Genomic DNA, 67,946 nt, shown 5'->3' on the forward strand with positions numbered 1-67,946 from the left:
TCATATGATGTTGTAAAATCCATGAAATGAATGGCTGCTGTTTCTGCAGAAATACTTCAGCAATGATGATACATTGTTAGTTAACAGCTGCTACTGCCATCCCAAGAACCATGAGCACGGTGATTTCTTTAGACTCTGCATTATTGAGGGCTCTTAACTTCTTTTGAAAAAGCTTTATTGATCAAATCAGTCTACTTAATGCACAGTAGTTAGCAGCTCTGTATTTGGTTTCCACATCTTAATACATTTAAATTACATCTATCATTTGATTAAGATACTGAAGTATTCTCTGGAAGGAACAGATAATAACTTTGGTGGGTGAGAGAAAAAAAAAAAAAAAAAAAGTCCTGTTATTAAATTTTAATATAAGTCAATCTCTGGGATTAAAATACTGTTGATACCAATCTAATACTACAGTAGTCCTCTAGCTTGTCAGCTCTCTGTGCTTCTGTGCCTCAAGATCTGTCTGTGTGTGTCTTTTTTGTCATTAATTTGTCAAAAATGCCTTTATTTCTAGGCTTAATAAAGTTGCTTATGGAAAAATCTTTCTCAGAGGAGTAGTTAATTTGATCCTTTATCTTAAGCCAATGTCTTTCATTTAATTTTCTAAGCAAGTAAAGGGTCAATTAACACATATATAATAATGGAACGGTGTCCACATATCTTCCTTGAAATCTCTAAGGTATCATTGCATGTGATTATGTAGGAACATTGCTAATTTCATTTGAAGCTCTCCGTTATCCTATTTGAAATGTTCCTTAAAATACATCTCTAACTCCCATGTTCAGCAAATAATATTCTATTTTAACACTAAAGTATAACACAAAATGATTATCACACAAGTACAGTCATAATTAAGTTCTAGCTATAAACTGGTCTATGCACAGATGTCCTTCTCATTTTACCAGTCAATATAAAAATGGAATATTATTCCAGTTTTATTTTCAATCAGAATGCCATTACCAAATACTTTAAGAAATAGTGTTTGTTAATTAAAAACAAATACTACCCTTGAATGCTGAAAGTAGTTATGATTTGCTCTCTTTTTCTCCCCCACAGCTTAGTACTAAGAATTAAATAGTCTGTAAAAAGAGCAGATGTATATTCCTTTAGTGATGTCTGTACCTCACCTATTACAAAGAGCTGTCTCCAGGTCTCTTTACTACTTATATTTACAACTTACCATGCAGTTGATTTAAATCTTAATTGCCAAAGTTTGGAAGGAAAATAGCCTACCTACCAAAGGGGAAAAAAAAATGTGCTTATCTTTTCTTATACATTCTTTGAAGAACTTTATCTGTCAGGGAAAGATTGCCTAGCTTTGGTCTAACCCATTCTTCATATTTATACTCATAGGTGATGCACAACTCTAGTGCCAATAAACTAGAGCCAATAGCAGGTAATCACTGATTGCTTCACTTTCTTGTACAGGGCTGACTTCATCGGTGGTATTACTAAACACAGTCTCTCCAAAGTCTTTCCAGTTTTATTTTTGTGCTGTTCCTTCTTGGTTATATTTTATTTCTGACATCACTGCATTTTCTATCCAGGACAATTGTCTTGCTGAAAACAGAACTCTGGAATTGGCATTTGTGTTGTGCGTGGCTAACTGAAAGGCTTCAACTCTTGCAGGAATAGTTTATGTATACAACAAGCAAATGTTGGAAATGAGAAACTGGAACCAAATCAATACTGTAAAAGGAATTTGAAAAGTTTCATCAAGTTGTCTGTCAGCAGTCTCATTCTCTCTAATTCCTTTATTAAAACCAGCATTTAGTAGTTTATTATATGAGATCATTCAGGTTGAAACACTACCCCCATTCATCCTGTGGCCAGATAGTCTCCAGGAGTAGCAAAAATTTTACAATTCCACTTTAGATAGGGTGGAGCTGAAAAACAGCAAGGTAGCATAGAGAAATTCACGGCTTCTTTTTGAATCCTATACCCATGTCACATGAAGGCATTTTCTATAAGCATGTGCTCTGACTGTGCTGTAAATCAGTACACAGCTCTTTACTCTTTCTTCTTGAAATAAGATGGATTTCATCCTTAGATGATGATTAGTACTTTACTTATTCATTCCCTGCCATCTGGGAATATAAATCCTTTCACACTGGCATTTGAGTAGCTTTTCAGTGCTTTACATCTTTGAGCACTTAAGAACTAATCACATCCTCAATACGGTTTTGTGCTCTGGATTATCTATGGCAGCAGAAGAGGAACAGCTTCTCTCCTGGCAGGCAGGAACACCCTGTTGGTCAGCTTTTATTCCCTGGTAGGAAGGTGAAGCAGAAATATCTTGTTCTGCTATTCCTGATACCCTGAAGAAACTACACTCTGGGTTTGAACTGAAAGAAATCTTCCCCCCTCCAGGGCACATCCCAAGACTGGCCAGACCATCAGACTCTGGTTGGGTTTCTAATGCTGCCACCTCTCCCAGTAGAAACTGTAATATTGCTTCAGCTGCTTTCTGCGTGGTGACATTGTCTGTTTGTCGAGAATACTGATGGACAAGCATCAAATGCCCAAGAAAAAAAATAAAGTACTGAGTTTTAAAATGTATACTGGCTGGGGACAACCTCTCTAGGAGGCTCTGGGCAGCCACAGAAATGAAGAGAACATGCAGAGATGGGCCTGAAGACATTCTGGATGTAGTTGGTGACAAATCAGATATTGTTACTCTCATTTTACACCAAATCTTTGCTGGATTCTGGGGAGAGGGGAGATAGACTATGTTGGCACTCACAATTGCCAGGAGCTGGGGCCAGCTTGGGTCAGGAGGTGGTGAAAAAAGGGAAAGCAATGCCCTTGAGCTGGGGACACGAACCAGAAACAAGAAATCAGAAAGTTCAGAAGGCTTGTGAGTTACCCCATTTAGTCCAACAGAATGAGGAGCAAGAGAAGGAAAAAAAAAAAAAAAAAAAAAAAAAAAAAAACTACAATTTCAGGTAAAAAAAGAGAGAGACTGCTCAAGAGAGGCCTCATGAAGCCAGTTTGAACAGGGGAATGTGATCTTCAAAGGCCAAGGAAGTGGCATGGTAGTGTGGGAAGGTGCAGGGCTGCTCTAATAGACGTTAGCTCCCATTTTATCTGAAATTATTTTTTCCTAGGAACAAGAACAGGCGGCTCACAGCCATCCTCTCCCCCACCCTCAGCTGGGCTGAGCACAGCCTTAGCACAGCTGACAACGTAGCCCTTAATCTTGTTTCTCCGCACAAATGGATAAAAGCCATGTATCATCCTTCCCTTGTTGACTTTTACTTCTGGCACCATTTGTTTCCATTTCATTTTAAGGTCAGTATGAATTGTCTTGGGCAAAAATGACTTAATAATGAAATTAATAAAATGAAAGAATGTTAGTAATACTATAAACACATACTTTGGCAAACAGTTCAGCAAGAGAGGCCATAGATCTGATTACTCTGTTATTGTGTTTTGTAAATATACCTAAGCCATTCCTCATTATGAAGTTTAGGATATCACAGTCCCTTCTAGGCTACGGATTCATAACTTTTATAAAACTCATCAAGGTTTGCTTCATGAAACTCTCCAGTCTGAAGGCTGTGATATAACTGATTGCTTTAATATAATTTTCTAGCAAAATGTTTCATGAAACACTGTGTCTTGAGATACCATCTGAAAGTTGTTTGGGAGAAGTGTAGGAGGAACAGGATTCAGGATTGCATGGCAACTGACAGAATAGGGTCCTAAAGTTGTAATAAAAATAATTCCTTGGACTAGGAAGTTCTGTTTGCTCTTTGAAGCTGGGTGTAAGAAAAGAAAAAATTGTATTTGATATTTAACCAAATGGAACAGGTGGGGCTCTTTACACTCCAATCAGAGAAAGCAAGTATGCAAATCATCCTGCAAGATGGCAGTTTGAGACAACAAACAGAAAAGAAAAATGGAAAGAAGAAAATAACATTGCCATAAAAATTGACTTCTTAGGAATACATGCGTTTCCTAGACAGAGACATGGCAAAACACAGCATAGACCATGAAGTTACTAGTAACTAGTAACACGTAATGATATAGAGGAAAAGAAGGCAACAGGAGGCTGGGGACGCATTACTTGAAGAAAAAAATAAAAATAAAAATATGGCAACACTTCAGTCAAGGATAACTAAAAATCTGGATCTGGAAAGGATTCATGAATGGACAAAATACAAAATTATTTTCCAGAGCTTTGCAGATTGAGCATAATCCTATGCCTACACTGAAATGTGCAGAAGGTGCTGCTGTTTTGCACAGATGACTACCTGAGGAGCAAAGCCCTCGTCAGGCCTTCCATCATGACAGAGGAACAGCAGAGATCTGATGATTTTCTACTAACACCATGACACAACTTTTTCTTCCACAGAAAAAAACACTAAGTTCACTCTGTCAATTAACTTCTACCCTTCTTGTAATAAACAGTGAAAGACTAATTTAACTAAGCACAGCAGTAAATCAAAGAAGTGTGTATACAAAGTAAAATTGCTTCTTTTCTTTTTTCAGTTGCAAGACGACCATCTGACTCCAATGATAATCAGCCACTCCACATGATCCCCATTAGCTCAGTCCATGGAACACCTGAACAAAAGCCAAAGGAACTTGGATGTGTTCCTCATTCTGCCTTTTCTTTATTTTATTATTTTTTTCATCTAAACATCTGTTTTCCCATGTTGACACATGAGCTCATAACTTGCAGAACAAAGACAACCCGGGCCTTCATGTAACAGCATGTTTGTGTAGGTAGCATTGGGCTTTCTGATGCTTTCTAGATACCAGTCCTGCCCTTTAGCCTGCTGCCCAAATTCACTGGCACTTTGTAAGGAATGAGCAAGAGCCACTGAATTCTTCTTGCATGGGGTATCATTTTCAAAACATAACCAGAAGTTACAGCATAGTTTAATGAGGGGTATTGGTTAAATATAGCATTATAAGGAAAACATGACCGTGATTACTTCACGAATAGCAATGTTGTGACCACTCTCACAGATCACTTCTATTTAACTGCACAGCACCATAGCATTTTCAAAACAAATGGAACACACGTGCCCTAATCTGAAGCTCTTACATTTTAGGGTCACAATCCTGCAAAAACATTCACTTTTCCAAGACCTCCTGCAACACTCGGTGCTAAGTATGCGTGGGTACCATCTCAAAGGATCAGGGCCTCAGCCTCCCGTCTTTCAGTCATGTGTTCTCCATGTGGAGAGCTATGAAAAGTGTAAGTGCTTGCAGATCGAATAAGTGAATTTAGAAACAAGATGAAAGATAAAAAGCTAGGGATTACAAAATGGAAATACAAAGTGGAGTTGCTTTGGAGCGTGATGAGTTTTGTGCTCATTTTGCTGGTGTTGGCTTCTCGTTGTTTACATTATGAACTCTGTGTACCAGAACACTGTTCCACCCCCGTCCGTGTATCCTAAATGAAGGTGGATTCGATGTTAGGCACTGAAATACTGTAAAAGGTTTAACAGTTTACGGTATTAAAGATCTTCTTCCACTAAAGTGATGAGTATTATTTTTTAAAGGAAAGTTTAGATAAAAGCAAATATCTTCATTTTATTGCTTTGTTCTTGATTGCATAAGGAGAAGCTGGAGAACTGGAAACAAGAAAGTGAAGGGGACACAGGAAGATGACAAAGGACACAGGAGCTGTCGCAGGAGGATCTTGGAAATGAATGAAAGAATGAGTGCCATCAGTAAGTTAGGAAGGCAGAGCAGCAGTGGTACGGTTGTATGGATGGTGGTCTTTCAGGCAACTTAGTTAACTGTGTCAGGGCACCAGCTCCAGAGAGCTGGGAGGTTGAAAGCTCCTCCAGATGCTGGTGGCACAGAAGTGGAGATGACCCTGGGACTCTGAGTGGCTCTGTATCCGTTGGAAGAAGTCCAAGCTGGGGACCAGCAAATGTGTTTTCAGTGGACTTTGGGTTCATTCTGTTTTCTTTGTGTTGTGATTCTTCAGGCACAATTTTATTTCTCTCTTTTCAGCTCACTTCAGGGAGCCTGGACTTGCTACTGTGGATTTCTGGAAATGCCTGTTTCCATCATGTTTATTGTTCAAAGGTTAAAGATGTAGCCATAATTATAACTGGTTCAGCCACAAAAGATAGCCGTAACTTCAAGTATTAGCCACCACCACCCATCAGCTACAGGAATGATCTCACATGTCTTTCCCTTCTAGGAAGAGTGTTCAGATGCCAGTTTTATCCAACTCTGGCCCTGTGACAAGCACAAATAACAAGAGTTGTGGATTCTTAGATCCACGTACAGCAGGGGCAAAGGATTGCAGTTTGTGTCTATTTGTGTCAAGATGTGTTGCATCAGACGTTAAAGCTGTGTGCTGCCTGTACAGTACAGACTGGACAAGAATTCCTGCTGGGGGGGAAGGCTGGGGAGGACAGGGAGTTAAACTCCCCGTGTTCAGGACAAACAGAATCCCTGTAGGGTGCTTTAGCTTCTGCACAGGCTCAGTGTCTGTGCAGCACATCTGGCCAGCTGCTCATGAAGAGGGCAGGGAAAATTTCTTCTCATCCTCCCCTAATTTCTGGAGCTGCTTTTTTTTCATACTTTCTCCTGCACTGAATCTCTCTGTAGCCCCATAATGAACCAAGCCAGGGAGCTAAACCAGTACCCAACTATTCGTATTTTTGCTAAGGTGGGGTGCAGCTGATTGGGATCCATCTGATCCAGATCCCTGTGAGAATGCTAAGGATGTCCCACTGCAGTCAGTGGTGGTGAGTCCCTGCACATCCTTGGGAGACCCTGGGCCACCAAGCTATACAGAAGCCTACAGTGCTTTGGGATCTACACTGGTTTTCCAACCTCTCACTCTGCAAACAGAGACTGTTTTTCATAAGCACATCTCAAGGGCAGATGACTGAGGGCAGCTCATTCCCACCAGCAGCTCCTCCTGCTCAGAAAGCCCTGGAGGGTTCCCAGTCCACACCAGAAATCCCTATTAGTGTGCTACAGAGTCACAGATTTTGGTCATGTGCAGACGCCAAGCCCTTCTGCAGGTTTTTCATGAAGTAAGCATCTTAGTCCTCAACATGGATGCAGGTATGGAAGTAGGAAGAGGCTGTAGCTTTCTGCTAGGTAATCTGGCAGGGTCAGGAAGGGTTTCCCAGGAACAGTGTCAGAAGTACTGATTTTCTGCTGTGACAGGAATGCGGAGCCTTGATGGGTCAAGTGAAGATGAAAGCCACCTCTATGAAGGCTCAGAACCTTGTGACTGACCTTTGGGTTCACTACACAAGCATTTTCACACGATGATAAACTGTCACATCATCAGCTAAGTAATGCTGCTGTTGGGCTTCTGACTCAGGGCTCTTCTGAAGGACCTCTCTCGTCACTGTGCAGGGTGCTGAGATGACTCTTCATTATAAGGTCTTTCAGAGAGAAAGTGTGATGGCAGCAACTGACCCATGCACCAGGGGTAAATGTTGTGGGCCCAGATACTTAAGAGGTCTTGAGTCATGTATACACAGCTATAGAAACCTATCAATCTGCTAGTAGCAGGCCCTGCAGAAACACAGTTCTGGATCCTGCCCCTGCCCTAAGAGACTCGCAATCTAATTTGGGAGAAGACCAAATGGAAAGGGAGAAGGAAAAACATTAAATATTAAGAGCAAATATTTATATAGCTGCTTGCACAACATAGTAACTACAAGCAGCTAAAGTCTTAGAGATTCAAACAAGATTAAACATTAAGAAGAAACACTTTACAACTGCACGGAGAATCTGGGAAAGGTTGCTTGGAGAGATTGCTTGGGCAGAAAGATTGTTTCATGCAATTCCATGATTCTGCTGATTTGTATCATGCTCAGCTGTCCCACAGGTTTTGAATCTGAGATCTTCCTTCAAAGAGAACAGTCGTTCTCAGAAGTCCAGTTAGAAAAGATATCCCAGCCCTAAGGTGCAGGTGGTAAACAGGCAGCCACGGCAGACTGGATGGCTTAAGGAAGAGTAGTGTTACACTCACAAGAATTCAGAATTATGAAATGTCTTCATGGGAAATTTGCATGCAATGAAATTCAACAAGAACAAGTTTTGCAAATCTGTTTTCATGCTCTGCATTTACATTTAGGGCAGATTTAAGCATGTATTTCAATTATAGCAGTTGCAGTACAAATTCATTCACGCAGCTTGGTTCCAACTGCTTTATTTTGATTTATTAAAAACATCATCACAAAGAATGACAACTATCTTTCTAGGTCCTTTAAATAGCTTTCTGTATTGTAAACTGAGTGCCTCACAGTCCTATTAATTAAGAAAATGCTGTTACCCTCAGTACCGTGAGAAACCAAGGTGATGATACAGTAAACACAGACCTTTAAAGTTTTCAGGTACCCACCTCCCATGGGAGCTTCCAATGAAAGGGAATGTGGGTGTTTGATGATCAAAGTGCTTTGCAACATGGCTGAGAAAATCAAGCCTTCCTCTTTGCAAACTCAGGGACTCTAAACAGAGTGGCATCTTTACTGCACACAGGCCAGTTCATACCACGTGCTTGGTCGTAAGAGGGCTCAGACTGTCCTTTCCCCACACTTCCTTGCTCTTGTGTACATCTACCTGAGAACTATTGTGCATAAAGCATCAGGAATGCAGGGATAGAGGAACCTTGTGCTTGTGTGGGTTACCTTGTGTGATCCTATGCCTAAATAACAAGTCCAGGACACAACTAAATTCCAGATTACTTTTATAAATCAGGTAGTGTAAGCAAATTTATGTAAAGTAATGCTGATTGTAATCCCACAGAGTGGAACTGCCACAGCAGTGCTAAATCATAGTTAAACCTCAGTAGTTTCTCTTTCTAACTGCTATTTTTCTGCTGTATTCTTTCATGCCATGGCCTGTATAGATGAATAGAGGTGAAATGATACATGTGCTACATACAGCTTTATTTATGTCATACCAGGCTTATGCATTTTGATTCTAGAATAAAGAAAAATTACTTCTCCTAAGGTCGAGATTCTAAGGAGAGGATTGTTATTTCACTTGATGCATGAAAACATTTATGTTTCAGACTGCCAATACCTACAGCATTGAAGAAGGAAAAAGGTATGATAAGAAGTGTTTAGTCAGGCTTTATCTTCTTCCCACTTTTGTCTTTCTCTCCTTCCAGATACATGGAAGGGAAGGGGCACACAACAATTAGCTCTTAACAAACCAGAATAAAACCCAAACAAGTCTCCCAATTCTTATCAGAGCAGTGACACAGCAACACAGAGTGTTGAGAAGAATGAATTAAAATATTTTGCAAATAAGTACACTTTCTCCTGAGACACCTTTTTATGACCAATTGTCATTTGCTTCCAATTCTTGACAGAAAGATTATTATATCAGAAATTGTATCATACAAGAAATTTTATCATATAAGAAATTGTATCATGCAAGAAGACCAAAGCTACATTCACTGCCACTTGAGTCACCCATCTGACTGCACAGATAATTTAGAAATACTGTTTGTCTTCTTATCCATCTTTGAAGTCTAGCAGTCCAATGTTACATTCTGATGTAAGTGCTACTAAATACTTCATGCCATATTTCACATTGGCCTGGAAGCTAGCCTTTGCAAAGTGTTAAATTTTCTCCTGGATATACTTATCCCTTCTAGTTGCAAAGGACGAGACACCAGGACTTGCTAAGGGACTACTTCAATACCTAGCCCTTGGCATACATCTTGTAGGAAACACCTTTAAATTAGAAACAAATTCTGAAAGTCTTATTTAAATTAAATTGCTTTCAACATGAATAGCTGGTGTGTCACCAAGGGTTATGCTGGACAACCAATGGAAAAAATGGTCTTACATTTGCTTTATGACACCTTCTGTTGTATGGAATGGCTTCAAAATTAAGTGTGGGTAAAACTTCTATCCACATAGTAGTAACACCAATAGTAGTAATAGTAATAATATCAATAAAATATTATCTGTTATTATCTAGTTTTGCCAAGAGACTTGCTATCAGAATTAAGAACTTCCAGATCTGTTTATTTCCAGGTGTTCATTGAGCACTTGAATATATAGTCACAGAACCATGTAAAACAGAAATTCAACATTTCTGATTAGGTGTGAAGATGCTGCCTAGGAATGATCTCTGCCCTGTCAAAAGCTGATCATTCTCTGAGAAGTGTTTATTGGAAGAGAAGATCAGAAGCAGTAATGAAGAAATTTTAAAATGAAATACTGGAAATAAATGACCTCCTCAAGTACCATGCAATCAAGAGAACCCAGACAGTAAAGAAAAAAGAAATCCAACTCCCTACCAATAAAATCACAAAATGCATATAGTTTCCTTAGCATACCATCTTTAGGGTACTAAGCAAGAGTAGTTTTAGTCTTCTCAGCTGAACAGCTCTTGAGTGAAAGCCTACATGCTGCAGCATCTCCCACATGGGAGCTTAGGAGCTTTGAATTAGAAAGTGCCAAGGACAAATTAGTTTGAAAGGCTAATTTGATATAATTCCTATAGAAGATGGTCTTTGATACCACTGCTCAGATATGGAAAATAATTCGGAGTCTGCAAGGGAGCCACAGAATTTTGACTGCAGACACCTATCTACCTCCTGCTATTTCTTTTGCTTTTCTTTCCCTGGTTGGATTTTCTTTTTCTTAAGCAATGGGCAAGTAATAATAGAATCAAGCACATGGCACTGAAATTAGAGCCCTCTATCAGCTTCTTATACCATGAGGTGAACTTTACTGTAACTCCGCTGACTATCTGGACTTACAAAAAGGACAGAGGGAACTAATGAGTACAGTAGGAAGAATGGCAGTAAAAATAGACTCGATTTCAACATTTACTGTGAAACACATCGGGGTTTGGATTTTGCAGTATGTTGGCCAGACTCGTATGATGTGCTTCTGTTAAAATATGCCCAGCTGAATTCTGGTCTGAAAGAATTCAGACATTGATTTGCATTATAGGTAGCAATTCATGTGATTCAGTAACAGAAAATGTTAGTATTCAGATGCTATAAACTCATGCCAACTGAGAACAGTTGGTTTTGAACAGCTAAATAACTTATTGTTGTTTCAGTTAAATATTTTTTTTTTCCTGAAAAGGCTTTAGGAAATATCATAGAGAAAGAGAAGTATACATCTAGGAATTGACCTAACACATAAGAAATATGGGAACCTTTAATCAAGCTACTTAATATATTTTTGAAACACCAGTATCTTGAGGATGTGTTATTCAGGTTTTAGCTCCTATTTTATCAGTGTTCCAGGTCCCATAGCTGACATCCTGAACTGGATGTCAGGGTTACATTGGATAAGCAATATCTGCCATCTGCTGGAAGGACGTTTTCTAGCAGTGACAAGGCTGCATGATTTGGTCAGGTGGCCAAACACAGGAAAACTGAACGAATAAGATTCTGGAAGAATCTGAGAAATTAAAACTTAATCTGTGGCACAACAGAGACCTTTAGATGTTATTTACCAGAGGGTAAATAGCCACAGAAGAGAAACGATTTACAGTGCAATCCATGGAAGAGGACTGGAGACTCGGTCTAAGCCCTGGCCCATTGCTTTTTGCAGGATCCCACACTACACTCATTTTAGCTCATAAACCCCACTAAGAACATGTTTGTATTCATAGCATTTTGACAGAACAATCCTCCTCTATCCATTCTGCAAGTATTTGCCAGAAATAGTGTTAACAGCATACACCAATACCGCACATTCAAAGAGAAAAGGGCCTCAGTCTTCTCTCCTTTTTTTTTTTTTTTTTTTTTTACATGAGAAGCAAGGCATTTAATTTAACCTTGGTGATAAAACATTTTAAAAAGGGAATCAAGCCCAATGTTCCTGTAACATTATTTATAATACAGATGGTTGCTGTTACACACGTCTATACTGCACATAGGTAGACTTTTGCATTAAATTTCTCGGGGATTTTGACAGAACACCGTTGTTTGGCTGTGCTTCGTAGTGCGTTTGAAACTGTTCCAGTTAGACCTCGAATTCATATTTCCATGATGTGAATGGATGGAGAGAAAGGGTATAACCACCTCCAAGCTAAAAGAAATAGCACGTTGCCTTTGCTGCTCTTCGGTGAGCCGTGGTATACTACCTGGTTAATACATGAGTGGGTTGCAGTTGGACCGGTAGCACTGACTGCTAGCACAAGTACCCAACATTTCCCAACCCACAGGCTTGTTATCAGTTGCATACACTTTTGCGACGCATTAATTGTTCAGTCTGGAATTTTCCATGCTGGATGTTTGTCTCGGAAAAATCTTCTGGAAAACTTCAGTGAAAAGCTTTCAGCTGTTTCTGAAAACACAACTGAGGAAAAAAAAAATACATTGTTTTGACCATGTTAAAACGTTCTGGCAGGCTTTTCTCTGAATAGCTGCAGTGCAGTCATCCTTTGGTACGGGGACTTCCTGTTTGCAAGCTGGGTGGCCTATTTATTGGAGATTAACTTCCTGCTATCCTCACGAAATTTTACCAAAATTTGGCCACATTATAAAACTTGGAGCCTGTGCATGGCAGATGTTTTCAGTAGAGACCCCAGTTTTGAATTAAACTCTCCGAGACCCCGTCCACCTCAGCAGGCTCCAGTCTCCAGCTGCACACCGGACTTTCCCCGTGTTTCTGTTTCTGAGCTGTTGCTGTTGCTGGATGAAGTCTGGGCATGTGAACTGAGAGGAAGGATGTGCTCCTGTAGTCCCTCAGTCAGTCTTGTAGTCGCTCAGCAGTCAGCACTGGGTCTTGGTGGGGATGGGAGAGATAAAGGGGAGCTGCTCAGGCTGTGGTATGGGTGGCATGGCATGGCATGGCAGCTGCAGCATGAGAAGGTAAAGCTGGAAAAGCTGCCAAGGTGCAATATTCATGGGAGATAAAAGGCTGAAGTGGGCAGTTTAAGATCTAGTTTGACAGAGGATTCGGATAAGGTCTGGAGGAGTCTGAATAATATGCTCTTAGGAAGGAGGTATGAAAAAGAGATGGTTTTAATTAATGGTCATTTAATTATGGTGGAAAAAGTGAGCAATGTCTAGGAAAAGAGACATGAACGAGAAGCTGAGATTGCATGAAGAATCTAAAGAAAGAGATTGGAAATCATTGTGAATGGGGAAGCCGAGGAAGAAAGACTGGATGAGGAGCTAGGAGAGAAGAAATAGAGATTAGCGCCGGCTTGAGAAATCTGTCAGACTGAATGTTCCCAGCCATCATTTATTTCAAGATTCCTTAAGCAATGTGGAATGTACATCACAGTGGACTATGTATGAAGCGTGGGCAGACGACTAGGTATCTCCAAATCACTTTAACACATACTGTCTTTTCTTGCCATTTCATTCACTGATTTGCTCTTGTGATGCATTTACTTCTAGTGTAGTAAAGGAAACTTTGTTGTTTGCTGGCCAAGATGTGCTGTGAAGTGGTGGCTGGGGTATTTTATTTCATTGCATTGCATTGCATTGCATGTTTTACCCACTTCCCTCAGGAAGGTTGTGCATTCTCTCTTTTCTTCACAGACTAGGCGGGAAGGTGTGATGGGGAAGACACAGTGCTTCTCTCATTCTAAAAGGCTGCCTTAAAATAGATCTCAAGTCTTTTCATGCTTCTTCTGGTAAGAAAAGAGCTGAAAAGCATAAGCACATGCCCAGAGTGTCAACGCATGGGGAACCACAGGCTGGAGAGGCCAAGATGTGTAGGCAGAGCTGCGAGCAATTGGCAGCGAGCACCAACAGGACTCGAAGTTGCTGCAATTCTTGCACTGGGTCTTGTGCATATCCCACAACAACCTTGGCCATATGCTAATTTTCCTGAGACATCTAGTCACAGGAATTCCCCACCCATTTGCTCATAATTTTGACAAACACCACATTGGTCTCAGGAGCACTCCACTGATATGCAGTTTGCAATCTATTTTTCTTGGATTTTCACAGTCATGGTAAGAATAAGAGTTATTTTGTGACTTCAGCAATAAACAGTGTGCCATCTTTTCATACAGATGAAGGGGGAGAAGTACCACAAAGACAAACAGAAGTTGTGCCCCTACCCACTGAAGGCTGTAGTGGAAAAGCCCATTTCCATGAGAGCAAGTAAAAACATAAAATACATGTCAGAATAGGAGAAACTTAGCCATGTGTATAACACTATGGATGAGTGGATTTAGAATATGTACTGACTCACTGCTCCCTGAAAAACTGCACATAAAATCGGTAACATCCTGTAAAAACATGTGTTTTGCTAACTAGCTAAAAAGGATTCAAGTATTTAAAATATTTCATGTATATCTGGGTTACAGTTTTTTGAGAGCCTGACTAAAGCTACCACAACTGATCTTCAGTCTCTTTAGACTGGATTTAGAACAAATATGAAAGAACAGCCCATGTTATTCAGTGATAGACAAGGAAGTCTTTTAAACTAAGTGGGTGATGTGTGTACTTAAAGGCTTCCATTGCTCTCTGGTGGCAAAGGTTCCCAGGCACCAAACCTTTCCTGAGTGGTCAAAAACAGAGGTTTTTTTTCAGCCTCCTCTAAATTCTAAGCTGTTTTCTTTCATCTTTTTTTCAGTCCACCCTTGCTTGTTCCTGCCTTGGGTTCATGCGAGTGCAAAGACAGTTCTGTGGTATTGCTGCCTGGTGCCCAGAAAAAGTAGAGCTGTGCAATAGCTGCTCTGTCTTACGTGCTGCAGCTAATTAGTGTCAGGAGGAACAAAATCAGAAAGAAAAAAAAAAATGGCATATTCAAAATAAACCTTTTTTTTTTTTTTTTTTTTTTTTAAGGATCAAAAATTGATTTTACTCTCCTGGACTGGTGTCAGGAAGACATAACCCAAACCATGCAAGTATACTTCAAATTTGGGGTGATGTTTTTATTCATGTACAACATTGATCCCTCCCCCTCTCAGCTGGCAACTCTGAGGCAGAACTAAAAAAAAATCTTTTGAGGCTCACTTGGAACTTGCTCCTGCCTCTCTGTAGCCCAGTTTCTGGATGTCTGAGCTTCAATTCACAGGCACATGCCAATACAAAGCCCCATATTGAGCTCAATGGGATCATTTGTGACACTTTTCTTCGTGACATGATTTCATGGTTTTGGCAAGTCCTTAAGCCTCTCCGCTAAGGAGCATTTCAATTCCCTGGTCTCTGGGTAGTTTGTCTTTGTTTAAAATTCCTTCCACTTGCTATCACATAGCCAAGTTTCCAAAGCTGCAGAGGTGCTGAAGATGGGAGAGAGGCACAAAAGGGCCAAGGGCACAGCAAACATTTCTGAAAGAAACCACCGAGTACCTGGGGGAGAGGACTGACTGTGTGCAAAGGGTCCCAGTGCTCTGCACATTGTGCCTGCGAACACAGAACCCTTGGATACTGACCAAGGATTACATGGTCAGTAAACACTTTCAAACCCTGTAGATGGGATAGGAGATATCTAACAAGATTTATCATAAAGTAAGGTTTCAGTGGCAGGAACTGTCTTGTTCTGTTTGTACAGTACATATCTGAGTGGGTTCCCATGATGGAAATTCACTGCACACTGCAATTAATAAGCAGGTGAAGAACTTGGACTATCCAAGGATCCTCTAAGCAGTTAAATTCTAGACCGGTTAATTTCCCCTTGCACTACTGCACCTTCAGAAAGCAGAAAAATAGTCTGAAGTCCTATTCTTTTGGTGGTTTCTGGCTGAGAATATCAGCGCACAGCATGGAGAACTACACTTGTCCAGCACTTTTGCCTCAGCGTTTTTCTCCAGGTGCTGCTCGCCTGCTTCTACTTGGCACAATGGCAATAAGCTTTCTGGCTGATCTGCATCAATCATCAGTGCTGGATAAAGCTGTTGACATTCTTACAGCAGACAAAATGAAGTGGATACAAGCTTGAGAATCCTGTTTTCTAATGCTTTACTGCAGTGTCTTAACAACCACATGCTGTGCTCCTCGTCAGTGGCTTCTCATTAAAATGTCACATAACTAATCGGAATTACAGATAATACAAGACAATAAGCCATTTTTAGAGTCATCATTACTATCAATGCAGCTCTCACTTTTCCCTTGTACCCTATTGGACTGCAAGCAGTTGCTACCATGGTTGAGGATAATTAAGGGAGCACAGGGACCGAATAAAAGTGTTGTTTTGTTTGTTTGTTTGTTTGTTTAAGTAATCCCAGACAATTTCCTGACACTGTAAGTCCCTGACTATTCTTTTCTCTCCAAATCTGCCCTTCTCCAGCACAACAGCATCTTTTCCTCTTTTCTGAGCATTACATACTCCAGTTCTCACCTTCTTCAGGAGAAGACGGTTCCAAAAGATCATTCAACTTCTGCTGTAATGTCTTTGATGCTTGGAGAGTTATCAGCTTACACAGACATTTCAGCCAGGTTGGAAATGTGCCAGGTGCTTCTTAGCAGCCAAGACAGATACAAGATCTCTAAAGAAGAGCCAAAACTAGAGTACATTAAGTCAAATGTTCCTTCTTTATTGCAGGATGCTGTTCTTCGCTAACAAGTGGAGCAGATGGAGATTCTTCCATGCTTTTCCCATCCAGACTGATCCATTCAGGTATTTGGGTCATTACAGCAGTAACTAAAAGCAACAATGTGCCCCACAGCACATCATCAACAGGACTCCATTGTACCAGACCCAACATACAAATGATAATGATACAGTAAAAAACATGCATTATTTTGCCCTGAAGAGTTTCAATGCAACACAGTTGAGATAAAGCAAGATGCAACATATGTACACAGTACCTGTAGTAAAGGACACCAAACCTTTTAACTATATTATATGTTACTTTTTGTTTCATGTTCAGTTATCTAATGTACTATACTGGGATATATTTAATGAAAAATAATTAGTGAATGATTTACATGGAGTATGGAATTTGTAAAGAGCAAGAGTTCAGGCATAACTTGGGAATGAAAAACAGGGGAGGATGCAGGGAATCAGGATGGGATAGAGGAAGGTAAGTCAGAGGGCAGATAGATGGGGTCATGGAAAAGACAGTAGAAGGAACAGGCCAACAAGTTGGGGAAAAAAGTGTCCTGTGTGGAGCACACAGTATATTATGTGTGCCCTGTTGAATAAATATACCATCTACTGGCCTATCAAAAAATCTCTTCTCTTCATTACTTTGTGAGTGTTACTGCAAGAAATGCAGTGTTTCAGAAGGATTTGTCCCAGAGAACTTTGAGAGAAAAAAAAAAAAAAAGAGAGAGAAAAAAAAAAACTCATGATAAACAGAAATACTTTAAAAGATTATCCAGACATCAGCATTAGGAATTGCATGTAACTATTAGAGGCACTTTGGCATCCGCATAATTGTATCACCTTGGATTTTAATAGGGATCCATTGTCTTGTAAAGATTTTTAAGCATCTGTTAGTTCTTCCCTAATGCACTCAGACTGCTGATATCCTGAGAAAATGTTCTTATTATTGTTCAGTATAATTCCCCAAAGAATATCCCACACTTCACGAGAGGATTTGAGAGTCTGATTTTTAATACAGGAAATAGAATATCTATTTTAGACACAGTAAAAATGGGGCAGCAATTGTTGAACAGTCTCCATAAATGACATGTAATAAAAATAAGTATCATAAAAGCTAGCCTTTAGTCTAGGCGACTGAATATTCTGTATAATCTCAAAGGGACTTTAAATATAAAACAGAAGAAAAGAAGACAAGAGGACATGCAGAAGTTTGTTAAAGTCAGAGACCACAGGCTGTCAAGATGTGCTGACAGCACAAAGGAAGCACAGCTGCAGGTAGAAAGCTAGTATGCTGCTCAGAAATTGGGTGTGCAGCCTGCAACAGCTCTGTCATAGCAGTTCATGATCATGTGTATGTTTTGAAAAATACATGGAACTAAACACCTGTGACTTCTTAAGTCTCCTTTTTTTTTTTTTTCTCTCTCTCTCTCTTTTTTTTTTTTTTTTGTTTGTTTAAAATTAAACACTTAGGCCAGTTCACCTTTTTGAAGCTATAAAATGCTTCTTAAAGTTCAATATATAGAAGAATGAATTAATAGTGCATTTGGTAAAAATAGAACTAAAGGAAAGAGTTCATGAATTTGAATCAAAGTGCTGACTAGCAGTTTTAGCTAGCAGACAGGGTGGAAAATCCATACAGGTTGAAACAGTTCAACTACTTTGCAAAAAAGTGTTTTTGTTCAGGAATGCCAAAAACTTTAAAATATGAATTTTTGTTTCAAAAGAATATTTTCTCACATTTTAAAAACAGACAAAGCTAAAATGAGAAGAAGACTAAGCAAAAGTCTAAGACTAAGCAAAAAAAAGTGCTGATCTCTTCTCTCTGGGGACAGCGACAGGACCCAAGGGAACGGCATGGAGCTGGGACAGGGGAGGGTCAGGCTGGGGGTTAGGGAAAGGTTCTGCACCCAGAGGGTGGTCAGGCACTGGGACAGGCTCCCCAGGGCAGTGGTCATGGCACCGAGCCTGCTGGAGTTCAAAAAGCTTTTGGACAATGCACTCAGACATATGGTCTGATTTTTTGGGTGGTCCCTTGGGAAACCAGGAGTTGGACTCGATGTTCTTTGAGGGTCCCTTCCAGCTTGGGATATCCTATGGTTCTATGAAAAGAGGTAACTCTGAATGAAACAGGAAAAAAAAAGTAATATTTCACATTTTGGCCAATATTGTTTCTACCATTTCTGAACAGAATTTTTGCCATTGTCCCCATTGTTCTGGTTTAACTTTCAGTCCAAAATGCCTATTTAATTACCAGCTTCTGTTTTATTTACAATATTAATTATTTACTGATTTTCAGGTTCTATAAGTCTGTTTTCTCGTGTAAAACTCACAGTTTTCTCAGTACTTAAAAGACTGGAGCATATGACACGGAAGGAGAGTTGGTTTTGGTAGGCCTGTAGTAGAGATGACTAAGAGGGAATTAACTGATGCCTTCAGCTAACTAAAGAAGAGTTATAGAGAAAACAGAGCCAGACGCTTATCAAGTGTGTGCAGCAGAAAGACAGGAGGTAATGGCTGCAAGCTGCATCACAGGAAATTCCAGTGCGATACAAAGATAACATCCTTCACAATGAGTGCAGCCAAGCACTGAAATCTGAAACCAGAGAACCCAAAAAATCTCCATTCTTGGAGATTTTCAAAGCCTGACAGGGCAAGGCTGAGCAACCTGGTCAAACTTCATAATTAGACCTGCTTTGAGCAGGGGATGGGAATAAATAGGCCCAGCCAACCTAACTCATTCTGTAATGCAAAATGTGAAGGTTCTGCATAGCAGTGCTCTGGTTTAGATCAAAACCGCACATGGAATGATTAAGTAACAACCACATGGTTCCCCAAAAGTCCCAGTCAGACTAGGAATCACACTGGGAATCAGGTCTGCATGAAAGTTCACAGAAATCTAGATGGCCTCTTTCATGCCCTTCTTCAGACTTCCAGGTTGAGCTTGCCTGATGAGGAAATTTTCAAAAGCAAACACTTCTTCTCTTTGCCTATGTAAGACATTTTAATAGGTTGAGTCCAATAAAAGGAGTAAATGTGAATAATGTACTCTGATTATTCGCAGTCCTTAACTATTAGTTGGTGTTGGACTACTGGTTTTGTGTTGGACCACTCCAAACAAATTTCCAATGACAAAAAATTGCTGTAGGTTGCAGCCAGCTCTAGGTTGCCCCACTTCAGCAGTCGTGTTGGACCAGATGACCTCCATAGGTTTGATTTCCTTTGCCCTACAGTCTTCATGATCTAAACATCTTCACAGAACCTTACAGTGCACAGCAAAGCATACAACACACCCCTCAATTTCATTCTATAAAACTCACTCTGGCAAGCTGCAACACAGCCTTTGCATTGTTCTTAGAGTTTGACCTTAAAAAAAAAAAAAAAAAAAAAAAAAGTAGTTAGGTAGTTATGTCTTAACATCGCATTGTACCCAAATGAAACAGAGGCATGCCCTAGTCAGTATGGCCACAGCCCACCAGCTATAGGAGAGCCTTGAGCAGTGTGGGTACAAGTCAGCTCTTGCCACCCCAGGGTCAGGAGCTGAAACTATCCCTGGGATTATTTTATTGAGCACTGTAGAGATAACCTTTAGAGTGATCTTTCAGGAAGCCAGGCTCCAAGGAATTTTAAATGAGGCTGAGTTTTTTAGTAAGGCTTCTGCCTTACTAAGGAATAATTTCAATCTGAAGTAGATTTTAGGATCAGCTAGATATTTCTTTTCCTATTTGATTTTCAAAAAGTCTAATTGGTATGTAAATTTTCACATTAAGAACAACTAAGAATGCCAAATCAAGTACCCAAAAGTTAGAAAATGCCAGACTTAGCATTGACAGTGCAGATTGAATCCACATATGCTCCATGTATTATTCATAGTTTCATGGCTGTTTTTTCTCCTCCCAAGGGACTATACAGCTTTCACCTACTAGAAAAGGGACTGAAAACCCATGATATCCTAGCACAAGGAAGGGTTTTCTGGGTTTTCAAGAGTATAGCTGACCAGAACAGGTCTCCTCTGTGGAAGTCCTTCCTCACAGCCATGGGTGTTCAGGATTCACAGCACCCTGACCCAGACCTGACTTCCTATGGGAGCCCCAGGTGTGCTACATCAAAAGCTCACCGAAACAGAGACATTTCTCTTAGTGACTGTCATTTCCTTGCATGGGATTTTTCTGATAACATTTGGTATATTTGAATATTCCCAGTGACCTCTAGGTCAGAACTGCAGAAACTAGCCCATGCCTGTAAAATAGTTATTTGGGGTAGAACCCAGAGGAACAACTAAAAGACCTTGAAGAGGTCTACTACACACTGATGTCCCTGCCTCCTGTTACTAGCTGGTTCGGATACTGACAGCATAGGAGACTCTGCATTGTAGACTGTAGTGCAAAAGGTTAAATGCATAAATGAGCCTGCACACTTTGCTTCTGTAATTGCATTGCTAATAAATGAACCATGCAGTTTCAAGCCAACTTGGTTCCATCTGTATAAACAGCAACCACCTCTTGATTGAAAGGCTGTATTAGGAAAACTGCCTTGCCTATGAAATGAAGCTGTGAAAACTCTCCAAAGATAAATGTTAGAAGACCTATTATGTGGGATATTTAATGTACACTTGACAAAATACAGAAAACAATTTTGTATTTCCACAGATATGAGTTAATAGGCCTATAATTCTGTGTTTGCATTCTGTTAATTCAAACTTTTTTATTCCCAGCTGGGTAGCAAGTCTTTGCATATTTATTTTTCTCAGCGCTTAAGGCTGATAGAAATTTGAATGTGAACAGTCTGCCAAAGTGTTCTTCACCTCCCAAGACACTCATGAGCTCCATCAGTCATAGCGACAATTTAGCTTTGATGGCTAAGCACTATTTATGTCAAAAGTTTAATGAGAACAGACTTACCCTTCATACAGGGAATTAAGATGATGATTTTTGTGAGAAGGTTTCTACATTTGCATGATATGGTTATACACAAGAATGTGAGCAATAATAAAAAATAAGGTAAAATGAATAAATACTTTGAAGACAGTATTCCTTAGCAGTGAATTTTGATTTAGGATTCTGTGTCAGTTCAAGAAGCTGAACATATCGATAAGAAAAATAAATAAGGTGAACTTACAAAGTACAAGCGGAGCATGGATTACTCATCTTTTAACTGAAATGTCCTCTTCCTCTCCCCTTAGGTGGGAAAGAAATATTTCCTGAGGCATTGCGGTAGAAAAACTGAAATTGTCCCAAGACTTGCTGAAATCATTCACTACTATGAGAAGAGGAGGTCACTGAGTGTTGGCCCAGGACAGCCAACCACAGCCCAAATGAACAAATCCTTGGGGCACAATTATTTTTTTCACCCTACACCTTCCTTCAACAGACCCTTTAGGGCCTCTCTCCAAATGAAACCTTGTGCTTTGTCTCTCTCTCAACACTAAACCTACATGCTGATGGAGATGTAGCCTAAAATACCCCAGCTACGGCCCAGTCTGATACGTCCTCAGGGAAGAATTCTGTTTGCATGTCCCTCTTCTCTCTAACAGCCCTTTTGCTGCCCCACTCCCTGCCTTCTTCCTTTACAAACACTAACTCCCTTACCCTAAAGCTGTGCTACAGCTGAAGCTTAGCACACCACCACTAGGCTTTGCCTGGTGGAGCTGTCTCAGGCATTAAATTTTCTGCCACCCAATCCTTCCCTTCACAGCCCTTTTTGAAGTCTGTTCCAGCTGCAGCTCTAGGCTTTGCCTACAGATCCTAACCCTAACCTAAACCTTAACCCCTAACCTAAACCTTAACCTCATTCAGATGAATGAGATTTAACCCAAAATAGCCTAGCCCTAGCCAGATAAATGTCTGGCATTTAAACTGAGGCTGAGCATAAGATCTCAGCCACGACCCAGGTGAAAAAGATCTCAGAGGACATCCCACTCTCCCCCTTGGCAGCCCCTTGCCAGACAACTACAGCTGGAAATCCCACTCCTTGTATTTCTTCTAACCCTTACCCCAAACCTGTCAGCTGAGCCCTAGCCCAACAGACCCAGACATAGTCCAGGTGAACATGCCTTCAGCAAACAATTCTTCCGACGCCTGCTGTCCTTCAGCAGTCCCTTTTCAATCCTTATACAAACAGATCTTTAGACTTTCTTCCTTCTCTGAAACCGAAACATAACCAAGTCCCTAAGCACAGCTGTGGACTAAGACTTAGCCCAAGGCCCACGTGAGAAACTTCTCAGACAGTAATTCTTTCTGCAGCCCCTTTCCTTCCCCACTCTAAAAAGAGATCCAAACTTTGCCTGTTCCCTGTCCCCAAGCCTAATTTTAGCCTGAACTCTAAAACCCAACACCAACTGAGATGGCCAAAGACCCCAAGCCATTGTCAAGATGACCAAGTTCTCAGAAGAGGAATTCTTCAGCAACTCTTTTTCACGTTAACTTCAAGCAGAGCTCTAGACTCTGCCCCATTAAAACTCCAACTTAGTGTGAATGCAAAGGATGGGTTGAGCCTTAGCTCCAAATTGTGTTAATGGCATACTGCATTCACCTTAATGTAGTTTGAGGTCATGATGTATGTGAGATAATACAACAGCCAAATCTTGTCCAAGATTTGTCAACTTCTTGACATGAAAGAAACCTTACATTTATTTTGTCAGGATTCTATCTTCTCTCTTTAAATGCCGAGAGGCTCAATTTGCTTCTGTTATATCCACCTGACTTCTAGTCTAAAGAATATCCAGAGCTGCAAGGACATAGGGCTTCCACACTGATTTGTGATAATCATAAAATCTCATGGAACTGATATTTTTGAAGAATTAGTTTCTTTTTCTACATACCATATCAAAGAACAGATACTGAGATTTAAATATTCTTGTGCACCATCTGTATACTTCACCATAAGACCCTTCTGCCACTTCAAATTTTGTTGCAATAATTTTCCTTTTAGGCTTAGAGCTGTGGAAAGGTATTATACCGGGTAGGCTTAATAACGGTTGTAAAACAATGAGGGAAGAAGGAAGTGTGGAAGAAGAGAGATTAAAAAAAAAAAAAAAAAAAAAGTTTTATCTTTATTCTTTCTGGTTCTGTAATTATATTTTCTTTTGTAATGAGAATAATCAACCTTCTGCTCTGATTCTTGGAGAATGATGTAAGAAACATTTTATATTCTGCACTGCCAGAAAGTGTCCTTGGGATAGCTTTGGTCAAATAAAACCATTAAGAGATTTGAAGATTAATATTAAACTGCTATTTGTATCGAAATTAGTATGAAGTAAATGGTTTGCTTTATTTGAAGTGCATAGTCTCACTAGTACATAAGTTCCTGCCATTTTAAATGTTACCAAAACACACATTTCCTGCAAAATATTTCAATCAGTGACAAATCTTATGTCTACTTCTCGATGTATCACATTAGTTCAGTATAAAAAGATAAATTTCAGATTCATTTGTTTCACCATCCCAAGGAAACTGAAAGAGGCTACGTTCAAGGCAGATCTGCTCCCTTTTTAACACCAATCTGTTTCCTACGACCGCGCTGCTATTCACAGTGTTGCCACTCGGTGGTGCCACGGGGCCACAAAAACTTCAGACGATCTTAAATTCAACCGCTTATATTTTGCGATTGAGATTGATCAGGTTCTTGGCAGTGTTTTCTTGCCTAGGTAACTTTAAAATGATGAAAATCTATGTTCTATGGCCTGAGTTTTAAAAAAACATCAGTGGTAGCCAAACAATGTTTTCAGATTTGCATGTGCTTTTCAGACGATGTATTTTGTACTAAAACTACGTGATCACTGTTCTGCCACCCCTATCAATATAGGCCAGTATCTAACGTAAGCAACTACTTACAGAATGAGAATGTATTTGGCATGTTAGGGGGGGCTCAGCTGTGCAACTGCCTGTACCATGGTAGCTAACATTTTCCAATACATATGTATAGTCTATGCTGAAGCGTAAAAGCACAGAAAACAAAGTAGTAGGGCTTTTAATTAAGTTAATTTTAAAATATATAGCTATTACTAAGGTGTTCTGCCTTAGATAGTTGCTACAACTATGTGCAGCAATACCTTTCATTCCAACTTAAGTCAATTAGAAAAGTAGCACTTGACTGCCTGTTTAAAGGTGGCATAATAATAAAAAAAATCTCAAGAGCACTTTTGAAATACTTTACAAAGAACTCTATGAACTTTTAAAACATAAATACTGTGTATGAAAATATACTTACTTTACAAAATACGGCAAAGTTACCAGTATACAAAAACATTGTAAGCTGTGCTGTTTAAACAAACAAATGTTATTTTACTACATTTCAGATTTCAAGTATCCCACGCAGGCTGCTTTCTGCCAGACTATGAGAGATGAACACCCTTTATAAGATGCAAGCTGAAAGAATGGGACGAGGTGTTAGCTTCCAGCAACGTCCCACTGCAGAAGACTAAAGTTGCAGTAAAGCTTCTCGACCATGTCAGCTCCTGGGGTCTGACATCTATAATTCTGCAGGCACCCTGGACGCTGTGAGACCAGGTTTCTGAAAAATAAAAATAAAGACATGACATGCATTCAGGATCAAATTTTTTGGAGCTCATTTTTAAAGTGCATAGATAAATTAAGCTTTGGAGTTCTGACAGTATTTTACATAAAGCTCACCAATTAATTCCACATATTAAGCCAGCTGTGGGAGTTGAGATCTTAGGAAATACGGCACTTGGAAAGCATCTACGTTGTTATGCTACCTTGGCTAGTATATTTCGAAATTACACCGATTTTTCAGTGACATGTTTAAAAACCTTCTATATGAAAGAGAAGGCCTCTGAAGGTCCACGACACGGGCCTCTGAAGCGGGACGGGAGGCAGCATCTCGCTGCCCATCCCAGGAACCCGTGGGTTGCCTCGTGGCTGGCTTCGGCTGCTCCCTGTACCTGCACACAGGTACGTGCCAGTTCGCACGTTCGGCGTGGGGCGTGCGAGGCTCAGGACCAGAGGTGCTCCCGCTGGGGTGGCGGCACAATCCCAGGCGTTGCACAAGCACCGGGGCCCTGGGGCCTTCTGCGGTTTGGGGAGGCGCAGGAAGGCTTTCCCTACAGAACAAAACCCCTGCTGACATCTGTAGGCCAAGAAGAACCGGGGACGGCTTTGGTGTTGGTAAGAGCGGAGACAAACCATTAATTAACGCACCCACGCCTCTTCGGGGCGACTACAAAGCAACATGAAGGCGATCTAACACCGGTGGAAAGGCGCCCCGGCTGCTCACAGAGGGGTCGCTGCCTTGTCCCTACCTCCCTCCCTCAGCACCACGACCCCCGAGCCCCTCGGAGCCTCCTCCCCGCCGCCACCGGGCGGCGCCCGGCCTCGCTCAGCGGCTGCCACGTCGAGGCCGCCTCCCGGGGCCGAGGAGGAAGGAGGAGGAGGAGGAGGAGGAGGAGGAGGAGGAGGAGGAGGAGGAGGAGGAGGAGGGAAGCGGCCGCCGCCGAGGGGGCGGAGATGGCGGCGGGGCGCTGACGTTGCGGGGAGGAGGAAGGAGGAGGAAGAGGAGGAGACCCGGCTGCCTCCGGGGCAGAGGCTGCCGCGTCCCGCGGAGGCTCGGCGCGGCTCCGCGTCCCCCCCTCAGCGCCGTCCGTAAGGCGGTGGCCGCGATGCGCTCGGCCTGAGCGCCCGCCTCGGGTCCCCTTCGTGCCTGCGAGGGGCGGCGATGGCCGCGGGCGGCTGGCAGCAGGCGGCGGCCCAGCAGGCCGAGGAGACGGCGGCCCGGGTGCGGGACGCGCTGGCGGGAGGCCTGGGCCTGCTGCGAGCCGAGCTGGGCCTGGAGCTGGGCCTCGACCCGCACGGCCTGCCCACCTGGCTCGCCCTGGGGCTGCCGGCCGCGCTGGGGCTCGGGCTGCTCGGGCTGCTGCTGGCCCTGGCCTGCGGGAGCGGCCTCCGCAGGAAGGCAGCGGCCGGCCGGGCCGAGAGGAAGGGCGACGAGGCGGCGGCGGCGGCCCTGACAGGCGGCGGGGGGCCGGGCAAGGCGGCGGGGCAGCTGGTGCTGAAGGGCGACGAGCAGAAGAAGAGGAGCAAGAAGAAGCTGCCCGAGAAAGCGGCGAGGGTGAGCGGGGAGCCGGGGAGACTCGGCCACGGAGCCCCGGGCACCGCCGGGGAAGGGGGGGACAGGGTCCGAGGTAGTGGGGTTCACCCCGGTGGCATCTGCCGGGATCCCTCCGGGCTGCCCGGGGGCTTTGGAAACCCGGAGGAACAACATTGAGGTGAAAACGATGCTTTTTTCCTCCTGGGAAAGGAGGAGAGGGTTCCCTGCCTTTTTAATGGAGCCATGGGTTATGTATGCACACTGTACTGTTGAATTTTTACTGTCAGTATTGTCTTTTTACTACCAGTCGTAAGCTTACTGGAGCAGGAGCTGGTAGCAGAGACCTTACGCGGTTCAGCATTTCAAGGCAGGAGTCTCGGTCCAGGCAGGTACAGGCTGTTGGAAGCCTCGTAAAGGCTGCGATGATTCAAACTTGAGTAAGGCTTTCTGCTGCGCCTTTTCGGCAGGACACGTTAACACCAGGCTTGTGGTGAATTTGCCTCATTAGGAACACGTCTCAGTTGTTACAGAAAGGATCATCTCCTTTAATAAGGAAATCTGTCTCTCAGCAGCCCCTTAAAAACAGATCGTGACTGTCCTTTATTTTAATCCTCAGTCTGTGATGTAGGAATCTTGTGTCTTTGACAGCGTTTTCATGAGGAAATTAATTGAATGCAGAAATTATCAGCTGTCCTTTTCAAGCTTCCAATTATCATAGTTTTGGGACTTGGAAGGGATTGCTTCAATAGCTTTTATGTTGTTGATATGTTTGTAATCCTATTTACGTCCAAATGGATTATACGAATGAAAGTGCAGCAGATGTCCCCTGCCTTTTACAACTATGTCTTTTAATTATATAGTGCAAAATGTAGTATGAATTGTTTGCCTAATGACCAGAAAAAGGAGGTACAGAAAGGGGTTGTACCTTCGTTTGGTTCTATGGCAATGCTGAGACTTGAGAAGTTTTGTTTAAGATATTTTAGTTTTCTCTCCATAAAAAATTACAAAACTCTGTATTTACCACCAAACTGTCTTTGAACTTCTGAAACTCACTGGAGCTGATTCTGCAAGTAGCAGTAGGCTAATAACTAAGCCCCGAGAAGAGGAAGCACTGTGATTCAGAATTTTTCAAATGTTGCTAGGTCTCCATTTTGAAGAAGACACGGTAAAGATGCAGTGTTTTTTCCCTATCCTGAAAGGGACATCCTCCAAGGCTTAATGGATCTGTTTTGCTTTCTAGAAAACAGACCAATCCCGGAATTAATCCAGATTTTTCTTGTTTTATTTAAACTCCAGTATAAAAACAAAACATAAACTCTTGCAAGTCATCATTGGAGACACTGAAAAATGCCCGAACAGAAGAGTGAGTGAAGAAATAGATGTAGTATTGACAATGTTCTGCAGTGTAGGGCTTTATAAAAGCAAGCTTTGTATTAATTGTGTATAAACTTAACTAGCTGACATTTTCAGAGAATATAAATACTTGTATTGTTTCCAGCTTGGTTTACTCAGGCACAAAATAGTGAAAGTTAAGGCTAAGGAAGAGCAAATAGTTTCATAGTCAAAAAAAGAGTAAAAGAGTTTTTCATCTGTCAAGATATCATTCTGTATTCTTGAGATTTGCAAAGTTATTTTCGTAGTACTTTGTATCCATTATTTCAGTGCAGAGATAAGATTTAAAAAAACTTTGCAGGAAAGAAAATGAAAAACCTGAATCATTAACTACAGTGCAAATAAGTTTGTATCGGCAGTGAAGTTAAATAGGCCTGCCTCATGCTCGTTATCCAACATAAGTTCACGGGGAACTGTATTAGCACGTTCCAAGATTTTCTGACTTGTTTCACCATGAAAATCATTCAAAATTTAGAGAAGCAGCAAAAAATCCTACCGAAGGCTGTGTAGCGGTTTCATCTTGTATTTTTGTACACTCGTGCTAATAATGAGGTCTGTGAAGGAAAAAGAGTAAGCCTATTATCAGTAGATTTACCAGAGGGTTTGCTATGCCAGGGTCTAGATTTCCATTACAGGCATTACAGAAAGCTTAGAGCAACTGGTCTGGAGGATTAAAAAGCACACTCCAGATGTCTAATTAAAAGCCGTAGGGTTACTTTAATGTAGGGTTACTGAGCTCATTGTGGGGCGGGTGATGTATACTCTCATCAGTCAGGATCAGAAATGTTCTCCACCATTCCCTTTCTGAGGAAGAATATTACTGCTTTGTTTCTTGTTTGGATTTATTTGGTTCCTTTGTAGGTACAGTACAATTTAACTGATATTTTTAGTACGATGTGGAGTTGAATAGCAGGGAGTTGACTGGATGCTGTAGTAGCTGTGGTGTTCTGTTTAATGACTTGCTGTGGGTAGACTGAGATTGAACTCAGTGCTCATGAATGCTAAATCATTCAGAGAGCCAGTCCTGGCTTCTTCCAGCAGCTTGGAGCAAGGTAGCGTCATGGTATCCTCACTTCAGATTCTTTCTGTAGATGTGCAGAAAACCTCAAGCCCCTTTCTCTCTTTCCTTAGTTTGTCTCTCTTTCCTCACTTTGTCTTCCATCTCAGAGCTCTTTAGCCCCTATTAAGATTTTTTTTTCCTATCTAAAAATCTCCTGATCTTTGATTTTATTTCCTTTCCCTTGTGAGTAATTCCTGTTCCTCTCTTCTGCATTTTAAATCTTCAGAAGAAAAAGGTGAAACTGATCTTACATGGTTTCTGTACAGTCTGGAAAACACCATAGAAACTTAAGAGTAATAATCTGCATTGAGCTACAGCTTATAGACAGCCATTCATCCCATTTATTTACAGATGCAGAAAACACCAAGCTGACAATCTATTTCCTATTGTTTGAAGTATGCCAGAACAGTAAAGGCTACACACTGAAGTTTAATTTTGATACAAGCATTGGCATTCATTTGAGAAAGAGTCTTACTTGGCCTGCTTGAAAGAACTTTTCAGGCTCTGCTTATTACACTTAGAAATAGACCACACAAAGACTTTTTCATACTTTTAACTGATACTCACGTGTTGTACCTGTCAAACTGCAGCAGTAATAAGGCTGTAGGCTTGTCCAGGGCTTGCAGAGAAAATTGCTTAGTTTCTGTCTTAAGAAAAGCTTACAGAAAATAGTGCTAAATGGATTCTTTCATTGGCCAAAAAAACTGTAAGTAGGCGTAGCTTTGTAATGTGTAACTAAGGACTTTGGCTAATATGGCCTTGTAAAACTTGAATGATAGCAATTTCATTACTGCTTTTTGCAGTGTGAAACTGAGGTATGCGTAGCATTGTACTGTATTTAGAGAGCAATATGTTTCCCTTCAGCACTTAGTGTCAGCAAAACCTCTATTCTGCTTCTGGGTTACCTTAACGCCCTCAAAGAGGAATGGGTGTGGAAAAAGGGTTGTTTAAATACTGGAGTTTTAAGATCAGCAGGCAAGTCCAGAAGTGTGTTCAGAAGTCAATATTGTTATTGACAGCATTATTTCTGCTGTCACATCTTCACTATAGCAGTTAGGACAAAGGGAAAAAAGATGGCATATAATAACTTGACCAATCTAAGTGAATTAATATTATTGGTGGAGGTTCTAAACTTTGCGTCTTTAGCTGTAGTTGCCTTTTAAAAGAAACACTTCTCAATACTCTGGAAAAGCTTTTTTCTTTCCCGCTTCTGTTACTATCTCTGTTATACCCAAAAATGGTCACATGAATTTTGGTTAAAAGTCTATGATTCATCTGTGGGTAGAAATAAAATGTGGAAAGCTTCCACCAAAAAGGCAAATAATGCAAATATTCAGGGAGAAATGTATGACAGTTCAGGCTTTTAACCTTATTTCTAATGGTCATGGGCTCCGCAATCAGATGATCAGACAGTGTTTTAAGCAGTCATGTGGATGAATTTTTCTGGAGGGTTCTTAATGGATATGAATTAGTTTAGTACTTAAGAGAAATGGCTGAAGGTTTTACAAATTCAATATATTAAACATTCTGTGTTGAAGATTTGAGAGGGATAAAGACAGTGATATAAACTTAAGGTACGTATGTTATACCAAAGGAGCAAAGCAATGTACAGAATTAAAAGAAGTTAGCTAGCTGTAAACATTTCTGACACAAGTCCAATAGCAATACGAGAATAATGCAGCAAATCTGTTATCTTGACATACTAGTAAATAATGTAGAGATTCTTTTTCCACCTTACAATCTTAAACATCATGGATTTTAAAAAGACATTGCACCACTAACAACATAGCTGTCTGTATGGCATCTGGAAAAATAGGTTTGAGAACTGATTTTGGCAGTGGGTTATTGTCAAGACTGAACATCAGATCTTTGGTATCCCTGTGGAGTCTTGCACTGTGAGCTTTGTGGAGAGGAACTTCTGGACAGGCTTTGGAGAGATGGATCTATAAAATGATTTTTCAGAACGCCATGGGAAGAAGTGTAGTGTGCTAGATATAAAAGGTCTAGTTTAAAGCCAGCTGTTGCAGGAGGAGAGGGGTTAGGTGATCTGATCTTTCAATTTCTATTAATAGTTACAAATAACAAGTTGGCATGCTAGCTAACTACAGTAAGCAATACTATGATACTCACTGGTGCCAGGGGTGCTCTGTAAGCATAATATAAAATGGCAAGAAATAATTCCCTTCCCAGTTAAGAAGAGGGGCAGATCTGGTATTTAAAGGAGTAGGTCACACTAAGTTTGTAATGTAGCCTTTTACTTCACAGCAGTCAGGTTGGTTTAATGCGAACTTAAGGTAGCTCATGTTTTTTAATAAACAGAATAACTAAGAACAATGCATGGATTGGTTTAAGCTTTATTTAAATAGATGTCTTGCACAGGAAATACATTTGACCCAGACATTAAAGCAAATATGAAGAAGAGCGGTTACTTATGCTTAACACACTAAATTAGAGTGAAAATTAAATACCTGAATCATTATGAATAACAAGAAACTTGTTGTGTGGACCTAGTATCAATTAATACCTTTAGCAGTTGCATTTCTCTCAGTGAGAGTAATGGCTAATAGCAGTATAAAACTTCAGGTAGTTTAATCCTCTTCAACACAACTTTACTCTTCAGTTTTTGGGAACATTAAAGAAATTACTGTATTTTTGCATAGGGAATATGTAAGCTGAGGCATATGCCTCTGCTGTCAAAGTGATGATAAGATTTAGGACTGTCCAGATTTTTAACTTCATCATAGAAACTTTTGGAAAGTAATACATGCTAATTTCCTTCCTTTAATTACTGTGGAAGGGAAAATAGTTGGCTGATGTGATGACTACACTTGAGTCTGACCATCTGAAAAGAACAACAGGATGTTCTTTGTTCATGCTGCATGTTTAACTTCTAATTTCTGTTCTACTATGGAAGTTTAACTTGTCAAGTAAGTGAGCTGTGAGGGTTACGCATGGGTAGTTGGGGAATAAAGTGAAGAAATTTATTCCAGCTCGGAATGATTTGAAAAATTCAAGCTGCCACAAAGTGCTAAGCATGTTCATTTAATTAGATAACTCATGGCATGTACAGATGTCGCTGGTCTCAAAGCTGGTAACTTACAGAAATTTCTTTCAGTAAGTAATTCCTCTATTGAATAAGATTGAGATGAAATGAGGAGAATTCTAATTTCTTTCCATTCTCATTCATACACATGGTAAATACAGAACTGCAGTGGATATTTTGAGTGCTTATCCAAAATTCTGTGGATTTTACTCCATCTTGCAGGCATTTTGCAGTCAAATAGTTGCATTTCAATAATCTCATAGGCGAAGCTTTGCTTCATCTGCTTTCTCCATTTTTTTTATTATTTATATTTACTGTTCACACAGCCTAATGGACGGTCTTTCCTTGATGTATCTGAGGATGAAATAATACAGCCTGTCTGTAAAGAAAATACAAAGCAACCTTTGGATGCAGAAAAGAAGAATGAAAAGGTCAGTTATGTACTTGAAATTAAAATGTTGAAGTTTAATGCATGTTAACTTCAACATCTAAATATCTAAAATTTGTGGTAGGAAATCCAATTATTTTTCGGGGGGGGGGGGGGGGGGGCAGGGCATGTTTTTTACTATGAAGAGTATTAATCTAGTGCTCTGTTGGAAGGAGCTAATATATTTTCTCAGCTTCTGAGATTATGCCTTATCGTGGAGTGTTTGCATCAAGCAAAACAAACCCCCATGCTAAACGCTGATGCCATTGTTCGCAGTTTGAAGATGTTAAACCGACAGAAATTAAGTCTGTGTTTAATCTTTGTGGGTTTCTGTGGAGAAGTAGCATAATGATAGTATTGTTAAGTGGCTTGTAAATGGCCCAACAATCGAGGGACTACTATTCAAAGGATTAAGAGCACGTGCGTGCTTATTTCTTTTGTCAGATGTATCCATTAGTGATTAGGGATCTTAATTTCTGATGACAAACACAGGCTTTGAAGTCTGGTGTGAGCTTTCTTGTGCAAATTGAACAGCTGCATTAGAACATCTTTTTAAAGCTTGATCTGAAGCTGTCTTTAGTATGGCTACCTTGTACATAAAATGTTGGGTTTTTGTCCTGTGAGGACTGATCTCTTCTAGCTTTGTCATAAATGCTGTTTCTTCTGGGCAACGTAGATATATTTATGATAGGCCCCTGACCAAAACTTTATTTTGGTTCTTTTGATAACGTTGTGCATGAAATTTTTTTACTGACATCATTTTCTAAAAATATTAATACATCTGGCTTATGCTACAGTGAAGGCTGGGCTACCAGTTTTGTTCTGATCTGGTAAACATTGTATTTTTTGTTTTATTTTTTTACTATTAGGAATGATAAAAATTCATTCTTAAAATCCTTTAAATATGTACATATGTATGTTTTGACAAAGTAAACTGACTTAAATCATTTGATATATTTGAGAACTAATAGAATTATTTCCTTCACAAAATGCATTTGTTCTAACTATACTGAGGAGTATTGGAGAAAGAAAACATTATTTCATTACTGTAATTTGTTTAGCTCACTCAAGCTCTAATTAACTTACTTGACTACCCTTTTTTTTTTTTCAGTTAGTATGTTGGCAAAAAGAAAACTATCAAAAAGTTAATTGTATCGTGTCAGTTGGCTGTAGTACTCTGAAAGCTTTCATCATTGACAAATTGGCTTTTCTGTAAAATGGCGTCACCTTAAAATTTCATGCAGCATACTTCTTTCTCTTCTCCATGAGTCATGTATCAAACTGTTCTTTTCAAGAACAGAACAAAATGTGATCCTGAAGGAACAACCACATTTTTATTCTTAACTTTCACTTTATCTTAAGCATGTTTCCAGGCAGGTAAGGTGTTTCAATACTCAACCTGAGCTTTACCTTAAAATTGAATGTTGAAATGTTAAATGAAAGCTGCAGGAGATTGGTACCACCACATGGATTTCTGATGCTCGTTCAACAGATTGTTTTCATATCACTTTGGGGAAGCATGTTTGCCTCGGGAGTTGATTATTACCCTTCAATTAAAAACAGCCCCAAGTACTTGCTTTAAGCTACGGGTAACTTTGCAGACACTAATTATTTGGTTAAGCCTCTCGGGGCAACTGTTGTGTTGGTAACATTATAAGCCTGCTAAGAAAAACGTTAGGGGTCCTGTGTAGGTGTTCGTTCTTTGTATGGCTTGAGGTGGGCGGTAGGAGCTGACGGGTAGGATTTTAAGTAGTGTGTGCATGTATACAGATATATAAATACATATAATCTGTGACCTGAAGGGTATGATTTTTTTAGTTGTGCTTAAATATTTGCTTTTGATGAAGAATAGAGTTCCATTTGTGTTTCTGTATTTGTTAGCTGTTACAGCCTTGTGAATTTCATGCGTGTTTTTTCAGGGTAGTCATTTAGGTTTTGTCCTCTTGTTCTCCTTTGTGTGGAAGGGAAGCTTTGGGCAATGTCTAGATTGTGGCTGATTGATATAGTTCATTATTCTCTTGACATAGAACAGTTTCTTCCCTTTTTTTGACTTTGGTGACTTCCGCAGTACAGGGTTTTTAGTCATTTAGTATATGGGACTGTATTAAAAAAAATTCTCTGGATGAGACTGTAGAATCTTGAAACTTTATTGCCATTTTTTTTTTTTTTAAAATACACAAGACTGCCTTGTCTTGAATACTAGAAATAAACAGACCATTAAGAATGAAGAAGGACTTATTCCTCTATAGTTTGTTCTTTCATGGGGGGCCATGTATCTTACAGACATAAATTTTGGCAAGCCTGCCAAGTTCCTCATGTGCTCCTTGGCTGGTGGCAGACCCGACATTGGCAGCTTTCTCTGTTGCAGAAGCTGACACTTTGAATGAATAGGGCTCCTGCAAAGTGATTGGCTAGGCTGCTCGAGACACTTTAACATCTTTAACCTTTAGCAGTCAGTTTGTTACCAGGAGAATGATGGTTACAGAACTTGGTTTGGCAGGTGCTGAATAAGCTAGATACCTGATCATAGTTCCAGCTTCTTAGATTAAGTTCTAGGAACTCGGGTTAGGAAAGTAAATGTATTTTCAATATTCAAATTCTCAATCTTTGTTACTAACAAGGACTGTCTTTAAAATCTTACTTTCAAAACTATTAAGCTTTGATATTTTTATCAGGAAATGTAGTGTTTAATGTCAGTATCTCTGTAAAAGTGATTTTCTTAAGCAACTGCAGTTATAACTTGAAGAAGCAGTCATCTTAAACTGCTATCTGAAAGATTTGTGAAGTCTTCTGACATGTTCTCTTCATGTCAAAGACCAGATGAGTGGTGATGGTTTTGTGGATGTGAGATTCTAAGACCTCAGCTTCCATTCTCAGTGTAGCTGAGACTGGAAGACGAAGGTACGCGATCACTAACCTCTCCTTTGCCTAAGTGGCAAGAAGCAAATCATAATCATCTTTCATATCTGCTGTCATGCTTAATCCTTTACTTGGAAGGTGCTCTGAGAAATCATTTGGCTTGTTCATGTTCTTAGAACCAATTCTTCTCAGGTAGCTTTTGAAATGAATCCTTTTCTTTTAGAGACTGTTCAGAAGTCATACAGCCAGTGTGTGGGTAAAGGTAGGTTATACTGAGCAAGTTTGTTAAATAATTCTGTTTGGATGCTTGCATATTGAGGGTCCCCTAGTACAGCAAGTGGTGAATTAACTGCTCTAGTCAGTTCTGTAAGTGTTACAGGTGTGTTGGCACAGCACTGCATACAAGCAGTGACATTTTTATTAGCTCTGGGGCTGCACTAACAAGCTGTACTGCTTTCAATACCTGTGTGGAAGCTACAAGATGCTTTGGGGGCATGCAAACTCAAAGGCATGCACACTGCAGACCATGGTGGACCCATAAGATTTCTGCTACAACTGTGGTGATAACTTATTTGTTACCAGACCTAGAGAGATTGGTGTACAGTTCTTAGCCATCTAAGACTTGCAAATCATAGTCTGAACTCAGGTAAAAAGCTGGTAATTAACTATTACCTAGCTGCTAGTCTTACTCTAGATGTCCAGAAAGACATTCAGTATACTTGAAAAATCTCTATTAGAGTATTCACATACAGAGACAGCAAATCAGTGGAAGTTGTGATTTAATGTGAGTGGATAGCCTTCTTTCTTTAAAAACTTAAATATTTTTTTCCTTCAGGTTTATCTAGTAGTTCTTACACACCTCTTCACTAGATCAGAAAGCTTTGTAGCACTCTTTTCTTTCAAAAAAGGCAGGCGAGTCATTTGCCACCACTTGAGCTTATCAAAAGGTTAAACTCAAAGGTTTTTCTGCAAGATACTCCCTCCAGATATCTAGGGTCTTTTTTTTTTTTTTAAAGTAGTATCTTTTTAACATTTTATATTATACCTGTTGCACCAAAACTGCTTGCAGGGGTAGTCATCTCTGTTCCTATTCATTCATCTCTGCCTGCATAGCCAAGAAACAATGACAGGTGGAAACTTTTAAAATAAAAATAAATAAGTAAAAATGCATATTGGTCTAATCCCAGCTCCTGCTTTGAAGTAATTTTCCGTGCTGGAATTCTTACCAACTTGTGTTTTTGTTTTGTTTCTGTTTGCTTCTATTTTAAGGTATCACTGTCATTCTTTGTTGCTTGCTATATAACTATACAGTTTTTGCCAGTGGGATCTGTCTGTCAAACAGTTCCTATTCCTCTGTGATTGTGATGCTATCAGCATTGCTTCTTCCATCAGGATTTGTGCTCTGTAGCATAAGTACTTCTCTCCATCTGCCATTTGTGTACACTACAAGGTTTTAATGCTCTTTAACAGTCTTAATTTATGTTTAGGAATAAGTATTGGTTAGTAGTCCTTTCATTTTCAAGGGACTGTCCATACAGAGGGGTGTTAAGAAAAAATCTGTTTTAAGTTTGCTCCTGGACTTTTTTTTTTATTCTAAATATATAGTGAGTGATCACTAAGTAATTAATAAGATGTTTTATTTTTATTCTAGTCAAAGAAAAAAAAGAAATCAAAGGGAGATGCTAAAACGGTTCAAGATACATCACGCCTAGATGGAAAGGAAGTTGATGAAGGTACTGAGCACAAACACACAAAAAATCGATTAGATGTACTTTGATTTAAATGCTATTACTTGTTTGTGATTCATAAACACAGAAAACTTATTTTGTCCTACCTCCAGAATTGTATATTAGATCTGGAAATCTGATGTGTGAAACAATATTTAATGATTTTAACTGTATTTCTTACAGTTAGACTTATAGAAACTGAGAATAGTCATGTATAATATAATAACTCGTGTTATTCCTGTTTGCTTTGGGAATCAAAGTGCTATTGCATTGCATCCAGGAAAAAACTTACCTTCTGCCAGTTGTTCATTTTCTCCAGCTAATGTTGAAGTTGCCTGCTGGGTCTGTGATTTTTCAACTGAACCTTTTTTCAGACTTCAGCTTGATATGAGACAAGGTAAAGCTCTTTCCTGTTTGCTCTCTAACTTAATCATGTTTTCATTTTGGGGGACATATTAGGAACCTGGGAAACTAAAATCAGTAACAGAGAAAAGCGACAGCAGCGGAAGCGAGACAAGGTGTTGACTGATGGTGGCTCAGGAGAATCAAATCCCCAAGGGTCAGAAAACACAGCTACTGTATCCATTGAACAGCTGATGCCTCCGCCATCACTTCCTGTTGGTCTCAGAAAAAATAAAGGTATGAAAGTCAAGAGGTCTGTGAAAGAGTTCTAGAAAGATGATGTCTCTTGAATGCTTAAATAGTGACTGTTTTGGAAGCATAGCAGATATATTTGGAGGAACTCTTGAGGAAATGATTTTAAGCCATGTAAAGATAATTTTCATTGTGCAAAACTCCCCCTCTTTTTGAGCTACGGTTTTGTGAGAGCTCAGGAGAGGACATCCTGGAGTAAGTGGCTGAGGCAATGGCCTCTACACCAGAGCTCTGTCAATGCTGGCATGGTATGTCAGTAGCTGCACAGACATGTGTCTCCATTCCTGCCTTTGTGCTCTGCTAACACTGCCCATTATGTTCCCTGGAAACTTCAAACTCACCCCACAGCACTCTTGCAGGCAATACCAACTCAAATTTTTGAGCCCTTCCTTGTGAGAAGGTTATTATGCCTATTATGCTAGACTAGTTCTCTACACTGATTATATTCATTGCTTAATATGTAGACTTTTTCACTGTCTGGTTTGTTATTAGTACATATGCTACAGTGGTTTCTGATGGTGGGGCACATCTGGCTGAAGTTTAGTAATCAATTGTAGCAGCTGAGGTTTCAATAAGGAAATAGGCTTTAGCTCCAACAGCTGCTGCTGTTTCAGGTAGTCTCATGGGTTTAAGCAGTGTGTAGGCATAGGAATTCATGCTTTGCTGTAGATGAGAAGTGGTTTAGGAAGCTAAAAGAATTTAAACACACAGTTTAGCTTTCTGGCATATTTCTAATCTGTTGATATACTCAGCTCTTTAATGAAGTTATAGTCTAGCTAAGCAGCAAAAAGACTGAGTCTAGCTGCTATCTGGTACCTTGTAACAACATATTGAAACTTGCAGGGCTTAACAGTTTTTTTTTTTTTAATTGACTTGTTTGCATCTTGACTCAGTGCTTTGAAATTGGATAAATTGTTTCCTGCTTTCTTTTTTTTTCCTATTATTTACATACAGACAGCTTCAAGGAACAGTAATTCCAGCTGTCTGTATACTCTGTGGCTATCCATGACTATTGTAAACTTCATTATGCAGCATATGTTTTTATGTATCACCTAATAGCAGAATAAATTGAAGAGCATCAGCTGTGTCTAATGTTTTCATGGTAAGGTAAAAATTAGAAGTATCTCTAAGCATTTCAGAAATGTATAGCTACCCTTAGATGGAAAATAACAGCTTCTGTTTTAAATTTCTGCTTGCCATTCTTGGGAAACTAGCTAGAATTCTTTGAAATCTCTAGCTACTCAGTTTATAGGCTGTAAATCACCTTTGAGTTCTACGTGTCTATAAGAATCAACACAATGAAAAACTGAGTATCAATTTCACTCTTAAGTTTCCTGGAGATGGCTTAATTTACTTTGAGGTACTGATTAATGTTATTGTGTGTGGGAGTTTTGTTTTTTTTTTATAAATACCAGTAATGAATACTCTTAAAGTAGTTTTACAGGTGCTGCTGTCTGCAGAAATTTACTCTAGCTCTGCCTCTTCCTACCTCTTAACCAGGTGATACGCTTCTGAACGTGCAAGTTAGCAGCTCTAAACCTTCCAAAGGGGAGTCATCAATTCCACAAGGTAAAAGGCTTTCATGACTTGGATTTCTAATTAACTGGAAAAGTGTTTTACAGAAGTGAAAACACATTGTCTGTGCAGGGTGTTAGGTGGTTACTAATCTGGAACTCTATTATGCAGCTGGCTCTTTTTGCTATGCAAATGTTATACTTCTAAGTTGCAGTTACTACTCAACAGGTTGAAAACAGTCTCTATTACATCTGTTGGGATGTATAAAATAAAAAAAAAAGGATCTAGTGTCTAAAATTTTCAGGCAGATTGCTTGCTATACAGATCATTACTTGCAGAATGCTAAAGCTTATTCTCAAGCTCCAGTTAAAAATCCCTCAGGCTAGCTTTTCAGATTTTTTTTTTTCATTAATAAGTTTATTTGCACAAAGAAAAACTAATATAGAAAATTGATTTCAAAGATAGCAGTTGATTACTGTAAAGTTTGCACTCACTGCAGGTTGTGTACATGTGGGTTATTCAGCTCTTTCAAAGCTCCTTTGAGGGATTTACTGTAAAGGCGTTCATTTTGGGGACGTTATTTGTCATACATATAATTGTTAAACTATTTGGCTATTTTTAGAGTATGCTTGACTGATGAATTGTAATGGCTTTTTGATAAGGGATGGCAATATAGCAGTGCTTGAAGTGAATTAATTTGGCGTAGTGATATACAGATGGCAGTTTTTTATAGCCAGCATTAGTGGCATTTCTTTAAACAAGAGTAGTCATTGCATTTAAGCAAGTCAACAAATGAGTTATTAAAAGCACCCAGGTCCAGAAAATACATCATTGCCAGTTTTTGAGAGCTTTGATTCACATGCTAACTTTCTGGACCTTAGCATAGAGAGAAGGAGCCATGTACTTCAGAGATGTATAATGATAGGATAGGAGGCAATGATTAAGTTACAGGAAGGGAAATTTTGTTTGGGCGTTAGCAAGGAAACTCTTTACACGGTTGCCCAGAGAGGCTTTGAACTCTCAAGTTCTGGTAATCATAAAGACTGAGTAATGTGACACAATTTTTAAGTTAGCTGTACAGAAGTTAGCAGAAGGTGGAACTAGGTTGCTTCCAGAGATCCGTTCCAACCTTAAGTTTTCTGTGATATCTATGAAAAGTTGCTGGAAGAGTAGTTTAATCAACAGAATAATCAAGCTTTTTGCTTCAGGACTTCAGCTGTCTTCTTGCAAGATTTTGAAAGAGTTGTTCTACCAGCTATACTAACAGCTCCTCTGTTTGCGGTTTTTGTTGTTGCCATCCCCTAAGAGGACATGTTACCCATAGAGGACATAGATTGACACAGTGTAGCATCTCTAGATTTGTGAGAGAAAAGACAGTGTTTTTAGGTACAGGGGGTGTTATATTACAGCTGTGTGTGTTTGGAAATAGGATTTATCTAGGAACATGTAGGCGTATCTCAGCAAATCATTTCTTTGCCAGTGAGACTGCCTTGAATTTGGTATGTTCATGCTGCTTGAGTGGAATTCAATTATGAAATAAAACATTTCATCTGTGTTTTTTGTGGACATATGATTCTGACTTATTTATGTGTCACTTTTTAGCTGAGTAATTGTTACACGTAGTATGTAGATACTTAATCATTTGTGAACTGGCAGCTTTTTTGTTGTTTACAATGTATAACTAAAAATAAGAGGGTTTGATATGCAGGGCCCTTTGAGAAAAGTGTGTCATATATGGGTCAGGTTGGGTGTGCCAGGGGATCATTAGCTTTTATGTTTTATGGGGACATAAGAAGAAAAGAAAATGTATAATGATCTTTGTCTCAGTGTAGTACTGAGTCCTCTGAAAGTACATGTTAAACTTGCTATGACTAGTAGCTCCTCAGCAAAGTAGACTGCAGATATAGATTTGTGGTCTCTTACCATAGTGTAATGTAAAATACGTTGTTTATGAGTTATTTTGAGAGCTTACCATGTTTTTTTTTGTTTGTTTTCCCCCGAGTTTGGTCTCTGTAGTTAATGATAGCTATGTGCCTAGCAAATTCCATGTAGCACTTGGGAAGCGTTTTCTACACGTCGTTTCTTCTACTTAGTGCTTAGAGGGCTATTGTATGCCACCATAGCTACAAAACAGAAATTGTTCCCCATTCAATATATAGGGCTCTCCACAAGCCATCACATCACCATAGTCTGTAAGAGAAATTGCCTTGTTTTTTTAATCTAAAGGCACTGATGAAACAAGATATGAGTCTTACAAAGAAAGGGACACAGGAAGAAGGGTGCAGTTCAGTGCTGTTTTTATCCCTCACTCTTCAAGTTAGTTGACAGATGGTGTGTATCATCTGAACTGGAAAATCAGCTGAGACAGAGCAGCAGCTCTTCTGTATCACACTGGTGTAGCAAAGCTGTTGTTCATTTGTTCTTTTTTATTGCTAAGTATATGTGCATGTAAGATTTTAATTCTTCATCCAATTAGTATTTTATGTAACGTTTCATTATTCTTATGCTTAAGTTTCTACAGGATTGAGCGAAAGCCATACGGTAAACGGTGGAAGCTGGAATGAGAAGTCTGTAAAAATCTCCTCACAGATGGGTGTAGGGGAGGAGAAATGGACGTCTGTTTCCTCAGCTACAGCTGGGAAGAGGAAGACTGAGACATCGGCTTGGGGCCAAGACACTGGAGATGCTAATGGGAATGGAAAGGACTGGGGCGTAACCCTGGTGGGCAGGCCCTGGAAAGAGCGTTCTTTGTTCACTCCTATTGGTAAGCTATTTTGAGAAAAATTTGCTTCACTTAAGCATTTTTACATGATTTTTGGTACTGAATCTCTGGAATAGCTTTGTTTATGTATTCAAAAAAATCTTGGAATGGTCTAGTGAAATGTGAACTAAGCATTTTCTGTTTATTGCAAGTTCTGATGGCTTATCGTCTATGTTTCTCATTAGTTTAATGGGGTTTTCAGTTTTCATCTGAAATAAAATTATTTCTGTCAAGGAACCTAATTTTTTATCACTTCTCTAAAATTCTGAAGGTGTATATTAAGTCTGAAGGTGTATATTAAGTGTAATTTTTTTCTTTCCTTTTTTAACATATGTATTAGAACCTATTAAATCAGCTGTGTTGTATTAACAGACATCTGTTTAGGCTTCAGGAGCGAAGATTGCTCAGCTCTTGTGACAGTCTCTTTAAGTGTATTTACAATTTTTTTTTCTCATTAGAAATTATTTTTTAGTTTTTGCCAGTACAGTTTTTAGCCTTTTTTGCTTATATTGTTCAGATAAATGATGAAATTTTCATTTGTCTGTGCAACAACCTTATTAGTAAACAGTGTGATACTGTCCTTTCCATTGTTCAGTCTAAATGAACCTGGTCTTTTCTGGAAAGCAGTGTTCTGCTGTAGTCAGAAATGCTGCTTTTGTCTAGATTGGTTAAATTTGTCCCACATTTCTTGGATTATGGTGCCTGAGACTGGACCTGGTATTCCATTGAAAGCTTTTTATTACTGAGTAGAAGCAAGTGTTTTTGTTGTTTCTATTTTTTTTTTTTTTTTACTTTGTTCATATTCCAGTTAGCTGTATTCTGCTTTATATTCTAATGTGGTATTTCTTAGCGACTAAACAGCTTGCTCTTGTTTTGTTACTGAGAACAAGTCATGCATGACCAGACTGATCAGATTCTGGTTAAGTGACCAGATTTGTGGATGAGCAGAGGATATATTTTTACCATAACTTTACTAATGTTTTCAACACTGTCTCTCTCAGCATTTTTGTATCAAAGTTAGGATTGTCTGCTCTGGGTGGTTGAAAAACTGGTTAGGCTCAAAGGTAGTGGTCAGTGGGCCGTACTCTGGAGGCTGGTAGCAATGGGGTATCACAGGGCTCTGTGCTTAGAGCAGTCCTGTTTATTATCTTTATAAATGATCTGGAGGAGGTGATAGTGTGACTCACATCACTTTCAGATTACGCAAACCCTTGGGGAACCAGCTGGTACAGCCCAGATCAGGGGTGCCATCTTGAGAGGCCTAAACTGACTGAAGGAGTGGGCCAACCAAAGCTCGAGGGAGTTGAAGGACAAATGTGAAGTGCTACACCTGGGAAGGAGAAACCCCGAGCTAGAAAATGTCTGGCTAGCTGGAGAGGAGCTCTGTGGGATGGCCGTCCTGGTGGACAATGAGATGGCCATGGGCCCTGGCAGGAGAGGACACCAGCAATGTTCAGGGCTGCATTAAGAGGAGGCAGTAGATTGTGTCAGTGATTATGCCCTCTAATAAGCACTTCTTGGACCGTATCTGGAATACTGTGTCCAGTTTTGCACCCCCCCTCCCCCCCCATACAGAAAGGATGTTGATCAGCTGGAGCAAGTTCAGCAAAGATCCTCAGAAATGTCAGTTGTTGGAGCACTTGCAGTGGGAGGAGAGGCTAAGGGAATGGGGCCTGTCTAGCCTGGGGAGTGGAAGGCTTCAGGAGAACCTGACAGCTGCCTGCCAGAACCTGTGAGGTGTTACTGGGAAGACAGAGACAGGCTCTTCACAGTGGTGTGTGGTAGGAAGATGACAGACAACAGACATAAATTGAAATGAGAGGTTCAAACTGAGTATAAAAACAGAAACTTTTACATCACAAGGACAGTCAGGCATCATATATGCACAACCTTTGTGGGTAACCAGTCTTCATCCTTAGAGACTTTTAAGATTCAACTGGATAAAAAACACTGTGCAGCCTGATCTGACTGTGTGTTGAGGAGAAGATGATGTACTAGGGACCTCCTGAGGTTCTTTTTGTAGCTCATTATAACTTCTACTATAGTTCCTTTATAATCATATAATCACATTCTAACCAGCTGCTTCTTTTTGACACATTTATGCCACTGGTTATTTTGTCTTGTTTTCTACTTGACATTTCACAGAGTTAAGTATGTTGTAATTTTTAATAAGCATCTCGTATTTGTCAAAAATTGTTCTGAACTCAGTTCTGTTCTTCAACATAAAAGTAACTTGCTTGAAGCTAAGTGTCATCCACAGAGCTAACAAATAGGCTTTTTCATAACTCCAGTGTTGTTAGTAGGGGGAGAAATACAGCAATATGGGTCTCAAAACACAATCTACTCCTCACAAAGGAAAAGTTTATATATAGAAAAAATTCTAACATTCTATATAGAAACAGAGGTAGAGGGAGGAAGATCGTAGTCTGAAAATGATTTCAAGCTGAATGTTCATACATTCACACCTCTGTCAGTGCTGATTGTCTCATGTAATAAGTCAAACGCTGCTCTCAGCTGTATGGAATGTTAACATGGCTGGAACTTCCTCTGTTTTACTGACCCTATTCATCATTAAATAGCTAACTTTTTCAACATTGCCAGCAGTCTGAAGCTTGCTTTTTCTTTCTTTTTTTTCCCTCCCCCCACAGCTGCTTGGAATGTGGATGCACGGATTAATACCTCTGAACCAAATTCTACTTCTTTCTCTTCTTTTGGATTAACTCCTGGAGTTTCTGGTATGTATGCCCTTCCAAAGATTTTTGCCTCTCTTCTCCTATACTAGGTAGAAACAACTTTGCCAGGTGTTATTTGCATCGTTTGTCCTTTGAAAATAGTAGTGGTAACTGTAAACAAGTAGAAGACCTGTTTTGTGAAAGTCTGCCAAGCTTTTTGTTGTTATGCTAAAATAATGCAATAAGGTAACTTTGAAATTGATAATCAAAAGCTAAGTTAATGAGGTATTTCTGCTTGCCTTTGTGTTGAATCTAAGTGATTGGCATAAGAGATTGCTAAGTACTGCTGTGACTCAAGATGGAGATCTGAAAATTGTTTTATAGGAAAACAGTTTTTACCCTGCACTTTCAGGGGGTTTGTTGATTGGGGCTCTTTTTTTCCCTTCAAGGAACTGAAGCACTGCTTTCAAAATGTGTTGTGTAGGCAGGAGTTGAAGTCCTTTGCTTTGTAGGATGGGTAGGAAAGCTGAACTAACTCCAGGGTCGTCTTGTTTTGAAGGGTGAAATTGCTATAGAACACAAACCTGGCTTCCTAACAGATCTTGTGTGTTAAACTACTGACATAAGTGCTACAGTGATTTATTATTTAATAAAGGGGTCAGGTTTTCTTCTCTTGCGTATTTATTCCCAGTCTAAAAAGCTTGGCATGTCTGTTTTCTTCTTGCAAGTAGCTAGCCAAGCGCTTATGCATTAAGCTATGTTTACTGGCATTGCAGTTTGTGGTCCTCATACTGTGAAACTAGCGTTCATTGTCCTGTAACTCACAAGTGCTTCATTCTCTGTGCGCATCTGTGCCAGTATAACAAAGAAGTTATAAATGCCAAGGTCTAATTCACCAGGCTCTCCAAAGAACAGTTCACTTAATGAAAACCTATCTTAAGAAAAAAAAAAATAGTAATTGTACAAAAATGTTAATGAAATTGAATTTCCCAAAGGGATCCACTTGAATTTGAGTTGCTAGGCTGAAAATTAAGAAAACTTAGTTAATAAAGTAGGAAAGACTGATCTGCGATTCATCTGCAATACCATCATTCCAACTTGAATTCAGAGAGAAGCATGAGGACAATAAAGTATATTTATGGTCTTTGATGCACGTTAGCTAAATTATTAATTAATATTTAAATTACGAATAAATATTCACTGCTTGCTGTAATGGCTGGTTAGTAAAAGGTGGAGAATGTGTCAATATTCTTGTCATTTGAGATTTTTTTTTGCAGAGGCGTTTATAAATTAGGGAGAACCAGGTAGCTATCTGTGATCCTAGTTAAACTTCTTTTCAAACATTAGTCTCACTGTGAAGCGGTATGTTAATTTTTTTCAGTCCCACAAATGAGCTTTTTGGGGTCTTTTCAGAAATTTTGTTTGCTAATGCCTTATTTTTCTTAATAATGTTAGATGTCTAACACTTTTTATTATCATAGCTGGAATTAGGCTTTACTGTTGTTTGTCATGCTGCTTTTATGTTCCTGGAACTTTTTACTTGAACTGATTTTTTTGTTGTTGTTGTTTTTGTTATGCTCAAATAATGCAATAAAGTAACTTTTAAAATGATAATCAAAAGCTAAATCAATAAGATATTTCTGCTTGATTGTGTGCTGAGTCTAAATGATGAGCATAAAATTCACTTAGTAGTAAATAATTTAATTGCTATATCTCTGATATAATCAAGTTTCTTTCTAGTAGTCTTCTAAGCTGATGCATATAAGAGTTTTTACTTACACATGGTGAATTATTTTATCACCCATAAGTTTTCATTGTTTTCCAATTAGAGGAGACTGCTGTAAATCTTGTGGAATGTTATTAATCTGTATTACCTCTTTTTTTTTTTTTTCCATATTCTACTGCTGACTTTGTCTTCCTTTCTCGGTTCCTTTGTTTTCTGAATAAATCTCACTTTGAAGAGCTTGGTAGTTTTCCTGTACTGTGTGGTGTTGAGAACCAGACTTTTTTATTCCTTGGGCCATCTGTCTTTCTTTGCTATTTTCCTTTGAATCTCTTTACCTAAGAGAAATGAGGAAGCCTGTAACTTAAAAGTGCAATTTCATTTATTCCCTTTCAGGATCCAATAGTGAGCCAGTTTCTCAGGCTGGTACTTCCGATTTTCAGTGGGATTTAAGTCATGCTCAACCCCCTGTTGATGACGAATGGTCTGGGTTAAGTATGTTCCTCTAAAATGTTCATTAACAAAAATTACAGTTACCATCACTTTAAAGCATAATTATTTGAGCTATTTGCATTAACCAGTTGTGAGCGTATGAAGACAAAAACTGAAATGTTCCACTTCTGTAAAGATAAGTATCAGTTTGAGGAAAGCAGCAAAAAGTATTTTTGATGAGTGATAGTAGATAATTATTTCTTAGGCAAAATACTTGGTATTGAAACACAGAAGTGAAAGAAAGCTCATGCATTTTAATGTAGTTCTGACTTTTGCTAGAAGAACAATGTAATTACAACAGTCTTAATTTACTACAAATGATAAGAAATCTGCTGCAAGTCTGCAGAAGTTATGTTGGTGTTAGTAGATTGTATCTGAGTAACTGAGTTTGCCTTTCCATGGTTGTACCTTACTGAAAACCTAACATGACATTAAGACTCCTGTATTGAGTCTTACTTCCTTGCTTAGCAAGCATTAGGGAATTTTGTATGTATATGAAAAGCATATGCAGGCTAGAGATCAATGAAGTTACTTGGGAGTTATAGTAAGCATGGTGTTTGTTTTCCCCTTTCCCCTCCTTGCTGATTTCAGAACATACCTTTAGTTATTACCACAGTCAGAAACCTAAACAAGGGCTGGAGTATAGTTAGTAGTAGTAGTGGAGTGATACAGACTTACCTAAATACCTACCAGTGAAGCTGTACCCTTGAAGAAAGCTTACATTTACAGCCTTAAGTCCACTTTTTGAATTGCCTTGTGGTTGATATTCTTATATTTGACTGAATAAATGTTTTTGTTTTTGAACTAAACAATGTAGTTTCGTTAGCTCATTGGCTTAAAAACATGGTCAACAAAGTGACCATCAAGGCTGCCATACGTTACCTTCTAAGAACAATCACTGCAGGGTTAGAATGGATTGATAGAGTCATTGACTCCATCATTTTTGTCATGATCATTCTAATTCCAGTTTACATAAAAATTCTCTTGTCTTTTATCTGGCTTAAGAATAAGGGAAGCACATCTTCAGTTAATCGTTTGGAATTGATCAGTTTTTCGTTATAAGAGCATAATTTATTCACATTTCTGAGCATAGAATGTCTATATCTACAGCTTCTGTTAATCAAGTCATTTTTTTCATTAGTGCACCTCCATTACTTGGTATCTATAAGAATAAGAAGGGGGAAATAGGCTTGAACTTTCCTTAAGTGATATACAGATATACTTTACTGATCTATCAGGGTCAGTGCATGGGAATTAACTGTATGTCCAGATAGTATGAATTTTCTATTAAAAAGAATGGAATTTTTTCTTAAGGAAATTAGTGACAGGACAATAGATAATAACCTTATTAAGTGCTACACTGGAGTAATTTTTTTCAAATCAGTTGATTCTAGTGTATAATGTTCGAAGTATGTTATATACGTAATATACCAAGTAAGTTGAGGTAATATTTTTACAAGAAGGCAAGAGATAAAGTTTTCTAGGTAATCTTAAAATCCTAGTGTACTAGCAAACTACAGTTTTTGCTAGTAAATGCAATTGGTTTTATCATTGCTTTTCACTTTATCATAAGTTTTTAAATGTTTAAATTGAATGCTGCCATAGTTGGCAGACCAAGTTTGGATGTTTGCCATCGATTTGGCATAGGTGAAGGGTAAAAAAATATTTTTGAAATCGACTTGCTGTAAGTTTCTGCTAAACTCTAGGGCTTAGTTCTTCCCTTCTAGCATTTTTAACTTTTGACCCTGTCATTCCCCATCACAGCATAAATGCATGCCATTGCAAAAGGACAATTCTAGCAAAATAGAGTAAGGACTTAAAAGCCTGGGAAAAATAATGTATTAAAGAACGTCTTTGTTACAAGATGAGTTCTGTCTCAATGAGATTTACATTTCTCAGATACGACACTTGTAAAGGATCCCTTCTAAGCATCAGTATTATTCACAGTTCATCCTAATTTCTTCACAACCCAGGAAAAAGACTTAAGATGAAAAACAACCCTTGACTTTGTTCCTCTTTTCATAGTTCATAAAAGTATCCCAAAGCAATTGCATGTGGCTAGCTGCTGCGACTAGTTTGTAATCCTATTGCTTTGTAAAATAATTAAAGCTGACTCATTACTTACCAAAGTCTTCATCTTATCATTAAGATATTTACATATTTCAGAAATACAGGAAACACCTGTTTATATCTTGGTATCAAAGGTAGTTTCCTGCATAGTATTTTTTTATTATTATTTTTCAACTGTCAAAGAGTGCCTGTAAAGTAAGGTGACGTTCCTGAAAATCTCTTTAATTTTTGCAGATGGACTTTCTTCTGCTGATCCTAGCTCAGATTGGAATGCACCAGCAGAAGAGTGGGGAAACTGGGTAGATGAAGAAAAAGCTGTTTCTGTTCCGCAACCTGAAGAGGCATTATCTGATGTTCAGAAGGTAAAAGGTGATATTTTCTCCTTAGCTCCAAGACTTTGCCCTTACCACTGCTGTTTCTTAAAGTAACTTAAGGGTGATGATTAAGGTAATCTCTCACTTCCTTTACACTGATAACAGCAGCAGCATTTTGTTAACGTGTGGTGCTGGATGTTGTTATAGGGGAAAATAGAAGACAGTTAGCTCCATGTCAGATCTTGGTGTCTCACCATAATGTAAGGTATTACCTTTTATTGAGTACTAATAGAGGATTTGGATCTCTCCCCATAAATACTACTCAACAATGCTTGTGTGTGCAAAAAGCAGCATGTCTATGTACATTGTTTGTTTTTCATTTCCCATCTCTTGTACTCTGTTTCCAGATAAGATTTTCACTTCCTTTTATGTGCCATTAAATCACTTATAGCTAGTATTTTAAGTTTAGCTTATAGGAAGAATGTTTCATTGTCATCCTAAATGTTTAATATCTTATATTTCCATATTTAAGGCTTCAGATAATGAACGAGAAAAAGCAGAGCCAATTCTTCAGAGTTCGACAAGTGGGAAGTCCAAGAAAAAGAAGAAGAAAAAGAAGAAGCAGGGTGAAGAAGCTAACTCTCCTTCACAGGTAAATGGAGCAAGATCTGGATTGTCTGAAAATAAACTTATGAGGAATTCACAAAATCAACTTATTTTTGTGCATTAGTGACTTAAGAAAATTATTTTTGGGAAAGGTAAAATTCATTTCTTTCTGAACCATTGTTACTCTTTATGGTACACTACCGTTTTTACAAGTTAAGGACTCCTTTATTAATATTTCTTTCAATGTAAATGATTCTCTGATTGACTGGTGAATATAGAGTAGTTCTGCTGGATTGCTGAAAAGCATGAAATATATGAAAAATGCTTACCTTGAAATCAATCAATGACCTTTCAAATCAAGATTCTGTATTGCAGGGATGCTTCTACAGGGACTTTCCTCTGCGTGGGAAGCTCTCTGTTCCTGTGTTTTGAAAGACAGCTGCCTTGTGTGCATAGCTAGCTAGAACGAGAGATTGAAATTCCCTTTCTAGGTGTTCTTGAAGTGCAGTTCTACTAGGATATAATGGTTTTCTAAAGTACTTTTGTAGTTTATGTGAAATATTAAGTATCTATGACTTTAACTCTGCAAGTACAGCTATCCTATGTGAGTCAGATTTGAGTGAGATGGATACTGTTTGCAAACAGGATAGCTGGAGTTGTCTGTGATATTTTTAAATTCTTTTTTGAAAAATTACATTGAAACACATTTACTGTAAAAAGGAAAAAAAAAAAAGCAAAATCAGATTGCACTTGGCAATCGGAGCATGTTTGAATAGATGAAAACAAGTACTTTCTAAATAAGAAAAAATCTTTTGACAGCTCATACTCAGAACACATCCTGCTTCTGCCTGTGGTGACAGCCGTTCATAAAGGAGGAGGAGGAAAGCATTACTTCAGTCATAATTACTTTGGATTTGCTTCTTTTTTTTTTTAATTGTAAAAGATAAAATTACTGTCAAGTAGAGTTCTTTTAATATTGTGTGAGTAGAGACGGTTGATTCGTGTCAATTTGCAACATTTCTTTTAAGGTTAAAAAAAAAAAAGGGATAGTAGGTCTGTAGCTTTCCTATGATTGAAATCTATAATGTTCTGTTTTCTGCAATAACTCTAGACATAAGTCATGATTAATAAGAAATGGTTAACAGGTGTTTTCAATGTTTTGCATGGATCTTCAAGTTAGAATAGTAAGTTTAGTGATTTAACTTGCGAGTTCTTCTTCAAACTCACTTAAAATTTGTAAATTTATAACCCTGAAAGTTGAATGTATTCATTGATGAGAAGTATAATTTAAACAGTACAATCTATGTGTTCACATTGTATTTGTTGACTTCAGGCAGCAGAAGCTACTATCAGAGCTAAATGTAAGACAGGATATATTCTTACCTGTTAGGAGTCAACAGGCTTTGACTGCATTTTTCACAAGTTTCCGGGGGAAATAAGGAAGGAAGGAATGTTTTGAGAAGGTACTTCCAGTTTAAAACTGGAGACTTGTGTTCTAGGTACTGTTCACCTTAGGGCCCTTTTAGTGCTTTAAACAAATGTATCTACTTAATTCTTCATTTAAAGGAAAACTGTCCAACTGTGCTTAAGGAGTAACGGCTGAGACTTGGAAACTTAGGAAATGTTTTCAGTTTGTATATAGTTATGTTTATTTTACAGACATCCCTGCAAACTGCACTGGGTTGCAAAATATTGTTAAAGCATAATACGCAAAAGAAAGCTATACAAGTCAGTACCTGAAACGTCTGCATATTAAGCAAGTATTAGCCAACTATTTTAATATTTTTTTTAGATTTCCTTAGTTATACAAGCTAATTATGGCAACCAAACTGTGTAGGGAGAAAGAATCAGAACTTTACTGCACATACAGGCTCCTAATTTTTTTCCCCAATTTTGTAGGACACTGAAGAACTGGATAGAGAAGCTGGAGAGGAATTTCAAGAGGATACCTCAAAAGCTCAACCACAGCAGGAAATAGCTTTTTCTCTGAAGACCATAAGTACTAGTGAACCAGCTAAGGTAAGGTTATAAAACAGTGTTTAATGATTTCCATTTTTAAATGCTCAAGATGTACTGAAATATTAGTTTGTGTATGGTAATGTAACAATAGGGATATGCTTCAGGTTATGTTTAATTTGAAGGTGACCAAGAGGCTGAATTTTAGATACAGGTTAGTTATGAGTTTTTAAAAAGGGCATCCACTCTAAAAAGCAGCATTTGCTAAATCATTAAGCATCTTCATCATGACCAAGTTTGTGGATTTTGTTGTTGTTTGAATATATAAATTCTAAAACTTTGAGATCTGGAAGCCTAAGAATAAATAGGTAAGAATGCAAGACTAATATCTCAGCATGTCTTACTGCCTCATTGCAACTGAGTGAAGAGTTACCAATATACCATGTTCTGAGTTGTCATGGAACCAATTCACAAACTGACCATTTATTTCAGTTCTCAGTTGAAACAAGTACTATAGAAAATACAAGTTCTCTTTAGTCTTTCTCCAAAATAGTTTCTTTAGATAATGTCCTACAAGGATCACATTGTAGGAAGAAGTAAAATAACTAATATTTCTGATGGTATTGATTTTGTTCCATGAAGTATGAACAATATCAGTGAGACAGTCCCCAGTGAGGTTCACTTTAATAACTAAGCATTTGTTACATAAAGATAGCAAGGTTATAACAAGGTTGCATAAAGACAAGAAGATTTCAATGAAAATAATAGAATGAAATCTTTTACAAGAAGCTACAGTCACCAAAGTACAGAAACTGTATATTGAGAACATGCCTTGAAAACCAGATTCAGACATGTTTTAGCTTATTATAAATACTCTGCTGCGAAGTATAGCTTTTACTATGATTATTCAGTTTAGATTTACTTCAACTTTTATTCAAGGCTGGTATCAAATATTCTGTCTGATTCACCAGCTTGGATGTAGACCTACACTGTGCACTATAATTTTTTAGACTGGAGTGATTCTGTTGCTGTGAGTCTTAAATTCATTGTGTTTGTATAGGTTGTGCCTATATATAGCTGTGTTGCAGCCAGCGGCAGTTTTGTGAAGCGAGATCAAATATTGTATTAAACTTGTTGTGGAAGCAAAAGAAAAGAGGAGGGAAAAAAAAAAAAAAACTGTTACTGACATTCCCTGAAAGTTAGTTGAACTTGGTGAACATAAAGGTTAATTTGTGAATTGTTACATCTGACAATGCAGATGGCTTACCAGTTATTCTTCAAGCCTCTTTGCCATCAGGTTTGGCTCTACTGTAACTTTAGGTATCCAAAGATGTCTTCTGATACTGAATTGGCTGTTCCAAAACACTTTAGAAATGGTCTATGACTGATGCCTGAAATGGGTGACCAAAGTTTTCAAGCTAGGTAATTGAGTCTTGAGCAAATGCTCTGAAACATGAAAACAAAGTATGAGGAAAATTAAAATTTGAGTGTCTCACCACCCTCTTGAGTGAAGAATTTCTTCCAAATTGCTAATCTAAATCTCCTCTCTTTTAGTTTAAAGCCATTCTCCTTTATCCTATTACTACACTGCTAGACAAAGAGTCCCTCCCCAGCTTTTTTGTAGCCCCCCTTTAGGTACATGAATGGTATGTTCCAGTACAACTGTACAATACATTAAAATCTTTATCAAGTTGTTTTATTTGTGGGTGGAGAGTGACCCTGTCCTAACAAAGCTGTGAGTGATGCCAGTAAACTTAATTGGTTACCTTGCACAACTAAGAACTTTCTTAAGTCCTCTTTCTGTTTGAGGCAACGTTGATTTGAAGTATTTGTGTAGCTAATTGTTGCCAGCAATTAGACAACATCAGAATTGGCAAGGCCTGGGAGTCCTGCAATATGGGACTTCATTTTATCAGCGTAGGCAGTATTAAAAAAAAGTCATCCTTACAGCGTGATGTTAATTATAATTCCAGTAGTTCTCTCATTAAACTTATTTCAGTTGTGTAAGAACACAGAAAACTTCTCTATTCGTAATAGATTAGAGAACTTCTACCTTATTTTTTGTTGTTAGTTTTTTCTTATTAAAAATATTAAAGTTGTTTAATTTCTTGCTCAGTATTAAATGTATATTGCCCTATTTTATGTTTTGACTAAGTTTTTGTGAGATGCTTATGTTAGTGATACCAACAGTACAAGCTGGTAACAATAACCTAGGATCTGTGTACATCTATATCACAGGATGGATGTAGACATCACTGTTATGTTCTGTTAGTTTCACATCCTTGTTGTTGCAGGACAGCTACAGCCATGCATTCTTAATAACATCCTAAAGTTTTGGGTTTGTTTCTTGACTGATACCATGTTTTTCCAGTATACTCTTATCTGAAGCCTTTTGTCGTAGGTTGCCTGCTGTGGGATCATACAGTTCTTTTTTGTTCTGACTTTCCTACTAAAATGTTTTTTTTTTTTCCTTGCATTTCAACTTGTGTTTTACTGTACTTTCATTCCAGTAAGTGCTACATAGTAAGCTACAGATACAGTTCATCTCTGTAGTGGGAATCTTCAAAATAGATCCAATAATCGGAAAATACTAAAACTACCTTTCACCTGGCAGTTCATTCTACAGTAGATTTCACTGAAACATTTTTGACTACTCTCACAAATACCTGTTGTTCTAATATAAGCACAGAATGTGTGCAACTACCAAGCTGAGCACTTGGGAGGAACAACTGCAAATGCTTTCTGAACCATATAAAAGCTTTTTTGACTTGTAGATTTTGACTAAAACAGTTTGCCATTTTGCTTTGAAACAAAATGTGTATACATCACTGTCTTCCACCTATTCTGAATACATGTTCTAGAATCGTTTTCAGATTTTTGTGACTTTCAGATTGTATTCTCTTTCTCTGCATTATGTTAAAGTGAACTAATTTACGTGGCTACTTTGCTTGTATGCAACTAAAAAGTTTTGGCACTAGATGGCAGTCACAGTCTTGCGGCTTTTAATACAATTTTAAAGGATTTTAATATTGGCTTAATTTTTCAGTGCCATCTTCCCAGCACCTGCTAAGTATGGTTCCAAAATAACGCTGTATAAGAATGTCTTACAGTTACATGACTTAGTAAACTCTTGGATTTTTTTCTGTTTTTTCAAATAGCCTGAGGAGGCTCCTTCACTTGCTGTTTCTACTGAGCCATCTGTAATTGTATCAGAGAGCGATTCTGACAAGATCGCTTCCCAAGTGCCACAGATGCTGCAAGAGACAGATGTTTCTAGTCCCAATGTTAAGCAAAACAGTGTGCCTCCTCCACAGAGTAAGTATTTCAGTACAATTTTATCTGAATTCACAATGTCGTGTTTTTTTTTCCATAGAGCATTTACAGTCAGAATGCTTTGCCATGCGGTTTGGATGCAGAGTAGCACATCAGATACTTCTGTATTTCACTGATGGATCTTACTATAATTTAGCTTTCATTTAAGTATTTTGGCAACTGTCCTTTCACTGTGAGGAAAAACAAGCTTCGTATGCTTGAATGACTAAAAATATTTGTTGTCCTTGTCAAGACCTTAACAGACATTTGAATGTACCCTTTCCTATCAGGATGAGAGTTCCCTGCCATAATTACATAGTTAATATCACAGAATTATAGGGGTTGGAAGGGAACTTGAGAGATCATTGGGTCCAACCCCCAGCCAAAGCAGGTTCCCTAGAGCAGGTTGCCTAGGTAGGCATCCGGATGGGCCTTGACTATCTTCAGAGAAGGAGACTCCACAGCCTCCCCGGGCAGCCTGTTCCAGTGCTGTCACCCTCACTGTGAAGAAGTTCTTTTGCATGTTGGTGCGAAACTTCCTGAGCTCCATTTGTGGCCATTGCCCCTTGTCCTGTCCCCACAAACCACTGAAAAGAGGTTGGCCAAATCCCTCTGTCACCCACATTTCAGGAATTTATAAACATTGATAAGATCCCCAGTATGTCATTTTACTGCTTTTTGTTCTGGTTCTAAAATAAATAGGCTTTTGTGACTAATTCCCACCTCAGCAAATGGGAGAATATCTCATATTAAACATGTACAATATTTTACCTGACTTAGTGCTTTTGGCAGCCAGCACATTTTAAGGCCAATCTATTTATTCAAACAATATAGTGATTCTTTATTTGATTCTGGATACCATGTAACCACATCTTTATGTAGTTCATTATTTTAAAAATTAATCTTCTGATGCATAAGTGTAACTCAGTGGTTAAAAATGGTGTAATCTGATAAAAGTGAACAAATAAGGTCACATACGTTATTTCCACTTAGCCAACAGCTGATAATGACCTTATTGCAGATGTTACATTAACAGAAATGAGTGACTTTATTTATGGTGTAAGAAAAAGAGGTTGCAGTTATCAAACTTTGTTTTAGAGGCACTTTGGATTAGTCCATTTGGTACAAACAGGTAAATAAGAGATCTGCAGAAATCATGCTGGCTGAAGCTTCATTGTGTTATGGAATGTACTCTTTAAGATTTTAAAAGTCAGTTCTGTGTAGACTTCCTCAGTTGTAACTCTGTAGTTATGCTTTGTTTTTAGCAAAGTCTGAAGAAAGCTGGGAATCCCCCAAACAAGTTAAAAAGAAGAAAAAAGCAAGAAGGGAAACGTGAACTTCCTGAGATGGACATGTGTTGCTGAATACTGTCATGAAGATTATGCTGTTTATGCAATAATTTGTGAACATGTACAGAATTTTATATAAGTTTCAAACAATTTTTAAAAACAGAACTGCTGTGAACACAAACATCTTTAAAAAAGGAATCAAAGGAAAGTAACTTTATGATATAGAAAACAGAACATGCTACAATTGAAAGACATTCTGAAGAGTCTGTTTTTCCAACTTTTGGAGAGATCTTAAAACAAAAAAACAAAACTGGTTTTACAACACAGTGCCCTGTTTACAACAGATTATACTCTCATCTACAGCTGCGGATAAAAGGTTGATTTCAAGGAAGGGTTTTCTGTAAAATATTTGTCTGTATAATAATGGGTGTTTCTTGCCTCTCTTTTAAGTGATGCAGTAGAAGCACAGAATGTCAACCATTTGAATTTGTTTAATGCCTAAATCAAAGTGCTTTGATAAAACACGTAATCTGCCATATCTTTACAGTACGTTGGTTAGCAAGTCTGCTAGCTATTACAGGAATCAAGTGCAAGTCATTAACCATTTGTACAGTCAGACCTTCATGGTTTATTATATGAAGTTAACACAAATAAAACTGCTTTGGGTTAAAAGTTTGAGAATGTGATTTGAAACTTAAGTATGGTTCATGAAGTTATTTTTGATAATGTCTATTACCTTACTTGAATTGCTGAAGATAACAATATATTTTTAAGAATGCAGTAATGTGCATAAAATTGGTTTTTCTGCTTCATTCCCTACAGTTCTTGGTTGATTCAGGCTCCCATCTAAAATCACACCCCTTTAACTTTTAAGCTCATACAGTGAATCGAAATCAAATGTTCCCTTCCCTTAACACTCTCTTAATTTGCCATACCCAATTCTGTTTTGTTCTCTGTTACTAAAACTCCGAAGAAAACAAGGTGAACTTTTTTCACTCAACAAATTATATGGGATTTCAATGATCTGTTGGAGAACTGGAGTGGCTTCAGACAGCTTTAATTGACATTGTCAAGACCAGTTATCAGGAACACATTTTTTTTACTGCCTTAACCTGTAGTATGTAGAATGTGTCTAGACTTCTGGACAGGAGTTAGTGTTTTTATAAAAAATAAAATAAACATTCATGCAAGTATAGCAGTTGTAAAAATAAAAATAAAATAAAAAATTAAAGAACATTTCCCGCTTGAAACTGTTAATTAAAATGGTGTTTAAGATGTGTTGTCATTTTCAGGCACTGTGTAATTACATGGTATCAAACTGACAGATGTGTTTGTCTGTAAGGTGCATGCTCAGCCATGTACATTGTTAATAGTCTTTACAAAAAGTTGTTTGATAGGATGGTAATTAACATCACCTGGTAAAACTCTGTTAAAGAGCCAAAATGTTTTGTAAATGATTTGGTTTTGTGGCAAACAGAATTGTTAACAGCTGCAGCAAATGGTACTGATCAACAATCTTTTACTGCTTTACTGTACGTAAGTGCAGTTCAACAAGATTACAGGGCAGGAATAGTTGCAGCAAGCTGGTTGTAATTGTTCTGAAGATGCACCTTGCTAATGGACAACTTTCCTAATAAATGGATACTAATTTGCACAGGTATTAATCCCTGTATATCAGGAACATGTGACACTCTAAACTGATCTGTCAAAATAAATTGAGCATATTGACAGTGCCGATTTATTTACTGGGAGGGAATAATGCCTGGGACTGATGCCTGTCAGGCAGGATTCATGTGAGCTAAATTTAGAACTGAAGTACAGTTTTCAAGGAGTATATTAGGGCAGACACTCAGATAGGATGTTACAAAACAGAGTTATATGCATGTAAATAAGATTTTAATTTTACTTATCCTTTTCTTGGCAAAAGTGAAAGAATTTTACTTCTCAATTCAGGTTTGTAATGTACGTCCCAAATGTGTTTCCAACCTGTTTGTTGAGCTATGGGCCTTTCTTGTAGGGCAAAAAAAATGAAGCATTTATGTGAAGAGGGTGACTGCCCCCAAGAGCTTTCACTGCATAAATTTATTCTTTTCATCTCTTCAGGATAAAATTGGTGGTATTTGCGGGTTATTAAGCTCTAGCTATTGGAAAGCTTGTCATTCTGGAAAAAAAAGAAACTAGCTACCAGCATAGGAACCCTACTGATTAACTGCTACTCCAAAGCAGGATCGTATAAATACATAGCCATCCTTTCAAAATGTTACCCATTTTAGCAGCACCTCTTACTGTTTTCTTAATGTGCAGTTTCAATGTCTTAGAAAGCAAACCTTGCTTTATTTGACATTCATTAAAGAGGTAGTATAGCGTGTTGTCTATAAATAGAAACGTGGTTATCTATGTATTGTCATGTTTCTATGAGTCAAGCAATGGTTATTTTTAATGATACACTGAATCCAGACTTTGGTACTTGGGTAGAGAAAATGCTATTTAAAGAAATTTAACGATCTTTTTTTTTTTTTTTCTTTTATTTGTTGTTGAATGCATGGAATGGTTTCATAAATCCAATATGTTTTTTTAAAAAAAAATACTCTGGAATTATTTGTATGCGTAACTTAAACTTGTGATGATGTGTAATTGGGTAGTCATGGCATAGTTTTCTTTTGTGGGGAGGGAAAGATGTACAGAATTCATATGTGTTTGTTACAAAGGTAACAACCTGTGCATTGGTTCGGAGGGGGATGAAAACTGTATTTCTGATGCCCTTTTAGAAGTCTAAAGAAAAAAGTGCAAGAGAAGAGCACTACTTTAATATTTACTAAGAATGTACATATTAAAAACATTTCAAACTTTATAGAAATACTTCTAGTACTGTTGTGTTGTAACTCAATTGTATCTCACTGGAAACTGCCTTATTAATACTTAGCCGTGGGATTGTCCTGTGAAATAAGGCTCTGATAACTGCAGATGACATCAGAATACATAATTTGAGCAGACTTCCATCTATTATTAACCACAGTTTTGCTTTTAGATGTCTCAAGTTGGTCTCTGGCTAAGATTTGAGTTGTTAAGATGCAAATCTTTGCAGTGACCATAACAATAACCATTTCTACGTGTGAATTTATTTCTAATGAATGCTGCAAGCCAATGAAGGACAGTTTGAGTTTTCCAGGCTGACTCAAAGCTTTCACCACAGTTCTGCTGTAAAAGGAAGAAAAAAATATAAAATGGAACTACCTTTCTAAAGATACTGCTAAAATATTTTACTGTTAAAATGGGTTAGAGTTTGTGGGATTGGGGCAGAGGGGTGAGGACCAGAAGAGGTTCCATGGCTGATAACGAACCTGAAAGCAGTGTGATGTAGCCATGTGTCGTCTTCCCTGTAGGATTAAGAGAGCCACTGCTAGTTGTGTCAGGAGCCAAGTGGGAAAACTTGTATGTGGTCAGATGGGTGGGGGGCATTTGGTGTTTTCTGTACTAGTATCTTGCTAGTAAGGGTTCGCAGGTTGTTCTTATAGAAGAAAAAACAGTTGAATTGCTAAAAATTGTCTAGTATCTTTATAGGATCCCTTCCTCCGTTAATGAAACTTGACCTTCCGTTTCTTAAATACCAAGTTAGTTGTACCAAACTGAAGATTTCCAGTTCGTTGAAGATCAGTTTCTTATTGAAACCATGGTGTCTAATTTTGGTGTGTTCTGTAAAAGAGCATTTCACAGAAAATTGCATTTGAAACTCTTAATATGAAACTAATGGTTTCAGGATTTCATACCGTGCTGTTAAAAGAGCAAGCTTGCGAACATCTGCAGTTCAAACCAAGCAGATTTTCTATCCCTCATAAAGTGACCTCTGAAACTGGCTCAGTATTTTTAAGACAGTTCTATTTTCTCAGGAATATCAACTCTTCTGAACACACACAGTTTCCACGTAGCTGTTCAATAGACTGCCTTTGAGCTGAGTTATTTCAGATGTCTGATGGAGTATAAGCCAAGACTTTGTTACTGAGAGCTTTGTTTTTAGAGGCCACTGATTGAAGCTGCCACCAGGCCCATTTACAAACACCTTGTTCTTCCCAACTCTCCTATTTCCTTGACCCTCTTTATTTATGTAGCAAACTGGTGAAGTCATGCTTTGAGCTATAACTGCAATTAAAGCTGCACATGGGAGATCTCTTTTGCTGTTTTTATTTATTTATTTGCAGGTTCAAGAAACGGGCTCTAAGAGCTGTCTGCTCTGAACTAATGTGATGATTTAAAAAAAAAAAAAAAAAAAAAAAAAAACACCTTGGAGGGGTGTTTGACTTATGAAAAGGAAAAAAATAATCTGAGTCAAGTTCAAAAAAAATGATAGTGAACTGGTGTTCAAAATTGTTCATTTTAAACTACATTTTTACAATCTCATAGGAGAATGAGTAGCTACAGAGGGGTGTGCATATTTTGACCAAGTATTGCGTTATTATGGTTACCTAATTAAATGTTGCGTTACTGATCATGTGATTAAAGGGAAGGGAAAAAGAGATTTTGAGATTGCTGCCATTCACATATAGAAAGGGCATGTCCAGGTAACGAGGCTGGGCAGTTGTGCTACACCAGCAATGAAGCCACAGATAACAGAGCTGAGCAAGGTCTCTAGGTTCTTCTGGAAAAGCTAATAGTAGCAGGCTGTCAGCCAGTGGTCAGCAGCTTCTATGGGCACCCTGTCCCACTGCTTATATGGGAATTTTGTGGGGGAGAGGACCCATACATGTTCTGTACTTGCTGATGCTGGTGTCTGAGGATCCTTGTCTCAGACTTTCTCTTCTATGCTATGAAAGCGGAAGGTTACGGATCTCATACCTTGGCTTCAGCTAACCTACTTGCATGAGTAAGAATGTTTTTAAGTGTTCTTCTGGAGTGGGCTCAGGATGCTCAGCGCTGGTAGAATGGAGCTGGAAAATCAATACCCTGCTATTTTATGTCCATATATTGTAGAGGTGGTGGTCAAAGTCATTCAACTCGTGCAGCCTGCGAACGTAGCAACTTACAGTATTTTAGGAGTGCTTCTTTTTCATGTGCTGCAAGTCCCTAGTAGGCATGCAGAATAGCAAATGTATTGATTGTTTTTGTAGTTGTTAAAACATTTAAGGATGTCCTGCCTTGAATATAAAAATACTTTGTAGGCTGTGACAGAGAGACACGATTGAAGGCTTCCAGAGTCTGGTGTGTCTGTGACTGAGAGGGGCAGATTTTTATGTATCCAGTGATTGACATTTTGGATTTCCACAGTAACATCACCTGGGAACTAGATAGGGAAAACTGAGGTCAGAATCAGTGCACAGAAAATAGTTCTTTGCTTGTTCACTTCCAGGTAAAATGTCTGTCATGCAGCACATGATTAAGACACAGAAGCACGACTGCAAGTGTTTCGCTCTATTAATAATTCCCTCGCTAATGACCTTGACTTTGTGCTAGTATGCTGCTGGTGTCATCCTGTGCTGCCTGAGAACATCTTACGAGAGCAGGATTTCTTATGTAAGGACTTAATGTAGTGCTAACAGCTCTGGAAACCACCGTGCCTTTTCCCTCAAGCAAAATGTTTTGCTTCTGCTTCATGTTGCTGCTGCAATGAGAACATGATACGCTGGCTTTAAACACCTTAGATTTTACCGTTCCAAGTATTTTTTGGCCAGCCCACCTAAAAACTGTTTTGCCAGCTTAACTAGGGGGAGAATTACTACCTGTAGATCATGTCCATTATTTATGGTGAATTAGTGCTTCAAAGGGAGCCATCGGTGGGGCATTCCTCCAGCACACCAAGGACATCTTGCTCGGCATGGCCAAAAGTCAGCACCCTGGGCTGAGAGGGTCTTGAGGTGTCACCCATGGTAGTTAAGTGGTGTAAGGGTTCACGTAGGCTAAACATCAAAGGGAAAGGGGAAAAAACATGCAGATTTACATGCTCAAAGTAAGCTTGGTTTTTGGAGACCATCCTGCTGGTGATCAGTTACTTTTATGTTCGAGTAGAAAAGATAGGCTTTGAGCAAATGTCAGGTATTTCACTACTAGAGTGTGAAACAAGGAAGCTGCAGGATATATAGTAACAACATTATACAGTTAAATACCTACTGACTTGCCCCAACAAGACTGACTTAATTTCAGAGCACTTTCAGCTTCAGAATTGGTTTAAACATTGTCCAAATGTTCATCAGCTTGCAAACTGGGAGTATGCTGATGAACACCCCTATAAGCTCAAGCTGAGTGCAGCATTTAAAATCCCAAGTCCGTGCATGTCATCTGGGCTCGAGCTGGAAAACAGCATAAATCATGATTAAGCGAGGTGCTGAGATGGTGCAAAATCAGAGGGGCTACTCTGTAGAGTGTCACTAACCTGCAGAGTTGGGGTTTCCACATGCAATGCCCAAACCAATCCTGTTCCAAAGGTTTGTATGCAGATGTTTGATTCTAAATGAGTTGCAACAGATGTGATGATCTGTAATTGTGTGTTATTCCAATTAAACTGTCCAAAGTCAATTGGGAGGTCTTCACGGCATTAGCCCAGATAGGATGTCCCAGAGTTGCTTCAGACTATAATCAGAACATGTTCGGATGTGTATGCCTATAAAATGTTATATAGTGGCAGTACAGTAATAAACTTTGTACTGATAATCTATGAATGTACCTTTACAAAAATATAATGACAAGAATGAGTGTGAGATGTGCTTCTGAAGTGATGTTTATGCTGCTCTTGGGGATGAGTTGCCAAATAATGCTATTTCAGTAGGATTTTATTGGTATTTATGAGGTCATTTGGTATACAAAGTGGAGAATGAAATATCAGGCACATTATTTAAAATATCAGTCTTACTTCTGGCATGAGGGCTCCTAAGATACTTCGGTCATTTGGAGGAGCTTGTTATGAAGAGAAGCCAGGAGTATCTTTGGTTTCTGTAATTGGAAGAACATTACCAGCCTTGACCTGTCTCCCTTTAGAAGAGAGAACATAAAATATATAGCACTAGAGAGCTTCAGTCTCACACCCTACACACATTGCTGTACAGGAGGCTGTGTTTTATGTAGCTTTTCATCTGGTTTTCCTAGCAGTATTTTCTGATACAAACAAAAGTTTAATTAGAAGTTTGTTCCAATTTATAAAACTTTCCGCATCACTAATACCAAAAACAGAAGTGTTTTCCCTGCTTTAGAATTAACAAATCCATATGTGCTGTAAATCCATATGTGCTGTGTTTCAGGAAGGACGTACCATGACCTGTAATACGTATGGTGTATATAAAAGGTGTTACACTGCATGTATAGAGCTTGCCTCTAGGGCTGCGAGAAAAGGTGAGTATTGGCTTAACTGCATTCAAATCACCACCAGGTACTCACCAAGTCAACCATGAAGGGGGCTTTTAGTTGGTTTAGTTTTTTAGTTGGTTTAAAACTGGTGACAAAAGAGCTCAGGTTTCTGTTGCCTGTGGCTTAATATATGGACTGGCAACATGCATCTGGGGAAAGTCTAAGCAGGCTCCAGGTGGTAATGTGAGTAACACAAAAAGACAAAACTGGAAGTGTTTGCTGTGTAAGTTACAGAAAGTAATGAGATACAATTATGGAAGGTGTGGTGTTTTATTTTCTCCTGACATAAAATTAAGTCCTGGTTCTCAATAGGATGGAAGAAGATACTTTAACACTACACTGAGGTCAGTATAAAAAGACCAAATGGTCATGATTTCTGATAGTTCTTAGGTTTATTTTTTTTTCCTTATAACTATGTAAGTATAAGACTGAGTAAAACCAGGAGGAACATCTATTCTTTTGCATTAATAAAATTAAAAATTGAGCCTTTAAAAGAAGGGGAGAAACCTGTTATCACATAAAGAAAAAGGGAATAAAATTTGGCAAAATTCCCAGTGTTGAGCCATACTCAAAGTCATAAATTAAAAATTAACTAATCTAACTAATGGAACTAAGAGGAAGTAAATACTCTTATGTACATTAGCTTTTCTTAGAAGGTCTGCCTCTCCCATCAATAAAAGGCTTGTGACCTCTTTGACCGCAAACTTACTACGGTATTAAAAACTGTCACTTAGATTTCCTTTGTTTAAGCGATCTGGCAAGCAGTAAGGCATTGTTGGCAATGTAACAACCTATTTATCCAACAGATGGAATCTCATCCTAATATGCTGTATGTCATACTTTAGAATTGGTTGTTTGCAGACTATGGCTAAAACCTGGCTTAATGCTGTGTCCAGCATAACCACTCAGACTAGAAGGACAAAAAAACAAAAAACAAAAAAAGCCCTAAGCATGACCTTCCACTGGGTCATCACAGTAAAAGGTCAAGTGTAAACCTTGAGATGTTTGCCTTTGAGCAGTGAGGAGGAATGAGGGCACACTACCAACCCTGTGTCAATTTAATAATGTCGTGCCTCATGCCTGTAAGTTGTAAGGCTCTTACATTGTCTAGATGCAGACCTGAGAGAAGCAATAAATATATACTTAAAGGCCTGGAAGTAGTATTGGGCTGGTAGAAATTTAATTTGACAAAAAGATTTGTAAAAGACTTCATTGTAGTGTCGAAGTTACTAGATACTAGATGCTAAAGGGCTTATTCGCCTGGCAGAGAAAGAGGTGATGAGTTTGAACTGGATACAAGACAGCTGGGCTTATCAGTGGGGTTGATAATGGGTTGGAAACAAGCTGCTGCAATCAGTGGTGGCGTCTCCACTTCTCTCTGTCTTTTGGATGAAGGCTGTGGTTCCTTTTCAGGGAGCTCTCAGGAGGTGGGTACAAGTTACTGGTTTAAATACAAGGGCAGCTAGACGAGACTTGAAGGCATGTGCAAGAGAAGGCAGCACACACTAGCTGGTGCTTTCTTCTGGCCATATGTTCCCCAAATGGGAGCAGTCCATGCGTGACAAGCATGCCCACAGAAGTGGCTGAAGTACCCATTGAACTGGGTTGGGACAGCCACGCATTCTGAGCCAGTGAAGGGGAAAAGTCAAAGCTGTTCTCCACTGGGTATGAGATGGGGCATCAGGTTCACTAGCTCTATTCAGCCAAGAGAAATAAAAGTATTAGCGGGCTTCCCCAAGGTAAAAGGAGAGAGAAATTGAGGTTCTTCGTTGTAAAAGTACTGACTAACAGCACAGAACCACTGCAGCATGGTAAGGTACAATGTGTAAACAGTCCTTTGACATATTATCATGCTCCATCTTTAGATGTACTTTTCAGGCTTTTTCTTTATATTCTTAACTTTCATGTTGTAGTGGTTTAACACCGATGGGCAACTCACTCTCGCTCCCCCTCCTCAACAGATCAGGGAGAAAACAGGATGAAAAAAAGGTTCATGGGTTGAGAAAAGGGCAGGATGATTGCTCACCAACCACAGATTCAGAAAAGAGAGATTAATGTAATTTATTGCCTGCTCCCAACAGACCACAGCAGTAAGAAGCTAAAAACAAACTAAAATGCCTTCCCCTCACTCACCCTCCTCCCCTCGGGCAGTGCAGGGGAAAGCTTCGTCTCTGCCGATCCCTCACGGTCCCTCCCTGCCCCTGCTCCCCGTGGTGTCCCTCCCACGGATGCCGTCCTTCCCGAACTGAGCCTGCGGGGGCTGCCCACAGGCAGCAGCTCTTCAGGAACTGCTCCCACATGGCTCCATCCCACGGGGTCCATCCCCCAGGAGCAAACTGCTCCAGCACGGGTCCCCCACGGGCGGCAGCTCCCCCCAGACCCCTGCTCCTGCGTGGGCTCCTCTCCACGGGCTGCAGCTCCGGCCCGGGGCCTGCTCCTGCGGGGGCTCTCCATGGGCCGCAGCCTCCTCCAGGCCACATCCACCTGCTCCCCCAGGGGCTCCTCCACGGGCTGCAGCGTGGAGATCTGCTCCGTGTGGGACCCATGGGCTGCAGGGGGACAGCCTGCTCCACCAGGGGCCTCGCCACAGGGGAACTGCTGCTGTGTGCCTGGAGCACCTCCTGCCCTCCTGCTGCACTGATCTTAGGGTCTGCAGGGCTGGTTCTCACTCCTCTCTCCTTGCTGATGTTGCCCAGCAGGTTTCCAATGTTGCTCCCTGGCCAGCAGTGGGTCCCTATTGGAGCCCTATGGAGGTGGCTCTGGTCTGAGCTTGGGAGGCTTCTGGACTCTGCTCACAGAGCTCAAACCACACCAGACTGACCTACCTCTTCCCTGGAAGTTGGCACCAGGGGTGTCCCTGCTGATGGGTGGGTTCTTGTCCACATGCCAGCTGATGGAGAGCCTGAGTCTGCACAGAGAGTGGGTGGTTAATTCTTTTATATCTTTTCTTATGCCCCACGTTCAGCCCTTTCAAAGCAGTTAAATGTGAATCTGGTGCTGGTGATCAGCTGGTGCTCAGCTCATGCTCCAGGCAGTGTCTAGCACCTCCTTGTCCTTGAGATTATTTAACTCTTGCATTCCTTTGTTCCCTTTATCTCTGTGTGAGCCTGCAGTGTCACTGGAGATTTGTGGGGGTGGAGGAGACCACCATTCCTTCTGCCTTTCATGGCAGGACTTTGGTCAACATACACGGTGCCTTGACATAGCCAGGAATTCTACCCTTTGAGGGCACCCCAAAGGTATCTCCTTCTTTATGGCCTTACCACCCCCAGTCCTGCCCTTGCCTACGCAGTGCACTGGCAACATGGCATCCTGTTGGCCAAGGTGGGATCTCTGTATTTTATACTGGGAGAGCACGCTGAAGGAATGATGCGTAGTAAGCTAAAAATAGTGTCAAAAACAACTGAAAATTGTCTGTGCTCCTACATACTAAGACTTACAGGTCTTCCAGAAAGACAACGGAGAAGCAGAATGGAATGGAAGGTCCTTTAGAGATCTGGCACTGTGAGCCAAAGATTTGTGCAGAAAAATGCCAGAGTTCAACTAATGCTGTTGAGGAACTGGAGCAAGCTATAAGAGATCAAATCTATCTGATGCATAATTTAACTCCCCAAAAAAGCAAATGCCCATACGATGTCAAGCAAACACTGTACTGCTCTTTTCAGGTCTGGATGAAGCCCTGTACCTTTAGGATTTATGAACCTACTGGCACCTGCAACAGTAATTCTCATCCTTGCGCATACCATCATTTGCTTGCATTCTAAAACATAGTAAATTACTTAAACTGCTATTATGCTTTTGGTTTTGTGCTTTGTGGGGACAAGAGGTGAAGGTTGTAGTAGACACCTGTTGGTTAAGATGTTAACCCCTGTAGTCTGGTCAAAAGGGAAGAAGTATGGCACCATGGTAAGCGTATATTCAGTGTTTTCTTGGAGAATGCTTGGGCTCTTGGTTTTCCCGATTTACAAAGGCAACATATCAAAATATTTTAATGATACATATTTTAAAACTAGTGACTTTAAAACAGAATTATGAAACAGTGACCCAAGAAACTGGTATTGCAAATGCTGGTTACCATCATTAAAGAATATGTGTAAGTATATCAGTTGTCTAAGAGACTAGAGCCACTCTTTGCTCTAAGACCAATCATGAAAAAATTCCCTAGAAATGAAATAAAGTGGTCCAGGCACTTCTAAAGGTCAATAGAAAACAGAAAATGAAAGAGAGAGAGAGAGAGAGAGAGAGAGAGAGAGAGAGAGAGAGAGAGA

The 67,946-nt window shown here is 39.2% G+C and overlaps 1 protein-coding gene and 2 long non-coding RNA genes across 3 annotated transcripts; 2 read left to right on the forward strand and 1 right to left on the reverse strand.

The window, feature by feature from the left end:
• Window positions 1-24,387: 24,387 nt before the first annotated feature.
• LOC118161770 lies at window positions 24,388-25,473 on the reverse strand. The gene is made up of 2 exons (XR_004748157.1): window positions 25,150-25,473; window positions 24,388-24,944 (listed from the first exon to the last, which is right to left on the reverse strand). It is a non-coding gene; the product is annotated as an uncharacterized LOC118161770 (long non-coding RNA).
• Window positions 25,474-26,071: 598 nt separating this feature from the next.
• MTDH (metadherin) lies at window positions 26,072-59,200 on the forward strand. The gene is made up of 13 exons (XM_035317404.1): window positions 26,072-26,498; window positions 32,299-32,403; window positions 36,910-36,991; window positions 37,445-37,624; window positions 39,140-39,208; window positions 41,667-41,918; window positions 44,564-44,650; window positions 46,707-46,805; window positions 49,107-49,234; window positions 49,719-49,838; window positions 51,692-51,811; window positions 54,907-55,063; window positions 56,326-59,200. The coding sequence occupies exons 1-13, from the start codon at window positions 26,106-26,108 to the stop codon at window positions 56,394-56,396; spliced, it is 1,863 nt and encodes a 620-aa protein (XP_035173295.1). The 5' UTR covers window positions 26,072-26,105; the 3' UTR covers window positions 56,397-59,200.
• On the forward strand, window positions 46,812-48,465 carry LOC118161771. The gene is made up of 2 exons (XR_004748158.1): window positions 46,812-47,355; window positions 47,728-48,465. It is a non-coding gene; the product is annotated as an uncharacterized LOC118161771 (long non-coding RNA).
• Window positions 59,201-67,946: the final 8,746 nt, after the last annotated feature.

Source organism: Oxyura jamaicensis, chromosome 2, assembly GCF_011077185.1.
Source record: "Oxyura jamaicensis isolate SHBP4307 breed ruddy duck chromosome 2, BPBGC_Ojam_1.0, whole genome shotgun sequence".
Lineage (NCBI taxonomy): Eukaryota > Metazoa > Chordata > Aves > Anseriformes > Anatidae > Oxyura > Oxyura jamaicensis.

Coding starts and splice junctions, on each gene's coding strand:
- MTDH (XM_035317404.1), top strand. CDS start 26,106: ATGGCCGCGGGCGGCTGGCAGCAGGCGGCGGCCCAGCAGGCCGAGGAG. Junction 26,499..32,298: donor TGCCCGAGAAAGCGGCGAGG/GTGAGCGGGGAG, acceptor CTGTTCACACAG/CCTAATGGACGGTCTTTCCT. Junction 46,806..49,106: donor TGACGAATGGTCTGGGTTAA/GTATGTTCCTCT, acceptor TAATTTTTGCAG/ATGGACTTTCTTCTGCTGAT.